Source organism: Lolium perenne, chromosome 6, assembly GCF_019359855.2.
Source record: "Lolium perenne isolate Kyuss_39 chromosome 6, Kyuss_2.0, whole genome shotgun sequence".
NCBI classification, from domain to species: domain Eukaryota; kingdom Viridiplantae; phylum Streptophyta; class Magnoliopsida; order Poales; family Poaceae; genus Lolium; species Lolium perenne.
In genome coordinates this window covers 188,971,397-189,043,485 of record NC_067249.2, presented here as the reverse complement: position 1 = coordinate 189,043,485, position 72,089 = coordinate 188,971,397, and the positions used below count along the sequence as shown (strand labels likewise).

The 72,089-nt window shown below is 41.7% G+C and overlaps 2 protein-coding genes and 2 long non-coding RNA genes across 4 annotated transcripts; 3 read left to right on the top strand and 1 right to left on the bottom strand.

Moving 5' to 3' along the window:
- Positions 1-31,333: 31,333 nt before the first annotated feature.
- On the top strand, positions 31,334-44,288 carry LOC127306651 (uncharacterized). Its single transcript, XR_011747514.1, has 3 exons — positions 31,334-31,642; positions 31,790-31,984; positions 43,976-44,288. It is a non-coding gene; the product is annotated as an uncharacterized lncRNA (long non-coding RNA).
- On the top strand, positions 33,817-37,323 carry LOC127306650 (uncharacterized). Its single transcript, XM_071821391.1, has 13 exons — positions 33,817-34,095; positions 34,188-34,355; positions 34,430-34,500; positions 34,592-34,697; positions 34,798-34,911; positions 35,098-35,620; positions 35,697-35,885; positions 35,963-36,097; positions 36,192-36,402; positions 36,536-36,722; positions 36,821-36,919; positions 37,011-37,142; positions 37,213-37,323. The coding sequence occupies exons 1-13, from the start codon at positions 33,817-33,819 to the stop codon at positions 37,321-37,323; spliced, it is 2,325 nt and encodes a 774-aa protein (XP_071677492.1).
- LOC139832870 (uncharacterized) lies at positions 38,844-39,391 on the top strand. Its single transcript, XR_011747513.1, has 2 exons — positions 38,844-38,969; positions 39,094-39,391. It is a non-coding gene; the product is annotated as an uncharacterized lncRNA (long non-coding RNA).
- Positions 40,333-43,667, bottom strand: LOC127310149 (protein FAR1-RELATED SEQUENCE 5-like). The gene is made up of 3 exons (XM_071821390.1): positions 43,494-43,667; positions 41,507-43,029; positions 40,333-41,161 (listed from the first exon to the last, which is right to left on the bottom strand). The coding sequence occupies exons 1-3, from the start codon at positions 43,665-43,667 to the stop codon at positions 40,333-40,335; spliced, it is 2,526 nt and encodes an 841-aa protein (XP_071677491.1).
- Positions 44,289-72,089: the final 27,801 nt, after the last annotated feature.

Sequence of the window (72,089 nt, the reverse complement as noted above, 5' to 3'; positions counted from 1 at the left end):
TTTATGCCCATTTGAATCTTGGTCAAATCCTAGGTTTGACCATGATTTAAACAAGTTTAAAACATGAATATGAAAAATTAAGCATGTATCCTTCGTAGTCACTCCAAAATGAAGCTCGATCTTGAGAGGGTTTTTGAAATTTCCATGTTTGAAACCAAAAAACCACGTACTTCTCTTCATGCTAGACTTCATAAGATAGAGTTTAGGGTTAGGGGTAGCTTGATACATAAATTTTCTGGTTTGAATATGTCTAGACATTGTTTATCAACTTAATTGAATACTTAATTACTAGATGACATAAGATGACTATGTGCATTGGTTTTTCATTTTTTTTTGAATTTTTATGCCCATTTGAATCTTGGTCAAATCCTAGGTTTTACCTTGATTTAATCAAGTTTAAAACAAGAATATGAAAAATTAAGCATATATCCTTCTTAGTCACTCCAATATGTAGCTCTTGGGAGGGTTTTTGAAATTTCCATGCTTGAAACCAAAAAACACTTCTTTTCATGCTTGTCTTCATAAGACAGAGTTTGGGGTTAGGGGTAGCTTGTTGATACATGATTTTTCTGGTTTGAATATGTCTAGACCTTGTTTATCAACTTAATTGAATGCTTACTAGATGACATAAGATGACTATGTGCATTGGTTTTTCATTTTATTGTTTTTTCTAAATTTTTATGCCCATTTGAATCTTGGTCAAATCCTATGTTTGACCAAGATTTGAACAAGTTTAAATCATGAATATGAAAAATTAAGCATTTATCCTTCTTAGTCACTCCAAAATGTAGCTCTGGGGAGGGTTTTTGAAATTGCCATGTTTGAAACCCAAAACAACTTCTCTTCATGCTTGACTTCATAAGACAGAGTTTAGGGTTAGGGGTAGATACATGATTTGTCTGGTTTGAATACGTCTAGACCTTGTTTATCAACTTTAATGCTTACTATATGACATAAGAAGACTGTGTGCTTTGGTTTTTCATTTTTCTGATTTTTTTTTATTTTTGATGCCCATTTGAATCTTGGTCAGATCCTAGGTTTGACCAAGATTTAAACAAGTTTAAAACATGAAAATGAAAAGGGAAGCATTTATCCTTCTTAGTCACTCTAAATGAAGTTTTTGGGAGGTTTTTGAAATTTCCATGTTTGAAACCCAAAACCACTTCTCTTCATGCTTGACTTCATAAGACAGAGTTTAGGGTTAGGGGTAGATACATGATTGTATGGTTTGAATATGTGTAGACCTTGTTTATCAACTTGAATGCTTACTATATGACATAAGAAAACTACGTATGTGCTTTGGTTTTTCATTTTTCTGTTTTTATTTTTGAATTTTCCGCCCATTTGAATCTCTGTCAAATCCTAGGTTTGACCAAGATTTAAACAAGTTTAACACGTGAAAACGAAAAGGTAAGCATGGATCCTTCTTAGTCACTCCAAAATGTACCAATTGATAGATGTGTTAACTTTGCTTCATGGAAAAAATAATGTCATGTAAATGAGTTAACTTGGATTTCCTACCCTTGAATCCATAGGAAACTTTGTTCTAATGCACTATAATAATCAACCGAGGTTTTTACACCAACAGTTCTGTCACTTACGTGTGGTGCCCATGCGTGAGGTCCCACACTTGATGAGCACAAGTCACGTGCAATAGGTACGCAAACTCCCAGCCATTTTCTTTGTCAAGAGAAGACGCATCAGGATGCGTATTGGAAGTCTCTGGGTCCTTCAGGATCCTTCGGTTGTCCCTCTCACAAAAAATAATCTCTCATTCTCGGCCTCGCTCGACTCGCTCGCTCGCTCGCACCTCCTGCTCACTGACAAACCCTGCATAACAGTCAACATCATCGCCCGAAAAAGGGGAGACACCATAATGCTCTCCCTCCTTCTTCTCTCCTTCCGAGTTTCACTCGACGGGCAAACACATATGTGCTGCATAGTAGAGTAATAATAAAAAGGTACGTAGAAAAATCGACCTACGAATCTATAATTAAATAGGTTAAACTAGGGTTTTGCCCAGTACTACAGATCAAGGTTCAAAAAAATCCAACTACGGGGTTCGAACAACCCCATTTCTAATCAAAGAATTTTTTCGACATCATCCAAATGGCCTCAAACTATAGCATGGGCGGATCCAGACTATAGCCAAGGGGGGCAGCCGCCCCCACTCAATTTTTCTGAAACCTTGTACTGTACTTAGAAATATGTTAAGCTAAAGGCTGGTTTGCCCGCACTTAGAAATGAAATTTCCATGTTTGAAACCAAAAACCACATCTCTTGATGCTTGACTTCATAAGTCAGAGTTTAGGGATATGGGGTAGATACATGATTTTTCTGGTTGAATATGTCTAAACCTTGTTTATCAACTTGAATGCTTACTATATGACATACGAAGACTATTTGCTAACGGAGGGAGTAAGCACTCTAGCTATGAAAAGTACCAAATGATGCATACCAAAATGATTTTTGCATCACTTATCATATGTTTGCCCATTTGAATCTTGTCAAATCCTAGATTTGACCAAGATAATTTAAACAAGTTTAAAACATGAAAATGAAAAAAGGGAAGCTTGTATTCTTAGTCACTCTAAAATGAAGTTTGGGGAGGTTTTTGAAATTTCCATGTTTGAAACCCAAAACCACTTCTCTTCATGCTTGACTTCATAAGACAGAGTTTAGGGTTAGGGGGTAGATACATGATTTTTCTGGTTTGAATATGTCTAGACCTTATTTATCAACTTAATTGAATGCCTACTATATAACATAAGAAGACCTTTTTTTGAATTTTTATAAACCATTTGAATCTTGGTCAAATCCTAGGTTTCACCAAGATTTGAATAAGTTTAAAACATGAATATGAAAAACTAAGCATATATCCTTCTTAGTCACTCCAAAATGAAGCTCTTGGGAGGGTTTTTGAAATTTCCATGTTTGAAACCGGCCAAAAACCACATATCTTCATGCTTGACTTCATGAGACAGAGTTTAGGGTTAGGGGGTAGACACATGATTTCTCTCGTTTGAATATATCTAGACCTTGTCTATCAACTTAATTGAATGCTTACTATGTGACATAAGAATACTATGTGCCTTGATTTTCCATTTTTTTTCCTGAATTTTTATGCCCATTTGAATCTTGGTCAAATCCTAGGTTTGGCTATGATTTAAACAAGTTTAAAACATGAATATGAAAAAATAAGCATATATCCTTCTTAGTCACTCCAAAATGTAGATCTTGGTAGGGTTTTTGAAATTTCCATGTTTGAAACCAAAAACCACTTCTCTTCATGCATGCCTTGACTTCATAAGACAGAGTTTAGGGTTAGGGGTAGCTAGATACTTGATTTTTCTGGTTTGAATATGTCTAGACATTGTTTATCAACTTAATTGAATGCTTACTATATGACATAAGAAGACTATGTGCCTTGGTTTTTCATTTATTTTGATTTATTTTGAATTTTTATGCCCATTTGAATCTTGGTCAAATCCTAGGTTTGACCATGATTTAAACAAGTTTAAAACATGAATATGAAAAATTAAGCATGTATCATTCTTAGTCACTCCAAAATGTAGCTTTTGGGAGGGTTTTTGAAATTTCCATGTTTGAAACCAAAAAACCGCGTACTTCTCTTCATGCTTGACTTCATAAGACAGAGTTTGGGGATAGGCCGGGGTAGCTTGATACATGAATTTTCTGGTTTGAATATGTCTAGACCTTGTTTATCAACTTAATTGAATGCTTAATTACTAGATGACATAAGATGACTATGTGCATTGGTTTTTCATTTTATTGTTTTTTTTAATTTTTATGCCCATTTGAATCTTGGTCAAATCCTAGGTTTGACCATGATTTAAACAAGTTTAAAACATGAATATGAAAAATTAAGCATGTATCCTTCGTAGTCACTCCAAAATGAAGCTCGATCTTGAGAGGGTTTTTGAAATTTCCATGTTTGAAACCAAAAAACCACGTACTTCTCTTCATGCTAGACTTCATAAGATAGAGTTTAGGGTTAGGGGTAGCTTGATACATAAATTTTCTGGTTTGAATATGTCTAGACATTGTTTATCAACTTAATTGAATACTTAATTACTAGATGACATAAGATGACTATGTGCATTGGTTTTTCATTTTTTTTGAATTTTTATGCCCATTTGAATCTTGGTCAAATCCTAGGCTTGACCATGATTTAATCAAGTTTAAAACATGAATATGAAAAATTAAGCATATATCCTTCTTAGTCACTCCAATATGTAGCTCTTGGGAGGGTTTTTGAAATTTCCATGCTTGAAAACCAAAAACCACTTCTCTTCATGCATGCTTGACTTCATAAGACATAGTTTAGGGTTAGGGGGTAGATACATGATTTCCTGCTAGTTTGAATATGTCTAGACCTTGTTTATCAATCTAATTGAATGCTTACTATATATGACATGAGCAGACCTTGGTTTTAATTTTTTATACCCATTTGATTCTTCGTAAAATCCTAGGTTTGTTGACCTAGATTTGAACAAGTTTAAAACATGAATATGAAAATAGTAAGCAGGTACGCTTCTTAATTAGTCACTCCAAAATGAAGCTCTTGGGAGGGTTTTTGAAATTTCCATGTTTGAAACCAAAAATCACTTCTTCTCTTCATGCGTGACTTCATAAGTCAGGGTTTACGGATATATAGGGGGTAGATACATGATTTTTCTGGTTTGATATGTCAAGACCTTGTTTATCAACTTAATTGAATGCTTACTATATGACATAAAAGACTATGTGTCTTGATTTTTCATTTTTTTAAATTATGCCCATTTGAATCTTGGTCAAATCCTAGGTTTGACCATGATTTAAACAAGTTTAAAACATGAATATGAAAATTAAGCATGTATCCTTCATAGTCACTCCAAAATGAAACTCTTGAGAGGGTTTTTGAAATTTCCATGTTTGAAACCAAAAAACCACGTACTTCTCTTCATGCTTGACTTCATAAGACAGAGTTTGGGGTTAGGGGTAGCTTGATACATGATTTTTCTCGTTTGAATATGTCTAGACCTTGTTATCAACTTAATTGAATGCTTACTATATATATGACATAAGAAGACTATGTGCATTGGTTTTTCATTTTATTGTTTTTTTTAATTTCATGCCCATTTGAATCTTGGTCAAATCCTAAGTTTGACCATGATTTAATCAAGTTGAAAACATGAATATGAAAAATTAAGCATATATCCTTCTTAGTCACTCCAAAATGAAGCAATTGGGAGGGTTTTTGAAATTTCCATGTTTGAAACTAGCCAAAAACCACATATCTTCATGCTTGACTTCATGAGACAGAGTTTAGGGTTAGGGGGTAGATACATGATTTCTCTGGTTTGAATATGTCTAGACCTTGTTTATCAACTTAATTGAATGCTTACTATATGACATAAGAAGACCATGTGCCTTGATTTTTCATTTTTTTTAAATTATGCCCATTTGAATCTTGGTCAAATCCTAGGTTTACCATGATTTAAACAAGTTTAAAACATGAATATGAAAATTAAGCATGTATCCTTCCTAGTCACTACAAAATGAAGCTCTTGAGAGGGTTTTTGAAATTTCCATGTTTGAAACCAAAAAACCACGTACTTCTCTTCATGCTTGACTTCATAAGACAGAGTTTGGGGTTAGGGGTAGCTTGATACATGACTTTTCTCGTTTGAATATGTCTAGACCTTGTTATCAACTTAATTGAATGCTTACTATATATATGACATAAGAAGACTATGTGCATTGGTTTTTCATTTTATTGTTTTTTTAATTTTATGCCCATTTGAATCTTGGTCAAATCCTAGGCTTGACCATGATTTAAACAAGTTTAAAACATAAATATGAAAAATTAAGCATCTATCCTTCTTAGCCACTCCAAATTGTAGCTCTTGGGAGGGTTTTTGAAATTTCCATGTTTGAAACCAAAAACCACATCTCTTGATGCTTGACTTCATAAGTCAGAGTTTAGGGATAGGGGGTAGATACATGATTTTTCGGTTTGAATATGTCTAAACCTTGTTTATCAACTTGAATGCTTACTATATGACATACGAAGACTATTTGCTAATGGAGGGAGTAAGCACTCTAGCTATGAAAAGTACCAAACGATGCATACCAAAATGATTTTTTAGAGGAATACTAGTTCGGATTATATAATTTTTTATTACCAGGCCAAATCGAACCCCGTAGTTGGATTTTCAGAAATTGATCCGTAGTACTGGGCAAAACCCTAGTTTAGCTTATTTAATAATAGATTCGTAGGTCGATTTTTTTACGTTATTATTATTATTACTAGGCAGCACATGTGTTTGCCCGTCCAGTGAAACTCTTTCATTTCATTTTTCTTTTCCGCAAGGTCGGGAGTCAGAGGAAGAGGGATCACACGGGAGGAGACGAAGGGAGAGCAGTCACGGGGCCCCACTTATTTATGGTGTCTATCCTTTTTCTGGTGATATTGACTGTTGTGCAGGGTTGTCAGTGCGCAGGGGGGTGCGACTCGTGCGAGCGAGAAAGGCCGAGAATGAGAGAGATTTTTTTTAGAGGGACAACCGAACGATCCTGAAGGACCCAGATTTCCAATACGCATCATAGCGCAGTTTACAGCAGGACACAAAATTAACAGGAAATTACGTCTAAATCCCTAAGATTTACATGGTAGAACCCATGCTGAAAGCAAGAAATGCGATCGGGTCCTTAACAGCCACCGTCCGGATTGATCTTCGTCCCAGCCGGGGACGAACCACTTGGCGCGACCAAATCGCCATGGCTACAGAGCCTGCACACCATGGCCTACGAGCTGAGCTAGAAACGACCTGCCAAAACCGGCAGCCAACGGAGGTGGATAATTGGGGAGAGAGAGAGAGTGTGTGTGTGTGTTGATGCCTCTCTCTTGACAAAGAAGATGGCTGGGAGTTTGTCTACCTAGCGTACGTGACTTGTGCTCACTGAAGTGTGGGACCTTACGCACGTGTCAGACTTGTTGCTCTAATAACTCGGGTGATCATTATACTGTATTAGTACATAGTTTCCTATGGATCCTTCTTAGTCACTCCAAAATGAAGCTCTTTGGGAGGGTTTTTGAAATTTCCATGTTTGAAACCAAAAACCACATATCTTCATGCGCTTGACTTCATGAGACAGGGTTTAGGGTTAGGGGGTAGATACATGATTTCTCTGGTTTGAATATGTCTAGACCTTGTTTATCAACTTAATTGAATGCTTACTATATGACATAAGAAGACTATGTGCCTTGATTTTTCATTTTTTTTAAAATTTTTCCATTTGAATCTTGGTCAAATCCTAGGTTTGACCATGATTTAAACAAGTTTAAAACATGAATATGAAAAATTAAACATGTATCCTTCGTAGTCACTCCAAAATGAAGCTCTTGAGAGGGTTTTTGAAATTTCCATGTTTGAAACCAAAAAACCGCGTACTTCTCTTCATGCTTGACTTCATAAGACAGAGTTTCGGGATAAGGGTAGCTTGATACATGAATTTTCTGGTTTGAATATGTCTAGACCTTGTTTATCAACTTAATTGAATGCTTACTATATGACATAAGATGACTATGTGCATTGGTTTTTCATTTTATTGTTTTTTTTTAAATTTTTAAGCCCATTTGAATCTTGGTCAAATCCTAGGTTTGACCATGATTTAAACAAGTTGAAAACATGAATATGAAAATTAAGCATATATCCTTCTTAGTCACTCCAAAATGAAGCTCTTGGGAGGGTTTTTGAAATTTCCATGTTTGAAACCGGCCAAAAACCACATATCTTCATGCTTGACTTCATGAGACAGAGTTTAGGGTTAGGGGGTAGACACATGATTTCTCTGGTTTGAATATATCTAGACCTTGTCTATCAACTTAATTGAATGCTTACTATGTGACATAAGAATACTATGTGCCTTGATTTTACATTTTTTGTTTTTTCTGAATTTTTATGCCCATTTGAATCTTGGTCAAATCCTAGGTTTGGCCATGATTTAAACAAGTTTAAAACATGAATATGAAAAAATAAGCATATATCCTTATTAGTCACTCCAAAATGTAGATCTTGGTAGGGTTTTTGAAATTTCCATGTTTGAAACCAAAAACCACTTCTCTTCATGCATGCTTGACTTCATAAGACAGAGTTTAGGGTTAGGGGTAGCTAGATACTTGATTTTTTTGGTTTGAATATGTCTAGACATTGTTTATCAACTTAATTGAATGCTTACTATATGACATAAGAAGACTATGTGCCTTGGTTTTTCATTTATTTTGATTTATTTTGAATTTTTATGCCCATTTGAATCTTGGTCAAATCCTAGGTTTGACCATGATTTAAACAAGTTTAAAACATGAATATGAAAAATTAAGCATGTATCATTCTTAGTCACTCCAAAATGAAGCTCTTGAGAGGGTTTTTGAAATTTCCATGTTTGAAACCAAAAAACCGCGTACTTCTCTTCATGCTTGACTTCATAAGACAGAGTTTGGGGATAGGGGTAGCTTGATACATGAATTTTCTGGTTTGAATATGTCTAGACCTTGTTTATCAACTTAATTGAATGCTTACTAGATGACATAAGATGACTATGTGCATTGGTTTTTCATTTTATTGTTTTTTTTATTTTTATGCCCATTTGAATCTTGGTCAAATCCTAGGTTTGACCATGATGTAAACAAGTTTAAAACATGAATATGAATAATTAAGCATGTATCCTTCGTAGTCACTCCAAAATGAAGCTCGATCTTGAGAGGGTTTTTGAAATTTCCATGTTTGAAACCAAAAAACCACGTACTTCTCTTCATGCTAGACTTCATAAGATAGAGTTTGGGGTTAGGGGTAGCTTGATACATAAATTTTCTGGTTTGAATATGTCTAGACATTGTTTATCAACTTAATTGAATACTTAATTACTAGATGACATAAGATGACTATGTGCATTGGTTTTTCATTTTTTTGAATTTTTATGCCCATTTGAATCTTGGTCAAATCCTAGGTTTGACCATGATTTAATCAAGTTTAAAACATGAATATGAAAAATTAAGCATCTATCCTTCTTAGTCACTCCAATATGTAGCTCTTGGGAGGGGTTTTGAAATTTCCATGCTCTTGAAAACCAAAAACCACTTCTCTTCATGCATGCTTGACTTCATAAGACATAGTTTAGGGTTAGGGGGTATATAGATACATGATTTTCCTGCTAGTTTTAATATGTCTAGACCTTGTTTATCAATTTAATTGAATGCTCACTATATGACATGAGCAGACCTTGGTTTTATTTTTTTATACCCATTTGATTCTTCGTCAACAAATCCTAGGTTTGTTGACCTAGATTTGAACAAGTTTAAAACATGAATATGAAAAGGTAAGCATGTATGCTTCTTAATTAGTCACTCCAAAATGAAGCTCTTGGGAGGGTTTTTGAAATTTCCATGATTGAAACCAAAAACCACTTCTCTTCATGCTTGACTTCATAAGTCAGGGTTTAGGGATATATAGGGGGTAGATACATGATTTTTCTGTTTTGAATATGTCTAGAGCTTGTTTATCAACTTAATTGAATGCTTACTATATGACATAAGAAGACTATGTGCCTTGATTTTCCATTTTTTTAAATTATGCCCATTTGAATCTTGGTCAAATCCTAGGTTTGACCAAGATTTAAACAAGATTAAAACATGAAAATGAAAAATTAAGTCTTGATCCTTCTTATTCACTCCAAAATGAAGCTTTCGGGAGGGTTTTTGAAATAACCAGGTTTGAAACCCAAAACCACTTCTCTTCGTGCATAGTTTAGGGTTAGGGGTAGATACATGAATTTTTGGTTTATAGTAAGCATTCAAGTTGATAAACAAGGTCTAGACATATTCAAACCAGAAAAATCATGTATCTACCCCCTAAGGCTAAACTCTGTCATATGAAGTCAAGCATATAAGAGGAATGGTTTTGGGTTTCAAACATGGAAAATTCAAAAACCCTCCCAAAAGCTTCATTTTTGGAGTGAACAAGAAGGATCCAGGCTTACTTTTTCATTTTCATGTTACTGACTTGTTTAATTCTTGGTCAAACCTAGGATTTGACCAAGATTCAAATGGGCATAAAAATGCAATAAAGAATTCAAAAAATGAAAAACCAAAACACATAAGCTTCTTAAGTTATAGTAAGCATTCATGTTGATCAACGGAGTCTAGACATATTTAAACAATAAAAATCATGTATATACCCCAAACCCTAAACTCTGTCTAATGAAGTCAAGCACGAAGAGAAGTGGTTTTCGGTTTAATTTTTATTTCTTTTTTTTAAAAAAAATTTATGCCCATTTGAATCTTGGTCAAACCCTAGCAGGTTTGACCAATATTTAAACAAGTTTAAAACATGAAAATGAAAAGTAAGTATGGATCCTTCTTATTCACTCCAAAATGAAGCTTTTGGGAGGGTTTTTTAATTTTCCATGTCTGAAACCCAAAATGACATCTCTTCGTGCTTTACTTCATAAGACAAAGTTTAGGGGTAGGGGGTAGATACATGATTTTTCTGATTTGAATATGTCTAGACCTTGTTTATCAACTTGAACGCTTATTATATGACATCAAAAGACTATGTTTTTTTTGAATTTGTTATGCCCATCTGAATCTTGGTCAAATCCTAGGTTTGACCAAGATTTAAACCAGTTTAAAACATGAAAATGAAAAGTAACCTTGAATTCTTCTTAGTCACTCCAAAATGAAGCTTTTGGGAGGTTTTTTAAATTTCCATGTTTGAAACCCAAAACCACTTCTCTTAATGCTTGACTTCATAAGACAGAGTTTAGGGTTAGGGGCCAAGTATATACATGATTTTTCTTGTTTAAATATGTCTAGACTTTGTTTATCAACTTGAATGCTTACTATATGACATCAAAAGACTATGTGTTTTGGTTTTGATTTTTTTGAATTTGTTATGTCCATTTGAATCTTGGTCAAATCCTAGGTTTGACCAAGATTTAAACCAGTTTAAAACATGAAAATGAAAAGGTAAGCCTGGATTCTTCTTAGTCACTCCAAAATGAAGCTTTTGGGAGTTTTTTTAATTTCCAATGTTTGAAACCCAAAACCACTTTTCTTCATGCTTGACTTCATAAGACAGAGTTTAGGGTTAGGGGGTATATACATGATTTTTCTGGTTTGAATATGTCTAGACTTCGTTGATCAACTGTAATGCTTACTAGATGACATAAGAAGCTTATGTGAGTTTTTTATTTCTTTTTTGAATTTTTATGCCCATTTGAATCCTGGTCAAATCCTTTGTTTGACCGAGATTTAAACAAGTTAAAACATGAAAATGAAAAAGTAAGCCTGGCTCCTTCTTAGTCATGAAAATGAGTTAACTTGGCTTTCCAACCCTTGAATCCATAGGAAACTTTGTACTAATGCAGTATAATAATCACCCGAGTTTTTACACCAACAGGTCCCAAACTTCAGTGAGCACAAGTCACATGCGGTAGGCAGGCAAAATCCCCGATCAATCCGGGCGGTGGCTGTTAAGGACCCGATCGCATTTCTTGCTTTCAGAATGGGGTCTACCATGTAAAAGTTTGTTCCTTTTGGATGCATCACTCGTATTTGCAAGTTTTTTGGGGGTCCCGCAAATTCAGGGTAGCATCATGCCCCCCTTCCCACGCCAACACAAACAGAGTTCAACACAACCTAATTAAGCAAGGTTCAACACAGACATATATAGTTCAAGAACCCCTAATTAAGCTAATAGGTTCACCACAAACGCTGCTGAGCAGCAAACATAAACAGAGTTCAACAAAAGATGCTGCTTTTGAAGCAGTAGGAGAGACAAACATGCACAACAGTTACGGAGCATATTTACCATCTTCTTCCTGTCGCCTCCTCCCGGTCCCGCTTCTTCTGCTTCTTGCTGCCCATACCTTTAATCTTTGGTGGCTTGGGCTTGGGAGGAGGCACACGATCGGTCTCGATATCTTGGTTCAATTTCTTCCTTAGGAATAGCCCATAGGCCATGTGGTTGGCTATGAAGCCGGATCGGTTAACAGTTTCCCCAACTTTGAGACAGCCGGACCCACCGGCTTCGGCATGCTGCAGGACGATTTGAAAGTCAACCTTTATGCTCTTTGTGCAGAAGGGGCAGCTGTTCCTGGCACCAGCCCAGGGTTCACTCCAATACTTGTCGAACTTCCCCGCCTTAAGCTTGTTGAGAGTGGCCCTAGCCTTCCTATGACGCGACTCGACATCGCTGTCAACCTCATCAGTAGCAACCTGATACATGCCAAATAAACAGGTGAAGCAAATATGTAGCAGTTGCAACTAATAATGAATATGAATCTAAAAAGATTCTGACGCTAATTCAAAACCCTATAGCGCAAAAAAGGGAGGGAGAGACCATAGAGCAAATCGATACAGGGCTATGTTGAATAAGGGAGAGAGGTGAATCGGATGTGAAGCAAATATGTAGCAGTTGCAACTACTGAATATGAATCTAAAAATATTCTGACGCTAATTCAAAACGCTATAGCACAAAAAAAAGAGGGAGAGACCATAGCGCAAATCGATACAGGGCTATGTTGAATAAGGGAGAGAGGTGAATCGGAACATACTTCCTCCCCCTCGTCGATGATATTCTCGTCGAAGGTCGGCGGCGGCGGTTCAAAGATGAGTTCAACCTCGTCCTCGTCATCTAGGGGATGCTTCCCAAGAGAGTGGACCCATCTACCAACAACATCAGATGCCGATGAGCGACCGATGGCCCGACCTTCGGCAATGGCCTCCGCTTCGTCTTTGGCATCCGCTGCGGCGATGATCGCCGCCGTTGCGGCCATGCGTGATGCGGTCGCGGCTCTGGACGCCTCCTCTGCGGCTAAGGCCAGCCGCGTGGCTTTCGCTTTCGCTGCGTTGACGGCGTCGGTTGGGCTCTCCATCGGTGGAATGGGAAGGGGAAGCGAAGAGAGGGTTTTTTCCTAGTCCGTGGAGAGAGGGAGAAGTGTGGACGTGAAATGGATAACTGACGATATTTCAAGATTTGGGAGACATAGCACGAACGGGCAGATGACAGCGCGTGGGTGCATTACCTCATACTGCCTCTGTCCTAGAAAGAGCGTACGTGTGGGTTTTCAAGGCATATTAAGGATTTTATTATTACATTGGGAAACTGTCATCGACCATCACTTTCCTCTTCAACTTTTCCACCTCCAATGAGCTAAATGCATGTAGTAAATAAGAAAACCATATTATGCTAAATACTACTACCTCCATCCCAAAGCGTAAGACTTATATTATTTTTAGAAGCTCAAACTATGTCAAGGTAAACTAAGATTTTACCAAAAATCATTATCATGCAAAATACAAAATTAATATCAATACATAGACAATGATTTTTTTTTGGTATGGCATCTACAAAATATTATATTAGTTGATAGATTGTTCTAAATTTTCGTCAACCTTTACTTGCTTTGACTCTTAAAAAAAGACTTAGGGCTCCTTTGATTTAAAGGATAGGAAAAGCATAGGAATAGGAAAGGTTTAGGATTGGAATGGCATGTCTAATTGAATCCTATAGGAAGATAAAGTTTGTTTGATTGTAGCAAAGGAATTTTTCCATGAGGCATGAGCTAATGCTTTTTTCCTATAGGAATTACACTACAAGATTCCTATAGGATTTTTTCCTATAGGATATGTTCCTATGAATCAAACAACATGTATAGGAAATTTCCCATAGGAACCAAATCCTACACAATTCCTATGCAAATCCTTTGAATCAAAGGAACCCTTAAGCTTTGTGATGGAGGTAGTACGTACTAGTCGTGAAGAAACTATATCCCTCGTGATGAGAAAGAAATATTTTTTACTAGGAGTACCACTCTTTTGTGGACAAATTTTGAAGTGCATTGCAAAACGAGAAGTACACTCTTTTATGGACAAATTTTAACTCTACACCCATTATTTCAGGATGGAGGGAGTATAGCCCAACTTATTTTTTTTCTTCTGGGCACTACACTGCTTTTTCCCTGTGCAATGCTTGGTTCTACCCTTTTTCTCATTGTAATGGTCACTTTAAGTCAATTTTTCCCACACACATTTATTTTGTACTTCTCTACAGTGTTGACCGTGCTACTACTATTTGTGTTAGTGCGCCAAAAACAAAATGTTATTTTCTAAGTGCCAAATTAATCTAGGGCGTTGGTTGTGAACCGGTGAACAAAAAAGATAGCCCAAAAGAGGAACACACCAAGGTACAAAAACTAGCATATAGGCATGTTTCTATGTACATATATATGACCCTGGGTTTGTAGATAAAAAACATTCATCTATGCGCTTACTATTAATATACATAAGTTTATGCTGATTCTCTTGGTTTAGGTATATATATGGTTAGGCATCACTACTAATTCAGAAAAAACAAAAAATGTAACCCTTCAAGTGAAGTCATTTTAAGTGACCTAACAACTAAAATTCATATATAGGATTTGTATAGGAATTATGTAGGATTTAGATCACATGTGAACTTTCCCCACACTAGTTGTTTGATTCATAGGAACATATCCTACAGGAATCTTGCAGTGCAAATCCTATAAGAATAAAACATTAGGTCATACCTCATGGAAAATTTCCTTGGCACAATCAAACACAACTCATCTTCCTATATGATTCAACTAGCCATTAAATCTCAATCCTATGTTTTTCATATTTCTATGGTTTTCCCATCCTATGAATCAAAGGAGCCTTAGGGCTTATATCTTTTTTTAGAAAGGCAAACTATGTTAAGATTGGCCAAGTTTTACGAAAAACCTTTAACATGCAAAATACAAAGTTGAGTCATTTCGTTTGAATCGGAGGGAGTACATTTGACGTTATGGTACTATTTGACAGCTGCTTGGCACTGTATTTTTTTCGAACCAAACTTCCCCCTTCATGAAGCTTTTATTTTGGGATAGAGCTTCAGTTACTTGATACATCCATATATATCTAGACAAAGTTGAGTCAATTCATTTGAATCAGAGGGAGTACATTTGACTATATGGGTACTGTTTGACAACTGCTTGGCATTGTCTTCTTTTTTGAACCAAACTGCCCCCTTCACGAAGCTTTTATTTTGGGATAGAGCTTCACTGACTTGATACTTCCAAGTCTCACAGTGACTTGGTGCCACCATCCACCATCCATCTCAGATCCAATGTATGCGATCGACTTAGAATTTAAACTAAATAATTATTATAATTGCTCAGAAATATTTCAAGAACTTCCAGTTAATCGTGCATATTTCGATTTATATTTTGGTGAAGTTTCATTCGATTTGAATCAAAGGTTTGTGAGCAAATATATACTCCCTCCGGTTCATATTAATTGACTCTAATATGGATGTACTAGACACATTTTAGTTCTAGATACATCCATATTGAAGTCAATTAATATGAATCAGAGGGAGTATTTAGTTTAAACTTGTGCTCGTATACGTAAAAAGCTCTTTAATCACAAGCTAGTCGTCCGAGTGGGATGAAATATTCACAGATTTTAGAACAAGGCATCTACATTTTACTGGATTATGTTCATAATTTTCTGAATAATTTTTGTTTTTAGGTTCGAAATAAAAGATAGTTTGGAACGTTGGATCTCAAATGGTTGGTAGATGGTGGCACCAAGTCACAATGAAATTTGGAGACTTCAAGTCACTGCAGCTCTGTCCTTTTATTTTGACAAACTGCAGAGCCGCTGGTGCATCTATGGTTGCGTACGGCCGACGCCGATTCTTAGCAAGGAAGTTCTTCCTATAAGTAGTAGTATCCATACTCCACTCCAAGGCATGTATAAAAAAGAACCCATCCCGTTCTCGTTTTCCCGATCACTCTTCTCTGAAGATGGAGGAGGCCCTCTTCTTGTGCCCCCTCTGCCTGCTGCCCTTCAAACCCCCCATATCCAAGGTCGCTCCCTTCCGATTTCATTCTTAGGTTCACCTGTGAGAAATTTTAATGACAACTGATGCCACGTACGTTGTTCCGTGCAGTACAAGGGCGGTCATATGGGCTGTCGGCGCTGCGTCGGCGAGCTTGCGCCGAACCCGTGCAAGAAGTGCGAGCAGCCGGCGGGGTTGCCGCCGTCGAATCGATCTGGGGCAAGATTGCCGCCGTCGAATCGATCTGGGGCAATGGTCAAGTGCGTCGGCTGCCAGTGCTTGGTCGCCTCCACGGAGTCCTACAAGCACTATATCGCGTGCCCGCATGGTCCGTGCGGCTGCACAGAGGCCATCAATACCGGCTGCAGCTTCACCGGCCCACCGCGGGAGCTCCTGGTACACCTCCAAGCATCCCACTCCATCCCAGTGTTTACGTTCCAGTATGGCATACCCGCCTGGTGCATAGTTCATGTTCCGGTACAACCGCGGGGACACCTGTTCATCGGCAGTGGGGAAGAAGACGGTAGCGTGTTCGCCATCACCGTTGGCGCGCTCGGCCCGACCACCATTGTGTCCTGTGTGTGCATCAGGTCGGCCGCGTGCTTGTTTCCGATGTACAAGGCGCAGCTGCTGGTGATTGGTCCGCCGGCGCCGGCGCCGGCTGGGACCAGTGACCTCTCGACGGACACCTTGATGGCGGTAATCGAGCCGACGAGCTCCCCGACGCCTAGCTCGATCATGTTGCAGCAGCTCACTTCTTTCCTGGCGGTGCCGCCCCGTTACGCGAAGCAGAATGGAGGGCAGCGTGTGTTGCCTATCTGCGTTTGCATCAACAAGAAGGTTATACAATAATCTTCGTTTAGTCATACTGCAATGTAGTTACTCGAAGATCGGAGGGAGTAGTTTAGTTCGAAGTAGGGTTCGTTCGGATGTATTTTGGACTTGTATAGTAGTACTACTACTCCAGAACTATTAGCTAGCTAGTTGGAGTGCTAGAATGCAGCTCGGAGTATTATAGTATTTTGGCAGTACTACTAGTATATGTATGTGACTGCAAGTTCAAACTAAAATGGAGTATTTATTGCTAATGTTGTTCTTTTGGAGTCATCATTTTTTTTCTGAACGTGTTAATTATGCTATTGTCTAAGGATTCGTTTAGATTTCTTTGGTTGAATTCATATTTCGTCTCTTCCTAATTTGCAAAACTGCACTGTCATGGGCATTCTTACAAGGTCGCTGAAGTTTCGAAGTTTCTTAATGTATACTGCGTAGGGTGTACCCCCTTAACATGGATCTGTTGCATTTTTTGGTCGTATTTTTTTTGGCAATTTTCAGGACCATAAAATAGCACGCCTTCAGTTGAAATTTGAATTACTTTTCGAAAAGTGGCCGATACTAGCATGGAGTAGTAACGTTTTTTTGTACTCCCTCGGTCCTACCAAAAGTATCTCACCTTTGTTAAAATTTAGATGGATAGATGTATTTTTTTTTACAAAGTTGAGACAACTTTGGTGGGATGGAGCCACGGAGTCCTAGTTGATGGCGAGAAGGTTGATGCCTTGCTAGGTTGGTGTACGTTGCAAAAAGAGCAAGGTTGGTGTATTTGTTTTATTTTTTCACCATAATACTGACATGGCCATCGATTTGATTAGACAACACAAGCCTGGAACGTTTCACTTATTTATTGTGGGAAGCACGATTAATGGACTGTAATGATGGGGCTACTCCTATAGTCCGTCTGCTCCTACTCGGGTGTCGGGTCACAGTCACACTCTCCTCTTTTTTTGAACACATTCACACTCTCCTCTTTTTTTGAACACATTCACACTCTCCTCTTTTTTTGAACACATTCACACTCTCCTCGAAACTGCAGTAGGCAGTATATGCATAAGAGGAGGAGCGTTTCGGTTCACCTCCGTCGTCTATCCCCACTCCGCCCAGCTTCCATAGCACGCGCCTGCGTCTCCGCCATGGCGCTTTCGCGTCCTATCCAGCAGTGCCCAGTTTGAGAGCCTCTGTTCTCCAACTCAAACCCCCACCTGCCGCCATTGATCGCCATCTCTCTCCCAAAGTTCGAATCAGTAAATCTCCCAAGAAAATCCCAACCCCATTGTACCACCTGCCTCATTGCGATGTCGAAATCGAGCAGGGTCTGTGGATCTGGGCTGTTTCACAAGGTGTTTACGGAAGGCCCCCTTGAAGTGCTCATCAGCCAGTGCGACGCCATCACCGCCGCGTCCCTAGTCGGTTCCTCCAAAAGTATTCTTCAGTCAGCCAAATACAGTACCACTCTGCATGCTTCTCAGCCGTTTGGCCTTCCGTGTGTTCTCTGTTGTGACCCGGCGGATAAACCATGGGAGTTCAAGGTGGATTTGCCGGTGCACAGCAAGTGCAAACTAGTGCCGCTGGACAGGTTCTCCTATGATTGCCTAATGCCACACGGTAAGGATGAGGAGCGGGCAGGCGCCAATGGAGATTGGATCGCCATGGTTGGCCCCAAAGGCAAGTGGAACCTCCTCAATGTCTACACTCATCGCAAGATTAAGCTTCCATCTTTGAGGAAGAAGTTTGAAACCACACGCAATCCACTTATATTCAAGTATTAGGGTGATGCTATTCAACTGCAGAAGATAGATATTTGCCAAGTTCCTACAGCTGCTCGGGGGTATGCAGATTTCTCCCTTGTCGCAATCTTCGACTTTGCAATTGCCTACCTCAATGGCGAATATCCTGGTACATGGATAATTCTTGAAAACTAGTTTGAGAACGATGCCATATACTGCGATGCAATTATACATAAACAACTTGTGTTCGCCGTTACTGAGAATGGAAATGTTTATGCATGGGATCCTAATCAATTTGGTAACATTTTCTCCCTATCTTTTTCATATACGTAACTTATATAGCATTTCACCTCTTATTTGCTGAACTGTCTTGGCATCTTTTGGCTTAAAGGAATTCCATAGGCGCACACCATAACCCTCTTGTGGTATGGACATATATACTTATAGAATTTAACATCTATAGGAATTTTAGTATGGTCTAATGTGCATGTTGTTCCGTAGGAAAAAGGCCCCCTAGTAATTAAGTTTCTTTATTATAACTCCCTGGAAAATTTAAGGTAGAGTAGAAATAGAATCAATAAAGGTGCCATGCAATATTGATAAAGACTTTCATTTGTTTATGTTCCCCCGGTTCTAGAGAATAAGGAGTACTATATTCAAACCATCTAAAATTTGGACCAATATTTTGGGGAACATGTTTTAAATCCATATGAAGTTTTACCAAGATGTTCGAAATATATTTCAAACCATCTTATGTTCGACCATGATTTTATAAAGTACTAGTATTGGCATCTACAATATCAAATCAATATCACTAGTAGATAAATCATGAAATATATTTTCATGTAACGTGTTCTTTCCTTTTTCAAGGTCCTATAGTGCTCCCTGCTCCATTCATTCCGTGGACGGCTGGATTTGATATCGATGATGATTTTGACTTTAATAGTCGTACGTGGTGGCTGGCAAGATCTCAAGATCGTTCTAGACTTCTCCTGGTCTATGCACGTGGCGCAATGGATTTTGACGCTGACGGTGCTCCAACTTATTATGATAGTATCCCTTCTGTCCATTGCGGTCGCGCTGTTCACAGCTATTCGGGGTATACCTGCATGGTATTCTCGAATGACACTAGTCGGTTACTTCCAGCCAACCCGTTGGAAAACGTTACTAATCTTGGAGACTATTCTATGTTCCTTGGGTTGAACTATCCGATTTTCATGACAGTGGGTGGTGCAACATTTCCCCCAGGATATTTGACAAGAAGAAACTGCATCTACACCACGCCTCAGGCCATTGGCTCTCAGTTTGATACATCACATCAAGAAATTTTCCGCTTCAGTCTAAATGGCGAAGACCACCAAAGCATCTCTTTCTCAAGCAGCGGTTCAGCGGCCAACTGGCATACGGGGTTTTGGTTCATCCCAAGCTACACCAACGCGCTGGACTGGAACAAAGACAATCAGAGTTAGGGATATTTATGTAATAGTAGGATCATACTACTAGCTAGCTCAGTTGGTCTTGACACCTATTTAACTATTTATAGCTAATGTACTTAGGTGATAAATTGATGCTATTTGCATGAACCCAGGTGCTTCTTGTAATTTGATCAAATACGGTCTATACACATGCATGGTTGTTTGGCTGTTTCAGTGTCCCTAGAGGCATACATATATACTGTTATTTAGCAATCTTTATTACAGTACAAAGGTCTTAACCTCATGGTTCACAGAAAGTATAAACGTAGATCAGCCATCTAAACATAGAAGATATTCTAGTGTATGATTCTTACATATACATATCAACATCCTATCAGAAAATCTTAATGTGAATTGTACTGGCTGTACAAACCCGTGCATCATTCTCTAGCCGGTTGCACCCAAAAACCAAATCGTGGTACTTCATAGTTGACTGTATGTAGGACAACATACGGATCCAATGCGAAGCCATGGGTATCACCTGCATGACAGAACCATATTTCACATGGTTGGAGGTACTCCATATGGCATTTAAAATCATTTCTTGTCCTTCATATGGCCCTAAAAATAGTACAGTTGGATTTGTGGGTTTTAATTTTTTATTAACACACTCAATTAATTGCCCAAACATTGATTAATAATATTATTAAGGGGTGTGATGTTGAAAGCCATAAGAACAATGTGCCAAACAATCTTTGCTAGCGGACGGTAAATGTATACCCATCAGAAATATTACTCCGTAGTAGTACTATCAAAATAATCAGCAGACGTGCATGTTTCTTTGGTCAGAATAACTGCTGCACCATCTTAAAAGTAAATGGCATGACCATTTATTTGATTTGATAGCGTGCAGCTAGATGGCGTACATTACTATCTCTACTTCCTTGGGTCGCCCAAATCTGGAGTACTAAAAGCAAATCCTGGTGATTCATTTGACAAGACAACACAGATGCGTCCAAATTTCTCCGCCCATATTATATTATAGTTATATACGAAATCTGGAGTGCGTTGCCTCGTTGCCTTCCAAGAGAAGCTGCATTCCTTGCCAAAAAAGAGAGAGATGCTGTATTTATAACTACCTCACCGGCCGCCACTAGTACAAACCATCACTCCATCTCCACCTCCACCTCCACCTCTTCCCTAGTAGCTCCACCTCCATATCGGCGACAGACCACAATCGCGCGGCTTCGACTTCCTCTTCGACGGTGGCGACGACAGAGGCGTGAGGCACCTTCTCCGCGGCGCATCACTCATCCTCGTCCCGCGGCAACAATGGCTGTATGTGAAATCACCATACCCTTGTGTATGGTAGAGATGATGATGTGCGGATAAAATTTTATTGGCGGTTGCTCATCCTTGTTTGAATATTTGGTGTAGATTCACAACTATGGCAGGGTGTCAAGCGGGGTGGGTAGCGGGCTAGCTAGTTTCAGTGCGAGTGCTTTAAATCTGCTCTAATCTCAACCACTATTTGCTCTAATTTTCTGCTTTGTGGGACGATTCGCGGACGCCGCTTGCAACCCTAATCTAGGGTATTGATCCTAGTTTAGTAGACTACTAGGATTTACATGCCAATTTGTTTTTAGACTAGATCCGGATATTTGTCAATACTACTACGTACTTCTTCCGTTCGTATTTAATTGACTCTAGTTGAAAGCATCGACAGTTCATTTTCTTCTCTCCCTCGCGTCGACTAATTAAAACCGAACAGAGGGAGTATTAGGAATCCATGTGCATCCGTACTACCAGTAAGGTATTGCGTTCTTGCAGAGGCTCAGTGTAATCAATATCTTTCGATATTAATATACTCACTTTATCAGAAAATAAATTAGTAATCCATGTTCAAACTTGCTAGTTTGATCGACGTTTGATGATGATTTGTGAGGCCATGTATGGGCCTAGTTTGTTTTGTCTGGTGGTCAGTAGGCTAATGATTTTTTTTGCTTGGTCGATCTGTGGTCGTTCCATGGCCACTGCTGATTAAGCATTACTAGAATCAACAATTTTTTGCTTGTCTGGTGATTGGAAGTGTATGCGCTCTTCTGAAGAGCACCATCGCATGATGATTAGTCTTAATGGAGATGCAGATGTCGATCAAGAGGGAGAAACATATCTTGATCATGCATTTCTCACGAGATTACTTGGTGATTGGAAGTAGAATCCACAATTTGTTGTGCAAACTTCTCAACATATGCATATATTCAATGAATTAGCTTTATGTGATCAATAGTACTTCTTATTGCAGATGGATGGAGGGGAAAGAGCGAAAAAACCGATACTTAGTGAGATGACTTCTCATTCTGTGACTTCTGATATCCCAGATGACAAGGTAAATATATAGAACGACGATTCGTAGGTGATAAAAGCAGAATCCACAATTTGCCGTGCAAACTTCTCAACATATGCATATATTTGATTAATTAGTTTTATGTGATCAATAGTATTACTTATTCCAGATGGACGTAGGGGAAGGAACGAAAAAGCGGATGCTATGTGAAATGACTTCTAAATCTGTGTGTTCTGATATCCCAGATGACAAGGTAAACATATGGACCGACGCTTGTTTTGCCGCTGCCCCTGTTAGATGGCTAGATGCTCTGGTCTAATTTCTGTTCATGTGCTTATTATTGCAGAAACATATAGTTGAAGAAAACTCTATATTGTCTGATGACAAAGGTGAAATGGCATGCCAGTCTTTTAAACCTACGATGCCACCTTGTTTACTGTCTATGGAGACTGATGCAGCTGGACCTGGTACTGATGAGCCTATACCTGGCATCATCGTGCCACATGAAGAAGGTTGTGGATTGGGTTTACCCCCTGCTGTAGAAACTGGTGGTGCAGCTGGAGCTGCTAGTGTAGAGCCTCTAGTGAACGGTGTCGTGTGATGGCGTGTAACTCACACGTTCGTTGGGAACCCCAAGAGGAAGGTATGATGCGCATAGCAGCAAGTTTTCCCTCAGAAAGAAACCAAGGTTTATCGAACCAGGAGGAGCCAAGAAGCACGTTGAAGGTTGATGGCGGCGGGATGTAGTGCGGCGCAACACCAGGGATTCCGGCGCCATCGTGGAACCTGCACAACACAACCAAAGTGCTTTACCCCAACGAAACAGTGAGGTTGTCAATCTCACTGGCTTGCTGTAACAAAGGATTAACCGTACTGTGTGGAAGATGATTGTTTGCAGAAAACAGTAGAACAAGTATTGCAGTAGATTGTATTTCAGTAAAGAGAATTGGACCGGGGTCCACAGTTCACTAGAGGTGTCTCTCCCATAAGATAAACAGCATGTTGGGTGAACAAATTACAGTTGGGCAATTGACAAATAAAGAGGGCATGACCATGCACATACATATCATGATGAGTATAGTGAGATTTAATTGGGCATTACGACAAAGTACATAGACCGCCATCCAACTGCATCTATGCCTAAAAAGTCCACCTTCAGGTTATCATCCGAACCCCCTCCAGTATTAAGTTGCAAAGCAACAGACAATTGCATTAAGTATGGTGCGTAATGTAATCAACAACTACATCCTTAGACATAGCATCAATGTTTTATCCCTAGTGGCAACAGCACAACACAACCTTAGAACTTTCACATCGTCCCGGTGTCAATGCAGGCATGAACCCACTATCGAGCATAAATACTCCCTCTTGGAGTTACAAGCATCTACTTGGCCAGAGCATCTACTAGTAACGGAGAGCATGCAAGATCATAAACAACACATAGATATAACATTGATAATCAACATAACAAGTATTCTCTATTTATCGGATCCCAACAAACGCAACATATAGAATTACAGATAGATGATCTTGATCATGTTAGGCAGCTCACAAGATCCGACAATGATAGCACAATGGGGAGAAGACAACCATCTAGCTACTGCTATGGACCCATAGTCCAGGGGTAGACTACTCACACATCACACCGGAGGCGACCATGGCGGCGTAGAGTCCTCCGGGAGATGATTCCCCTCTCCGGCAGGGTGCCGGAGGCGATCTCCTGGATCCCCCGAGATGGGATCGGCGTTGGCGGCGTCTCTGGAAGGTTTTCCGTATCGTGGCTCTTGGTACTGAGGGTTTCGTCACGGAGGCTTTAAGTAGGCGGAAGGGCAAGTCAGGAGGGGGCACAGGGGCCCCACACCACAGGCCGGCGCGGCCAGGGGGGGGCGCGCCGCCCTAGGGTTTGGGCACCCTGTGGCCCCACTTCGTTTCGTCTTCGGACTTCTGGAAGCTTCGTGGAAAAATAGGCCCCTGGGCGTTGATTTCGTCCAATTCCGAGAATATTTCCTTACTAGGATTTACGAAACCAAAAACAGCAGAAAAACAGAGCGGCACTTCGGCATCTTGTTAATAGGTTAGTTCCAGAAAATGCACGAATATGACATAAAGTGTGCATAAAACATGTAGATAACATCAATAATGTGGCATGGAACATAAGAAATTATCGATACGTCGGAGACGTATCAGCATCCCCAAGCTTAGTTCTGCTCGTCCCGAGCAGGTAAAATGATAACGCAGATAATTTCTGGAGTGACATGCCATCATAATCTTGATCATACTATTTGTAAAGCATATGTAGTGAATGCAGCGATCAAAACAATGTATATGACATGAGTAAACAAGTGAATCATAAAGCAAAGACTTTTCATGAATAGCACTTCAAGACAAGCATCAATTAAGTCTTGCATAAGAGTTAACTCATAAAGCAATAATTCAAAGTAAAAGCATTGAAGCAACACAAAAGAAGATTAAGTTTCAGCGGTTGCTTTCAACTTGTAACATGTATATCTCATGGATATTGTCAACATAGAGTAATATAATAAGTGCAATAAGCAAATATGTAGGAATCAATGCACAGTTCACACAAGTGTTTGCTTCTTGAGGTGGAGAGAAATAGGTGAACTGACTCAACATTGAAAGTAAAAGAATGGTCCTCCATAGAGAAAAAGCATCGATTGCTATATTTGTGCTAGAGCTTTGATTTTGAAAACATGAAACAATTTTGTCAACGGTAGTAATAAAGCATATGTATCATGTAAATTATATCTTACAAGTTGCGAGCCTCATGCATAGTATACTAATAGTGCCCGCACCTTGTCCTAATTAGCTTGGACTACCGGGATTATCGCAATGCACATGTTTTAACCAAGTGTCACAAAGGGGTACCTCTATGCCGCCTGTACAAAGGTCTAAGGAGAAAGCTCGCATTTGGATTTCTCGCTATTGATTATTCTCAACTTAGACATCCATACCGAGACAACATAGACAACAGATAATGGACTCCTCTTTTATGCATAAGCATGTAACAACAATTAATAATTTTCTCATTTGAGATTGAGGATATATGTCCAAAACTGAAACTTCCACCATGGATCATGGCTTTAGTTAGCGGCCCAATGCTCTTCTCTAACAATATGCATGCTTAACCATAAGGTGGTAGATCTCTCTTACTTCAGACAAGACGGACATGCATAGCAACTCACATGAAATTCAACAAAGAATAGTTGATGGCGTCCCCAGTGAACATGGTTATCGCACAACAAGCAACTTATTAAGAGATAAAGTGCATAATTACATATTCAATACCACAATAGGTTTTAAGCTATTTGTCCCATGAGCTATATATTGCAAAGGTGAATGATGGAATTTTAAAGGTAGCACTCAAGCAATTTACTTTGGAATGGCGGAAAATACCATGTAGTAGGTAGGTATGGTGGACACAAATGGCATAGTGGTTGGCTCAAGTATTTTGGATGCATGAGAAGTATTCCCTCTCGATACAAGGTTTAGGCTAGCAAGGCTTATTTGAAACAAACACAAGGATGAACCGGTGCAGCAAAACTCACATAAAAGACATATTGAAAACATTATAAGACTCTACACCGTCTTCCTTGTTGTTCAAACTCAATACTAGAAATTATCTAGACCTTAGAGAAACCAAATATGCAAACCAAATTTTAGCATGCTCTATGTATTTCTTCATTAATGGGTGCAAAGTATATGATGCAAGAGCTTAAACATGAGCACAACAATTGCCAAGTATCACATTACCCAAGACATTTATAGCAATTACTACATGTATCATTTTCCAATTCCAACCATATAACAATTTAACGAAGGAGAAACTTTGCCATGAATACTATGAGTAGAAACCAAGGACATACTTGTCCATATGCTACAGCGGAGCGTGTCTCTCTCCCATAAGGTGAATGCTAGGATCCATTTTATTCAAACAAAACAAAAACAAAAACAAACCGACGCTCCAAGCAAAGCACATAAGATGTGATGGAATAAAAATATAGTTTCAGGGGAGGAACCTGATAATGTTGTCGATGAAGAAGGGGATGCCTTGGGCATCCCCAAGCTTAGACGCTTGAGTCTTCTTAATATATGCAGGGGTGAACCACCGGGGCATCCCCAAGCTTAGAGCTTTCACTCTCCTTGATCATGTTGCATCATACTCCTCTCTTGACCCTTGAAAACTTCCTCCACACCAAACTCGAAACAACTTATTAGAGGGTTAGTGCACAATAAAAATTAACATATTCAGAGGTGACACAATCATTCTTAACACTTCTGGACATTGCATAATGCTACTGGACATTAGTGGATCAAAGAAATTCATCCATCATAGCAAAAGAGGCAATGCGAAATAAATGGCAGAATCTGTCAAAACAGAACAGTTCGTATTGACGAATTTTAAAATGGCACCAGACTTGCTCAAATGAAAATGCTCAAATTAAATGAAAGTTGCGTACATATCTGAGGATCATGCACGTAAATTGGCTTAATTTTCTGAGTTACCTACAGGGAGGTAGACCCAGATTCGTGACAGCAAAGAAATCTGGAACTGCACAGTAATCCAAATCTAGTACTTACTTTTCTATCAACGGCTTAACTTGGCACAACAAAACACAAAACTAAGATAAGGAGAGGTTGCTACAGTAGTAAACAACTTCCAAGACACAAAATAAAAACAAAGTACTGTAGGTAAAAACATGGGTTGTCTCCCATAAGCGCTTTTCTTTAACGCCTTTCAGCTAGGCGCAGAAAGTGTATATCAAGTATTATCAAGAGACGGTGTGTCAATCTTACCTTGGGCTTTACCCTTACCTTTCTTATTGTTTTTACTTCCCTTTGGTTTAGGAAATATATGATTTCCCCCCGGTATAGAGGTGAATTTCAGAGTGCCTTCTCCCACATCAATGACTGCTCCCAATAGTTTCAGCAGGGATCTTCCGAGTGTGATTTTTCCTGTTTCAACAACAAGATAATCAATGGATATTGTTCTTCCAAGAATGGTTGTATGCACACCTGCGGCTATTCCTTTAGGAATTATAGTAGAGTTATCAATGAGAGTTATTTCTTCTCCTCCTTCATCGACTCCCCAAAGTTTCAAAGATTTATAAATGCTTTCAGGCATAAGGCAAAATTCATACATAATATCACATTAGGCATGAAGAGTTCGATCACCGATAACAATTTTAACAGTAGGATCCCACAATGAAAGTTTAGAGTTCACTAAAACTTGTTCAAGACGGTTACGAACGTGGCAATAGTTATCATCCAAGCGAGATGTACTTATCTCGAGATTGTTTAATCTACTATATATGCTAGTGAGGGCTGAATCAAAGTTATTAGCTGAATCATGTGATGCAACCAACTTCTTTATGGCATTATAAGCTTGATCCCCGTTGCAATGAAGGAAATCTCCTCCCACTAAAGTATCCAAAGCATATCTATAGCGAACCATAAGACCAAAATAAAAATTACTAAGGAGCAAACTTAGAGTCATTTGAGGTTCAGTTTTACGATAAGAAGTAAAAATTCTAGACCAAGCATCCTTAAAACTCTCCTCATCCCCTTGTTTAAAAGTGAAGACTAATTCTTCAGGCGAAGAAGTAACAGGTTCAGAGCTAGACATGGTAACAAGAGTAACTAATTTTTTTTGTATTTTTAATATAGAGTACAAGACATTAAATAAAGCAAACTAGATAAAGTAAATGCAAGTAACTAATTTTTTTGTGTTTTTGATATAGCAAACAAGATAGCAAATAAAGTAAAACTAGCAACTAATTTTTTGTATTTTAATTTAGTGCAGCAAACAAAGTAGTAAATAAAACTAAGCAAGACAAAAACAAAGTAAAGAGATTGAGAAGTGGAGACTCCCCTTGCAGCGTGTCTTGATCTCCCCGGCAACGGCGCCAGAAAAAGAGCTTGATGGCGTGTAACTCACATGTTCGTTGGGAACCCCAAGAGGAAGGTATGATGCGCACAGCAGCAAGTTTTCCCTCAGAAAGAAACCAAGGTTTATCGAACCAGGAGGAGCCAAGAAGCACGTTGAAGGTTGATGGCGGCGGGATGTAGTGCGGCGCAACACCAGGGATTCCGGCGCCAACGTGGAACCTGCACAACACAACCAAAGTACTTTGCCCCAACGAAACAGTGAGGTTGTCAATCTCACCGGCTTGCTGTAACAAAGGATTAACCGTATTGTGTGGAAGATGATTGTTTGCAGAAAACAGTAGAACAAGTATTGGCAAGAGATTGTATTTCAGTAAAGAGAATTGGACCGGGGTCCACAGTTCACTAGAGGTGTCTCTCCCATAAGATAAACAACATGTTGGGTGAACAAATTACAGTTGGGCAATTGACAAATAAAGAGGGCATGACCATGCACATACATATCATGATGAGTATAGTGAGATTTAATTGGGCATTACCACAAAGTACATAGACCGCCATCCAACTGCATCTATGCCTAAAAAGTCCACCTTCAGGTTATCATCCGAACCCCCTCCAGTATTAAGTTGCAAAGCAACAGACAATTGCATTAAGTATGGTACGTAATGTAATCAACAACTACATCCTTAGACATAGCATCAATGTTTTATCCCTAGTGGCAACAGCACAACACAACCTTAGAACTTTCTATCACTGTCCCAGGTGTCAATGCAGGCATGAACCCACTATCGAGCATAAATACTCCCTCTTGGAGTTACAAGCACCTACTTGGCCAGAGCATCTACTAGTAACGGAGAGCATGCAAGATCATAAACAACACATAGATATAACTTTAATAATCAACATAACAAGTATTCTCTATTCATCGGATCCCAACAAACGCAACATATAGAATTACAGATAGATGATCTTGATCATGTTAGGCAGCTCACAAGATCCGACAATGATAGCACAATGGGGAGAAGACAACCATCTAGCTACTGCTATGGACCCATAGTCCAGGGGTAGACTACTCACACATCACACCGGAGGCGACCATGGCGGCGTAGAGTCCTCCGGGAGATGATTCCCCTCTCCGGCAGGGTGCCGGAGGCGATCTCCTGGATCCCCCGAGATGGGATCGGCGTTGGCGGCGTCTCTGGAAGGTTTTCCGTATCGTGGCTCTCGGTACTGGGGGTTTCGTCACGGAGGCTTTAAGTAGGCGGAAGGGCAAGTCAGGAGGGGGCACAGGGGCCCCACACCACAGGCCGGCGCGGCCAGGGGGGGGCCGCGCCGCCCTAGGGTTTGGGCACCCTGTGGCCCCACTTCGTTTCGTCTTCGGACTTCTGGAAGCTTCGTGGGAAAATAGGCCTCTGGGCGTTGATTTCGTCCAATTCCGAGAATATTTCCTTACTAGGATTTCTGAAACCAAAAACAGCAGAAAACAACAACTGGCACTTCGGCATCTTGTTAATAGGTTAGTTCCAGAAAATGCACGAATATGACATAAAGTGTGCATAAAACATGTAGATAACATCAATAATGTGGCATGGAACATAAGAAATTATCGATACGTCGGAGACGTATCATCGTGCCACGGGAATTCTCTGAACTGGAGCAAGACGGTTTACCTATTGTCAAGACCGATGTAACTGGTGCTGATGCTGGAGTTGCTACTGATGATCCTGCACTACAACAGGACAAAGCTTTGCTAACACAGTCATGTAACAGATGGAAAAACATGTTACAAGTAAATTTGCAGTAACACAAAGTTTATGTTGCAAGGGTAGCCAGTAACACATACTAGGTATGATATGGAAAGGTGTTACAGGGATATTAGAGAAGTAACATGAAATTTTGTGTTCCTCTTAATGTGTTACCGTTTATGATTATAGTAACACCAAATCATATATCCGAACATAGTGTTAATAGTCATATATGCAAAAAAAGAGATAATGACAAAACAATGGCGTTGACGAATTGTTATCATCGGTCATATAGGCAAAGAGAGAAGAATTTTGAAACAATTGAAAAACGGTAGTGAATTGCCATTGTCGTATCATGAGTTCACACAAATAGTTTGACCTGCGGTGTTAGTAGGGATCGAACTCACCACCAACTCATGAAAACAGCACCGTACACCCACCAATCATAATTTACTACCGTTTTTCAATTATTAATTTGACTATTGGGTCAATCACGAGGCTAGGGAAGCATTCTACGTTTCATTTTTCCTCCATGTGTACAATGGCCCAAAAGCAACTGGACAGCAGAACATAAACTAAAAGAGAAGACATAAATAAAAAAGTGTGGGCTTTGCACGAGTTTCAACCCAAACAATTGGAGGGACTTCTGAACATTTTTTAGAGTCTATTTTCTAAAAAAAAACTAAAAGGAGTATACAATATTAAATAAAATAAAAATTAGCTTGAGAATCTAAGAATATTTTTGGATGCATATTGTTATGTGAAAAAAGAGAGAAAAAAACACAAAACAAAAATATAAAGTGAAAAACCAGCCTCACACGTCACCACATCTCCATATCAATCTCCATAAAATACAATTTTACTCTTATCGCTTGAATAAAAATCTTTCATGCTCCTAATATCTAGACAAATTTGGATCAATTAATTTGGGACGGAGAATTTATTGTTTAAGAACTTGTGTAATCCAAATTTTGAACTGATTGAATAAGTAGGCAGGAATCTAGTGTAATAGCGTTATAAAAGATAATACACCAAATAGATTGGAGTTGTCCAAGTTCAATATAAGCTGGAGTAGAGGTATATATAAGTTGGAGTATTTGTTTCTGCTTTTTTGTATTTAAATTTCAATTGACTCTGAATCTTCTGTGATTTTCCAATGCCCGTTCAATACTTTCTTATTTTAGTAAAATTATCGGTATGCTATAAAACAGGGAATGCTCACAACCATGCAACGACAGTACCAGAGCTGACAATGCCAATCGGGGCCAACATAAAATCGGTCCCACTAGCAGCCTCAAAAGGATAATAAAATGAAGTGCAAAAATTAAGAAGGATAAAATGCGTGGAGAGGCAAAATTTCTAACTCGTGCTACGCGGGGAGTGAAAATTTCGGATCCAGCCCTTTTAACTCCGCACCGCCCGCCAAGTCTCGCCGTGCCGCACACTGCCCGCAAGTTTCGATGGGCACCACGCCACCCGCCCTTCATTCTCTCAGCCTCAACAACCCCCTCCCCTCGTACCCTTCTGCGCCATCCGGATCCGCCGACGATGGTGTGCCTCGTCTCCTCCCAGCGCTGCCTCGCCGATTTTACCTTTCTCGTCCTCAACATCCGCGACCTGGATCTTGGCCGACGGCGCGCCAGTAACATGTGTGTCGGCGAGGAAGACGGGTGCCGTCGCGAGGAAGTAGTGGTCTTCATCGAGGCCAAGAACTCATGAGGCTCCCGATCTCCACCGGAACTATTGGCAATTGAATATGGTATGTTTGATTCGTTTTTTTTTTCCTTCTCGTTGATCTGTTGTTGCCCGTTGCTTGGATCCTATTGTATCAGATCAAAACACTGTTTCTATTCTTTGTCACCACGAGATCTGAACGCGAATTTTCGTTTTTGTTGGTCTTATGTAGGGCGTTGCGAGGGAGGGGTCGAGTAGCGATGGAGGGTCACCAGACGGCCAGAGTACGTACGGGTTCATGCGTTATTTCTCCGTGCCACCTATACAGGGGACGGAGGTGGTCTTTCATCTGGCTGCGTGGCCATCTACATCGCCCGAGTTCAGGACATAGACGGAAATATGAGCCCGCTAGCTCTTCTATGAATCAGTAATTGCTTATATTCCTGCTAAATCAACTTGAAAACTTCTGTTCTAACATGTGCTTTTGAAATCCCTGCTTATCTTCAGAAAACTACACTTCGTGTTTGCTAGCTCTGTTGTTCTTTCTTTTGTTGAATGGATAAACACTACCACTTCTAATCCTTCGCAGTAAGTAGTTAGATAGGCATTGCCAGGGGAATAGTGAATACACCAGATTGGTTTGGCACTTTCAATTCGTTCACAGTAAGTAGTTATACGTTAACTGATAGGCATCACTAGGAGATGACTTCTTCTAGCTAGCTCTGTATCTAGGGGAGACGAGCACAATTATTCCATCATAATTCAAGGCTCGGAAGTTCTGCAATCTTCAGGTAGTCTGCCGTATTTATTAGGAGATATTGATTACTTCATTTGTTATTCTATAAAATTCATGGGAAACTCTTCTAATCAGTAGTCTGATTTCTATCGAAACGTCGGACGGCTTGTCCGTCGTCCATCCTTGTGGCATCTCAGGGCTGTAAGCATTCCAAAGATCTCCTCCCTGCCCCATAATTACGGGCCAACTTAATTACAGGCCCACCTAATTACACGCCCATCTCCCCAAATCTCTCCCGTTATCTCCGTTAACGATTCGTCTCCTCTAACCGTCCCTGAACTACGCTTCGGAGCTGCCGCTCACCTGCATCGCCGCTCCGCTTACCTGTTCCCTCTGATCTGCTCACCGCCGACGGCCGTCCACTTCTCATCCCCATCCACCGCCATTTTTTCGCCCCTTGTATTCCAGCTGAACCTCCCGTTCGACCATGCTCGGGCCCAAATCCCCCGCTAGGCGCTGTTGAACTCGACGACCCACGGACGAAGAGCGAAATCAACGGCCGATCTGCGGCCCTGTCTCACATCGCCGGTACGCCTCACCTCACTAGCCAGCAACGAGCGTACGGCCGTCTAGATTGCAAGTTTTGGAGCACAACCCTGTAGGCATTCGCGCTGCAGATTTCTGCAACTAGCGGAAGGTATCAAGTCGATTGCATTACTTTTTTCTCAGATGCACAATGCAGCCAATTGACTTCTTTATGTGGTAATTGCATTTTTTTGTTTCAATTTCATCTGATTGTGTATGCCGTGTATGCCATCAGTTCTAAAAATTTTATGGAAAAAATTACTTTCTGTCTCTTTCCACCCTTTTGGCGGCATAAATTGGGTTTGCTCTAGTTCAAAAATTATATGCTTCCAATAGGAATAAGTATTGTTGAGATTCTGTGAACTCTTAGCTTCCGATATTTACTTGCTTCCTAAATAACATACTTATGCTTCTTAGGCACGTGCAGTCTGCACCCTCAGCTCATAGTACCGTTACTATAATATTTACATTTTCTTTCTTTTACATACAGTTTTACAAATATATCTTGTTCATGCTTCACATATTATGCTTCTTTTTTTGTATGCAGCTACCATGAAACCGGTGGATGAGTGTTTGTTGAAGAGCCGATTTGCTGCTGGTCGGTTGAGGGATGTAGTTTTAGGTATGGCGAAGGAACGCAAAGATCATATTCGACTGCGAGGGTGGGGTAATCTTCTGGAGGTTGGTTCTTTCTCAGCTCCCGAGGGACTGCTTGAATGGATTATAGATAGGACAAACCCGAGCTTGGTGAATTCAGGAACCCACGCAGCAATGCTTCTATATTGTTCACGAAAGATATGATTGTAAAAGTTCTTGGCCTACCTTACGGTAAAAGGCCGGTTGTTCTCACTGGCAAGCACCAAGAATCAGCACACCGTGAATTCTTCAAAATAGACTATAACCATGGAAGAAGGGCACCAATACACCATGCAATCGATATGCTTGACAAGGGAAATCTGGATGAAGAAACATACTTTAGGACCTTCTTTGAAGTAGCATTGGGTACTTATTTGTGCCCGGGAACTGGAAATATGTTACCTTTGGAATATCTTGGCAGCCTTGATGATTCAAACCAGGTCAAAGATTATGATTGGGGTGCACACATCCTTCAAAATGTAATGTCAGAGGTTGATGCATTCCAAAAGAAGAAAGCAAATAACAAATTACAAAATGAACCAAAAAAGATATGGGTTGGTAGCTGCTTACCTGTGCTCGCGGTATGCTCCTCATTGTTTAATCTAACTGCCATTTATCTAATGTCATTTTTATACGTGCAAAAATTATGGTTCTAAATTTCTATCTTGTGCAGATTATTTTCATGGACCATCTTGAATTCCCAGAGTCAAGCTTGTCGGTGCATCACATTGATTACTCGCTCCCTAGAGCATCACATGTTTCTGACGCCGACTTCAAATTTGTTATGAAGCACGACAAAAGTCGATTAAGTCTCAATTCTCATTCATATGGCGCACGCCCTGTAAGTGATGCACCATCTCTATTTACATGTCCTTCTCACATGTATGTTGATCATGACAGTGCTCTATTTTGTAGTTCCGTCCTTTCCACATGACTCCATATGCTAACCAACATGCTCCATTTGGGCACCAACCCGACCAGCCACCGTTGGTATTGGTACCACAGCCTCCACCACAAACTAACATTATTACGTACGATGTACGTCGCTTTCCTCACTCTTTTCTAACATATATTCAGTATTAGATTCTTCTACTATACATTTGTGTTTCTTAATTTGATCATGCATGCTTCTAAACAGGCCACCACTCGGCAGGGCCAAACAAGTAACATGAATGTGACTAATGTACACGGCTTTACTCAGCCATTTATCACCAGTGTTCAATTTTAGCTTCTTCTACTCCACATTTATGTTTCTTACTTTGGCCTTGCATGCTTCCAAACAGGTCACGCTTCGGCAGCGTGAAACAAATACAAACCATACTTCCAATGTTAGTTTGCAAGCTTCCAAACATGTCATTACTCCGCAGGCCCAAACAAATCGAAACCATACTACTGAGGTTCTTGCGACACCACTATTACCTTTTGTTATCTGGTTCTTAACCAAAATTATACACTATGCTTCCTTACTACATGCTCACATTCTCTGAATGATACTGACTGCTGATGTATTACTTTATCATTTATGCTTCACGCACAAATACCAATGCTTCACAAGGGTGTTTTTTACGCTTCTTACATCTCAGGAGCATCCAGATTTCATGATCCCCATCTTTGAAAAGCATAAGCAATTATGGGCTAAAGATATGGAAGATATACAAGCAATGTGTACAGAAAAACATGGTACCCGCATGGCTGAGTTTGCAAGGGATGTCATCGCAGCTTGGAAGGTCCATCCTGCACCTACTACTTCCTTTGCGTCGCCCCCAAGGGCTGTAGATGTTTCAAACATTCACGAAGCCGAAGGTAGTGCTTCAAAGGCAACTCCCGAAACACGCTTCTGGAAGGAAGCCGTCCAGATTGCACAGGAGGTGGAAAAGAGCAAAGAGAAGTCAAGCCGCCAAAAAATGAAACCTGATACACCAGCAGCTGCGACTTCAGCTCAAACCAACCCATATCAAGGTGCAAGCCACACGACTTACTATGACATTGAGCCACCTTCTTTCAGTCTTTTACTACCCGGTGAGAGCTGGTCTCAACCACTCCCGCCAACTGACCAACTTGAACAAGCAGATGTTGTCACCACTGGTGTAGGAACCAGTAGTTCAGGTATTTACCATTCTTACACAACTCGCATTTTTTTTGATGCATGCTTCTAAGATAATTATTAATATTGTGCAATCAGGACCCATTGCACAATCATCCTCGCATGAAAAAGATCAATTACCACCACTTGAACAAGAGCAGGCCGCGTCACCTATGGAAGACCTAGCTATCTCACCTGGACATGACCCGGCGACCTCTCATCAACAAGATTTTGCTTCTGCTGCACCTACAAGTGTTCCAAACACAACTACTGGAACAACCCTTACAGGTATATAGTCTATTTAGCCCACTGCTCTATTTCTTTTTCTAATATTCTTAAGCTGGATACGTTTGCTTTCCAAACAGTACCCACTGCACCCTCACATGGGCAAGATCATATAGCATCACGTGAACACGAGCATACAGCCTCACTTGACCCAGCTACATCTCACAAACAAGCCCCATCTGCTGCACCTACTATTGTCATAAAAAGAACTCCAGGTGTGCTATGCATTTTGTACCATTCTTGGTCCTGCTCACCTTGCTTTAGATCTAATTAATATTGCATTACAACCAATATTTGGTGTCCTCATAGAACCTGTACACACAGAAGATACTGAAACCAGCATTGTCGACACCATCGGTACACAAACTCAAGAAAAGAAGAATAGGAAGAAGAGAGCTTTTCTCGGGCTTAACGAAGCAAACGCCTCAAAGAAGATCAAGACTACCGATGACCAGAAGGAATCGTACTACAAATTCATTCTCAAACAATGCGTCAAACCTCCCAAAAAAGGAGAAAAAAGGTTGCCATTACTCCCAGAACTCTCCATGTACATTTCTTTCATATTACTGATTTAGTTGTGCATTCAAATCTAACTCTGCTTTTTCAAGTAAAATTAACCATGCTTCTGCTTCTTTACTTATTTGCATCCATAGGCCACATTTTGTGGATTTTGGTGACTACCATATCTCTTATGAACACTTCCGTGAAGCGCTTCGACCCCGTGGTCACATAGATACCCACGTCATGGAACTATTCATCAGACACTTCAACAACGAGACGGACAACGTGACATCAAATTTACACACATGCACCAAGTTTGCTTTCTCACAATCATTAACGGTACAAATCTTTACATAAGAGATTAGTATTGTGTACATATTGCTGCAATCTTTGTACGTGCAACCCACAAGGGCCCATTTTCTTATTTCATAATGTAGCAAAAACTACTGGTCGATGAGGACAAATTCGACCCTACGAGTTGCCTTCGCGAATTCAACAAACTTTATAAAGAACACAAACTCAAATCAAAGGATCTGGTTAGGACACTTAATTTATTTTCTTACTCAGCATATGTATTCCCGATTTCATACTTCTCAACAATGCTTCTTTTCCTATAATATTTTACAGCTATTTTTTGCGATTGTTGATACCGAACATTGGATCTTGTGCTGCATCAATCTTATTCACAAACAGATCAACATACTTGACTCTATGAAAAGAGTACATAAGACACAAGTTTATGAGAAAGCGGATGTTCTGGCAAGTGCTTTCTTACATTTTCTTTGGTCCACCAATACTTCATTTTACTGATCCTTCTTGCATCACTTAGGTTACTAATTTTAGCAAGCTGGCATCTCTCGCAAAAGCCTTCCCAAATACTAATTTCATGGAGTTTGTATGTTCAAATCCTCTAGAATGCCGCCTTCAGAGCACACTGTAAGCCTCATTCTTAACAAACCCTTGAATTTCACACTTAAGATATTGCAAAAGAAGCCTGGTGACCGGGTGTATACGTGAGCACGCGGTCTCTACTCAACACGTGTCTAACGTCTGTGTGTTCTGCCGTTTCTCAAAATCGGCCCCGTATGCTGTACGCCTCCGACGCCACACTCCCCAAAATCGACGGCCGCACGCCCGGCTTCCCCAAAATCGGCCGCCGCACGCCCGCCATTCCAAAAATCGACCGCCGCACGCCGCCTCCCCGTACGCTCGCGAAGCAGATAAGACGGTCGGCCCTCTCATCCTTGAGCTCCATCCCATCTCTCATCCCTTTCCCCGACGAACTTCTGATTTGCCCCCAACCTCGAGTGGTGCTGCCCACCTGCTCTGCTCGAGTGGAGCTGCCCACCTGCTCCGCTCATGGCGCCCCAGCCCAGTGGACTGCTGCGAAGCCTTCGCTGTACGGAAGTTCGTCGCCCGGGCCCCCGTAGCTTCCCCTTCGCAATGGAGGAGAGGTTGGGCGAGACCCGATGCGATACCTGAGATTTTGTTACCAGGCGACGAAGTGGTGATGCTTGGCAACGAGCTCCTGCCGTTGCTGCTCTCTAATTGACTGTCGGAGCAGGATGGATTGGGCTCTCCAATTGACGGGCTCGATTTTTGGTTCTGTTACGTTTGATACTGCTTCCTATTTCTCCAAATCGTATGCGGGAGGACTCCAAATCGGAGTGGAGGAAGGCCACAGGGGCCCTGGCGCTCGCGGCGGACACGAGGCGGATGGCTTCCTGGGCGACGCCGAGCAGCGCGACGTCGACGAAGATGACCTTGGCCTTCGAGTGCCGCAGCAGGAAGGACGCCATGGCGGTGTCCAGGAGCGAGTTCAGCGCACAGAGGACGGCGCCGGACATCGGCACCGCGAAGTGTAGCTCGCACATCGCCGGGATATTCTGGGCGAACACCACGACCTGCACACAGTTCAGAACAAATCAGTCAAAAATCACTCGATTCTCAGCGACAGCGAGACACCTCTGAATCAAAATCGATTTGGTTTGGGGCTAGAGCGATTGGACGTGCCTCGAGCCGAATTGGACGTGCCTCGAGCCGAATTGTAGCGAATCAGTATTCTTAGCACGTCGCGGCGCTGGACGCCGAGGTCGGCGAGGGCGGCAGCGAGACTAAGGCAGCACGCCTGGGGTCTCCCTCCACGTCCGGGGCGGCGCATCGCCGGCGGCGGACACGACGGCGGGGCGGTCTGGGTACACCAGCATCGATCGCTCAAGGAAGGAGATGGGCGTCTTCCCAGGGGTGAGTGGTTGGTGGCGCAGTGCTGCTCAGAAAGTACGCTGACATTAGGTACCAAGGGAGCCTGCGAGAGAAAAGATTAACGCCGTATGGTCACCGTGACCCAGAAAATGAATCTCAACGTTGATCCAACGACAGCTAGGGCGTGCTCACGTATACACGCGGTTACCAAATCCACTCTCTTATTGCTTCCAAGTTTTCCTTTCATTTTTTATGTGCTTCTCTATTAACAAACATATGCTCCTATTAAACATTACATATGCATCTCACAGATTTGATTGCGGTGTCTTCACAATGCTACACATGCAACACTGGGAAGGCAAGATACTGAAACCCTTCTGCATGGTACGTAATAAGCACCTTCGTTTCTTACGTAAATGTTTTGATGCCTCTAATATTCATTTAGGGATTTATTACTACTACAAACTATTACCTAACTTTTCCTTCTTCGAATATTTGATGCATGCAGAAAATGCTTGAAAACCGCATGCTCATTGTCCACGTGATCCTACATTCTACCTTGAACAAGGCTGATCCAACCTGGGTTCTGAAGAAGAAATAAGGAGATCCATTTGCTTCTAAAAAATATAGTTTCAGTCTAGCTTTGTTTCTGTTGGGATCAACCATGATTTTTTTACTCACTTGTTCCGGGTTGGCAAGAATTGGGAATGTAGAAATAATAAGTTTCCGAAACGCTTTGTGAATCATAACAGGTTATTTTATATATTTGTATGAAATTTGAGTCTTCTCTATTTGGTTGACTTTCATTGACTGATGATGCACCTTCCTTTGTATCATGATGCTACCACACTTCATGATCTTCGTTTCATTTCAAATTTTCACATAATTATGAAGCTTTCTATTTCGTGTCAACTATTGCCATGCACCTCAGAATCGTGATCTTTTGCTTCCATCACTTACCACTCATGCAATGGATGTTGTATTGTGTTACGTACATAAACATGTTACTTGAGCTTGTTTCTTGATTCAACATGGCTTCCACATAGCTACTGCTCTACTTCTATGCAAGTACGGATGACTATGATTCGTGCTTCCTAAACCGTCACTGCTATATTATGACCTCAACTCCCCATAACCTCTAATTATATCCATGACCCATACATGCTATATATATGCTTCAAACCATCAAAAACATTGCTACCAAGCTATGTGCTAGTTGCACTCCAGATACACAAAAATAGCTTCCAAACGAAATAACCTGCAGTCCCCAACCCTTCATCGTCTTCTTCTGTCTAGACATGGATTGTTGAACTGGTCATTGCTACTTGCACTAAACACTTCTGCTACCACACTACTTTGCTTCATTTACATTAGTATCAAATTTCACAAAATTACGAATATCTATTTTATATTACAAGTACATCCACCCATCTTAGCAAATGATCTATTGCTTCATATACTCAAGAGCCATGCATCATGTAATGTCTTTATTCTGAAATTCACTTTAACATGTTACTTCTCACCATCCTGCATCCATGCATCTACTGTCATACTTATATGGAAGCACAAATGACTGCATCAACCATGTTTCTTTTCAACGAAAATACTAAAACCATAGTGAACACAATCACATAATAGATTGGGAGATCCAAAAAATTTAAGAACTAGTAAAATGTAATAGATGACAAGTCTTATATATCTTCAAGAATATATAATGCATCATTGTATATGAAATATGCCTAGTCCATCACAGAGTCAGCTCCGTCTCCCGTCTTATCCTTTCCTCTTGTTCAGCTTGCATCTGTTCTTCGAGCTCCAAGACCGGGCAGTGCCTCCTGGTGTGCGTGGGCTCGCGACATTTAGAGCATGTGTACTTGTTCTTCTTTTTCGTCTGTTGCTTCTCTCCTTTCTTCTTGGCTTGATCTTGCAGATGTTCCACCAATGGCTTCTTCCTTTTCTCTTTATCTTTTGGCCTGCCCTTCTTCGCTGACTGTGGTGGATTCATCAAATTGTTTGTCATCTGAACCACCTCACCAGGTGCTTCTGGCTCGAGCACACCACCAGTCAATCTACGCTTTTCTACCAACCTGTCGACTTGGTCCGCCCACCCATCCACAAGATTGTACGTCTCATCCCCGAAGCATGCCCGAGAAGCAATGCCTGCCAGTTTGCGGCAGAGGGCATTGTACCTCAACGTGTTTGTATCCGGAACTATGCTGCCATTAGAAACCCTGCTACGATCTTGACGGATCGTTGCATCCTCCGACCAACGATGCATTAGGTAGGCTGCTGGTATTTCTTGCACATTTGTGTGTATCATGACCTTCAGGATGTGATGACACAACACACCATTAATGTGAAATCTGTTGCAGGTGCACTCGTACAAATTGTCTTCTGGCTCAACAGTTACAATACGAACTTTTAGAGCTCGCGGATCATTACGTCGAAGCTCAAACTGATTCGAAAATCCTTCACACCGGTTTATGATCAACGCTGACGTCAGCTCCATCATTTCCTTGAATTTTCCAAATACGGCCCTTGTGTAAAATTTTGATGCTTGCTCTTCAATTTTGTATCTGCAAACATATGGCAACCATTAGTTAACTAATGTTTTACTGAAGCACAATTACTAGAATGTCGCAAGCAAACATACACAACATATGAAGCACCGATCAGTACCACAAATACTTTTTTTGCAGTACTAATAATATTTTCCGAAGCAGAAGAACTACAAAGACGAATCTATACAAATGAACATACGAAGCATAAATTATGATATATGGGTCAAAAAATCCAGTTTGGATACAACCAGTAGTTAAACATTTTACTTTTGTGGAACACAAGTACCTACTTTCTACTCTATAGAAGCTCAAAAAGCATACAAACTGAGATACATATTACTAGCTGCTTGAACATCATACCTTGACCATACTGGTGCTGTTGTACCCTCATCAATGTAACCTGCATTGTCCTCCCTATCCAACCTGGTTTCCTGAATGTACTCGTATTGCTTCACAAACTGCCACACCGAGTCTTGAGGGTGCACAAGCTTCTTGAAAAAAGAGTTCAGTCCTTCAGATCGACCAGTCGTACCAGTGAATGGGAAGAAGTTTTTCTTGAAGAAAGCGGGTGCCCATGTATGCCTGCAACCCCACATTCTAAGCAGGTGCTCATTCTCTCTCAACTCGTGCTTCAACACCATTTGTTGCCATAGCATCTCAAATTCTTCAATTGTGTCAGATCCATATATACTATAAAAGAATTCCTGCTCAAAGTCTTTACGTGTTATGAACAGCCTTCCTAGCTTTTCCCTAGCAATCCGAAGCACATGCCACAGGCAACATCGATGCACTATATTAGGAAACACCTTATCTATTGCGACTTGCATTGCAACATCCTGATCTGTCATTATGCACGTAGGATATTCATGATGCATAGCTTTCATCCAAGTTTCAAACACCCACTTGAATGTATCACTGGTTTCGTCCGGAAGCAAAGCACATCCAAGCATAATTGTTTGCAAGTGGTTGTTGATCCCCACAATTGGTGCAAATGGCATATCATAGCGGTTGGTACAGAAGGTGGTATCAAAAAAGACACAATCCTTGAACTTTTTATACACCTCTCGTGTCCTTCCATCAACCCAAAAAATTCCCCTCACAGCCTGATTCTCATCCCGTTTCAGATCGTAATAGAACTGTGGACTCTCAGCTTGAAGTTTCTGAAAATACTCAACAGTTTTAGACATATCCTTCTCCGATACTCCCTTCCTCAACATAGTCCGAATGTTGGCCACATCTTTGTCCGTGTAGGTCAGATTTCCAACACGGCCATGCAAATCACCCAATGTTGCCATAATGAGAGAGGTCGGTATATTGCGATTATGCAACGTCTTCAAAAACATGTAGTCTTCATACGGGACTCTCCTATGTGATCGATAGAACCGAGTCCTCCCTTCTGTACTGATCAATTGATGTGTGTGTTCCTCATGGAAAACAGTGACTTCCCATTTCCCACTCCGCAACCCTACTGCCATTCTTGCCTTGCATTCATGCCTGTTAACCTTGTTTCTTTTCCTCTTCGGAGCATCCTTCTTCCCAAAAAAATCTGGTTCTTGGTTACATGCTTCGACTCCACCATCTATTGCACCAAACAACTCAGGATCGTCTATGGGATTGTTCTCCTCTCCATGTACCTTCTCCTTCCTTGCATGAGCACACTCGAACTCCCTCCTTATCAGATGATCACATCCTTTCTTCTGTGTCTTCTTTGAGCATGCTATTCTAGTACCAAAACCAAGCTGCTTCGCGTAGTCATTGTAAAACTCTTGTGCTTCCTCAACCGTGTTGAACACCATACCAACATAAGGTGCTAACGGTGCAGAACATGACCCTTCATCCACTGCAGGCATTGATACTCCTTCAGTCTCCTCCAATTGTATATCCTGCATAAATAAGAGTAATTTTTGTCAGTGCAAAAAATATATGATAACCACTGCTTCATATATGCTTCATTTAGTAATTCAAATGGAAATGCATCCTCTATACATGTAAGTGCTTCCTAAATCGACAGGTTTAATTTAAATCGAAACTCCCCACACCCTCTTCTTCTATGTTTCATACCACCAACAACAGTGCTACGAACCTGAATACTATAGGTCCACTCCAGATACAAACAAATAGCTTCCATGTACCCAAATAGTTCACAATCTCCAATCCTTTATCGTCTTCCTAGTATATAGTACATATTTCCATTTGAAATCATCACAACATATATGATCTAATCCTAATAAATAAAATCCAGGAAGGAAGCACATGAAGGCTCAAACCAACGCAACCATATGGAACCATAAGGATCATCAATAAAACAGGAAAATACTGATGAGAGCAAAAACATTCTGGGGTTCACCTGATTTGCTCCATTGCTTCCTAGAGGCGGATTGCTGAACTGGTCATTGCTGGTACTTGCTGGGAATCTGCTTCCACCAAAATCTAGCGGGGAAGGATGAAGAATTCTGGATGCACGCCTGCGGATTGGATCTTGTTGTGGAGGAAACTCAATATCGTGTGTAAGGTGCGCCATTTTTCACCACAAAGCACTAACTCCAGAACTGAGAAGTCGAGTAGGACGGGCGAGAATGGCGAGCGCGAGGTTAGCGAGCGCGAGGTTAGCGACGTATAATTACGTCCGATGCGGTATTGCGGGAGCTGTTAACTCGTACTTTGCCGTCCATCATTGGAAACTAACGGCATTAACTCTGGGTGGGCCTGTTTCCATATCAGATGACCATCACGCTTCTCATCAGATGGCTCCGCACTAGTCCGATCCTAAGACATAATCAGTCGTACGATGCCTAGTGGCCCCCTTATGTTTATGTTGTTTCTTCACAGGATTTAGAGGTCAAATAAATGGTTATAGATTTCAAGATGCTAATATTGTCCATCTCAGGCTGTAGAATCTACTCCGCGTGTAGTCACAAGGTATGTTGAACTTGCTAATTCTCTTGCTCTTATCCAAATATTCTGAAGCTTAGAAGGTTATCCTCCACTATGTATGCCTTGTCCATGTTGATAGTAGGTAGTGGTAGTTACCAAGGGAAATGAAATTGCTACTTCAACTGAGGTAACATGTTATTCTGTCACCTGCATATGCTACAATTAGTGGGTTGCTTTCATGTTTGCATGCTAACCGTTCCAAGATTTAATGTAATAAGGATAAATTATAGTTCATATATCAATGTGGTGAAAATTTCTACCTATGATTATAAAATCTATACCTATACCTAATAATAAAGAAAATAAGGTTTCTTGTTTCGTCCGTCCTAAATTTTACCAATTTACCCTTCCACCAGATACATATCTACCAGAATTGCCACCGCCAAGTCAAAAGCGTACTGGTTCGTTGTCTTTTTATTTTTCGGCAACCGGTAGGCAAGGCGGAGCGTGGAAAAAGAACGGGATAAGGTCGCCGAATCACACCCTTCTCCTCCATGGCTAGGCTCATGCGAGCGAGCGAAGAGACCCGACCATTTGCTGCTCTGCTCGCCGCATCCGGACGCACTAGATCCCCGAACTCCGCCACCTGCCCACAAGTTTGCGGCCAGCTGCGCCTCCGTTTCCCTTGACCAGACCGGCAGACCCCCTTGCCCTGGTTCTATGTTGTCGCTAGATTGGGATCCCGCGCCGAGGCCGTACGGATCTCCTACGCCGGCGCTACAGGAAACCGGTGCAGACCCTGCATCTTCTTCCACGCCGCCATCCGTGAATCCCTTTCTTGAGTTTGTCCACTGGCGCCTACTCTGTTTTATAAGTTGTTTGTTGGAGGCGGCAATGGAGAGTTACGGGCGGGGGCAGCGCTTCTCCAATCCCGCACGCCATCGTGCACTCCCGCTGAAGGTCAAGCCCCGAGGAACCACATTGCTTCTGAAGTTTTATTCCCCTGACGCTTCGTTTATTTGTGAGCTCTGTAAAACAAATGACACTAGCACTCACGTTTAACAGCAGGAGGCCACGCCCCGTCCACTCCGCGCTCTACAGAACCTTTGTGTTTCTGATGTCAACATTTGGAGGAGTTTAGTGGAACTGCTTTGGCTCCTCATGAATCCCACGCCCACGAAAAGGCGCCGCTCTCTGCACCAGCGGCCGGAAGAGAGATCTCCGCTGCGCTAGCACCTGGAGGCACGGGTTTGTCCACCAGACCACCACCATGGCGTGCGTGGCCAATGCGGGGCAGAGCAATAGCAGGGAGGTGGGAGGAGACCGTGCCAGAGCATTTCTTTGACATTAATGTAGACCGATTTGCTACAACTACGGTGTGTTATGCCTGGATATGCATTCAAACGCCTAATGCTAATGAGGTGAAGCAGGCGTCATGCAGACTCAGCTGCAATGGTTATTCATTGTGCATTATCTGTTTGATACAAGATCCCACTGACTTCAGAGCAACGCCTTCAGAGCATGTTAGTACTTAGTACAATGAAGGTTAGGAAGAGAGAGTTGGGTGCACTTGTTCGATGTGTTTAATCGGCATTTACCAAAAACTTTTCTTTAGTCTGAGTTTTAGTTCAAAATTTTAGAGTGGGACAGAAATCAGCTTAGAATGAAAGAGTTCGACATAAATCATAAATAGTTGTACTAGCTGCTCTGAATACTGTAAAATGTGCACTTTTGTGTGCATGTGAAATCAACCCTTTTGTTTCTGCCTTCATATTAAGAACATGGGGAAATATCAACTATAACGTCGGCCGGGCTGTCAGAAAAAAAAATCATTAAGGAAAAAATAGAGCCCTTTCCAGCAAGCAGAGAGCACATTCATGCATCGTGAACGAAACTGTTTATATTTTGTAAGCATAGTTTTTATTTTAGTCAGGTTTCATAGCTAACCTAATACTATAATTATCTTACTTTTTTCCAGTATAGTCCGGCCAATACCAAATTTGTGGTAAAATGTGTTAAAGTGGTCTTACTATTTATTTTCTGTCATAGAATTTTCAACTTTTGATAATATTGCAGACAATAGGTTTTAATTGTTATATTACCTCTTAATGTGTTGTCATTCATTGCAGTTACAAAATACAGAAAAAAGTGAAATAGTTCTCTCAAAAGGAAAAGCAGAGAATAGAGGAGTGAATCTATGTGCAGGGATTAATGGTTGAATCTTGCTTATTATTTTAGAAATATATATGATTTATTTATTTTTATGTCGCAGCGTACGAGCAAAACTCCATGCCATTTTGCTTGGATTGACATACAAATTTCAAACAAATAAAATCATGTTCATTTTATTAAATGTGGCGCCGTAGCAACGCACGGGTTTTGTCCCAGTCTATACCTAATAATAAAGAAAATAAGGCTTCTTGTTCGTCCGTTTTTTCTTACCCCTAATTTTCGTGCAAATTACAACCTCTGCCACCGGTAAGTTAACAAAACGGTTTCGGAAGAACGTCTCTGTTTCCCATCGTTCCCCATGGGCCTGGCCCAATCGTTGGCTTCGTTTACTTCCTCCGTCTCCAGTCCTAGCAGCTCATGTTCTACATCCATCGAGCTGTGTCTGAACCGATCCCTGGTCAGCTCGTCGCACGATTCCTTCCAGTCTCGGCGATATTAAGCACTACATCCTCTTCAGCCGATCAATGGGCGGGGCAGAGGGCGTGGGAGGAGGTCATGTAGACGACGCATCTTGACGAGGCTGAACTCCGCCGTGATGCACCGCTTCCGATCCGCCGCGAGCACTACGTTCACCATACCGTTCCGTGGTTGCAGGGGTGTCCACGGCGAGGCAGCAGAGGCTGGTACGATTGGCGCCGGCGCGTGTAGATGCTGTTCCCCGGCATGGTCGGCCCACCTGCTCGTGGAGGCCAAGCTCCGTGGCGCACTCGATCTGGTGCCTGGAGATCTGGGTAGAGATTGGAGGTTTCTTTTTTGAATTTGAGCAATATGATACGGATATCCCAGGCGTTCCTGTGACAACGAATTGGCCTTGACAATTTTGGATTTGACGGATATAATGATGAACACTTTCGGTATGTACTAGATCAACGGAATCATTCAAAGTGTGTTATTGATGTGATTCAGTGATTCACCAATGGAGGTGATGAGTGCCACTTTGCCACATATTGACAGGTTCAGATGGAGGCCGACTAGGTGAACCACTCCTCCGATCAAAACAATGGTGTTAGCTTAGCTCCTTGTTACAACTAGAATATGCATGTCTAGGCTTCTTGATCGAGAGCATTTTCTGAAACTTCTGTTGGCCATGCAGCAATTGTAGTGGTAGGGCAAGTGGACTCCCTGCCGTTTGTGCCAACTACTGAAAGATTTGAGTGAGAAATTTGAAGTTATTCATCCTGAAGTTTTACTTTGTATTTTTAAACTACAACTTTAGACTTCAGCTGGGTACTAAACGGAATTATGCTTTATTTTGACTGCTTGCAGTTTTATAAGCAGAGCACCACCCATTCACACAAAATAAAATCAGAGCGAAAAGTTTGCCAATACTGGTGGGTTAGTGAAGAGATTTTATATCTTGACACAATAGAAAAGTGTTTGAGGTACCCCTCATGCTATTTCTACTCTATAGTCATACTTACTATTCTTTTAGCTTCCCAGTTAACATGGGAACATCTTGGTTAGATGTCGAGGCAGAATCTATGAGTACTTGTTAATACATTTCCCCAATTTTTTATTTAAAATATTACTGTGCTCTTTTTAGTGTATATAATACTGAAGTAGTGCATATGTGGCGTATAAATTATTACATAATGGTGGTGATAACAAATATTACAAGTCTACGGTATAAGTTAGTGCAGTGAGAGCCCCTCACAATCTCTTATCTTAAAATTAATCATCTTATTCATAAATAGGAGAAAATATGATCATCAGCGTTGAGGATGGCATGGAGAAGTGTCATCACGGATGATTCACTCGATCGAGGTTCAAGTTTTTGTTTCTACTGGTGCAACGCACGGGCACTTTTACTAGTACTCTTAAACAAAGCAATTTTTCTATGTGCAGGTAGGACTCCTCTTGGACCTATGACAATATCAATAAGTTGGATCATTCTGTTCGTGAAGCAAGTGTTGGGAATGTTTGTTAGTGGAATAGTGTCATGTAATTAGAAGTGTAATCCCCAGTTCTCATGTACAATATGAAACAATGATTATCTTATCTGTACGCTTTGGTAACATATGTTGTATATTTGTAATATATTTATTTTCTCAATCTATGAAAGTGGCATGCATCACTTTCTCGGTAATTTTCATGTTAACAAGTATCCTAATGAAATATTCAATATAACACATGTATACATATTCCATAAAAGACGGGCATATAATTTCACGTTTAATAATTAAAAAATACACCAATATAATAGTGTTACTACAATTAGGCAGACGTGTTACTATGGTAGTTGGTAACCATCAATTATAGTGTTACACTATCTAGACTAGTATGTTACTAACTATGTTACTGAGCTAAAAAGAAGTGTTACCAACCGTGTTACTATTGTTAGGAAAATATGTTACTACTTGTGTTCCTATGGTTACAATATTGTGTTACCAACTCATTGAGTAACACAAAATATGCATGTTACTGTAATATAATTGTAACACAATTTTAAGCATACAGTGACAAATATTTTGTGTGATAGTGGACACCTCTTAGTAACACGGCCTATCGGAACACATTTCAAAATGTGTTACTCTATGGTCTAGTAACACTGTTTTGGACATGTAGTCACACAAGACTGTGTTACCAAAGCTCTGTCCTGTTGTAGTGCTGCACCCGAAGTTGTCACGCCACCCGAAGGAGGTTTTGTATTGGTAGAACCCGTGATGACTATGCCCACAGTACTGACTGGTGGTGGACCTGGAGCTGGTAGGGTAGAGCCTCTAGCGAAAGGTGTCGTGCCACGAGAATCCTCTGAAGTGGATATTGGTTGTTTACCCTCTGTAGAGACTGGTGGTCTACCTGGAGCTGGTATTGTAGAGATTTCAGCAAACGGTGCTGTCCCACCCAACTCCTATGAACTGGAGCATGTACCTGATGTGCCTTCTGTAGAACCTGATGCACCTGTAAGTAGTGGTGATGATTCCACTTAATCTGATCAAGAAGGATCTGCATCTCGAGGACAAGATATCAGCTGTCATTCACCTGAACCCGAGCTGGAGTCAGCAACGGCAGCTTATATGGCACGGACTGTCCTTCAAGCTCTAAAGATCCAGTTGGGTGGTTCACAGGACCAGCTACTCCAAGCCATTGTCACTACAAAAGACCAGCCAGCATGCTTCGTCATCTCCTGCATACTGTTTGACAAGTCAAGCACCGCAATCGCGCATTGTTCAATCCCATCAGCATGGAGAGATGAGCTATGTTTATGTCAAGATGATTCATGCTGATTTGGTAAGGTTCCATGATAAGATGTATGGGTGGGGTGAGGCAAGAGCCACATTTTGCAGCATTCACGCAGTTTTTGCTCTTGAGCCAGACCCCATGGATGCTTACCCAGTGGTGCAGCTGTCCTGACTTGATATATGTTTTATGATCAGTATGCTGCTGTCGTGGAACTGTGATGTGGAGCTACCTTTCTTATGGTTTCTAGGCTTTTGGTTTCAACATGTATTATGGAGCTTACCTTAGGACTTTCGCATGCGTTTGGCTGTTGACCTGTAATGTTTGTGGTTGGTTGTCTAATCTACTTGGCACAATCACATTGCAAAGGCAAATGTTCCTTTTCTCTTTAATTTTCATTATGATTTATGTGTTATAACCAGGCAAGAATATGCAATCTTGGTTCTCTGACCGATATATATTTACATACAACTTTTGTTCACATAATAACACTTACACGGGAAAAGAGTAGCTTTCTCTGTTGGACAAACACCAAACCACAAAAGGGTAACAACACAATATCCAAACTAGGTACGGCACCTGTTGAGCATACATGACTTTTGGCGTAAAATCACGTTAACCAACACTAGCATCATCTTGTTCTTTGCAAGGTGCTATGCTTATCAGTCTAATCCCAATACACCACCTACTTCAGGTGGCACGATGATGTCAAGTGCAGGCTCACCAGTACCAACTCTCTTGCATCAGTCTCCATTGAAGGTACGCCACTGCAGTAGACACCATTAGCAATGCAAGCTGAAGGTGTTCTTATCCTCATATCAGGATCACATAATACAGGTGTCAAGCTACATGCACTAGCCAACACAATCAAAAGTCCGAACTAGGATCGCTAGGAAAAAAACATGAAGATATTTTTTTCGAATCCCACGCTGAACATCTTTTTCACTAATTAGGTAAGCTCCTGCTGACAAACATATTACAGCAACTCCAGCAGTGGCTCTATGTTTTGGCGCTGTGGGCTGATGCTGCGCATGGAGCTGGCAATAGCTTCACCGGAAGCTGCAAACTGTGGCGGCCAAATGCAGGACTGAAACAGCGTATTTTCAGAGGCGCTATAAATGCAGCGCCAAAAACAGAATATAATGAAAAATAGAGTGCAGTAAAATAGAAGATCAAACAAAGACTAGAAATAGACATAAAATAGGATAAAATTAGCTTGATAGATACTCCGTAGTTCATATTTTTACAAAGTAGTGCGATAAAACTAAACTAAAACTCGACATCTGACGAGTCCGGTGTCGTGCCCAACACCGGATCCGACGAGAAGAGGTCAATCCAACGGGGGTCGTCCTCGCCAATGGTGGTCGGCCCGGCGAGCTGCGCTTCGATGAAGGCCCGCTTCATCGCCTTCTCCGCCCTCCGTCGTGCGCGGTCCTCCTTCTTCGCAGCCCGCCTCGTCGCCTTCTCCGCCCTCCGTCTGCGGAAGTGCTCGTTCTCGGCGGCAACGTCCTCGGGGAAGCGGGCCGCCCACTCGCGCGCCGCGCGCTCGTCCCGCTCGGCGATGCGCAAACGGCGCTCCGTCTCGCGGCGGCGGCGCTGTTCCTCCTGTCTAATGATGTACGGCGGCGGCGCGAGATCCTCGACCTGCTGGCGCGTCCACACGTCATGGAAATTCATCGACGATCGCAGGCGCCCGAGCCGCCACGCCACGGCGTCGTACGCGCGCGCGGCCTCGTGCGCGGTCTCGTAGGTGCCGAGGCCGATGCGCTTGCCGCCGTCACGTATCTCCGCGTAATACGTACCTTTAGGGCGCGTGCGGACGCCGCGGTACCCCGTGCCCGAGACGCGGCAGTACCGCGAGCTCGACGCGAGACGAGGCATGGCGGCGGCGGCGGAAGAGGAGCCGTGGCGGCGATATTAGGCGCAGATGGGCAAATTTCAGCAACCCGTGTCCATCTTTTTTTTTGGCAGGATTACGCCATGTACCACCTTCCAATTAGAAAATAGTCTTGTTCGGTCTTCCTGTTGGGCCCAATATTTCACTTTGGGTTGCCAACGGCCATCTACATGGTAATTGCTATCGGCCTACTTGCTCCGGCTGTCGAAGCCCAATAACTACAAATGGGCCTTTCTGCTCTTGCAATTTCGGCCCTTTTCTAATGAAACACAGATCCTATGAATGGCAAAAAAAACGCAGAGATTATACATAAAAGTTGTTTTTATTTATTTTGAATTATTGGGTTCCAATTTTTGAAACTGCTCATGCCCAATATGAAAATCCTTGATCGCTCCATACCCACATGGATAACGGTATTTTTAATAATTCATAAAGTGGATTTGAAATTTAAAACATATCCTAATAATTCTATGATTTAATCTATCAACTTGCAAGATCTTGGAGAGAAAAAGCTTGTATTAGTCTGCAGAATCCTCAACGTTTCAAAGGAGGCAGTGGATCAAAAGAAAAAAGGAAGTAGCCAGAAATTAGGGATCAAAAATAACTCCAAGAAATGAAACTTTTATTGTTCGTAGAGGATGACATGCGGGACCCATGAGCCAGCAGCTTACTCAACGTTTCAAAGGCGGCATGAGATCGAAAGAAAAAGGCAAGTGACTAAATATCAGGAGCCAAAAATAATCCAAGAAATGAAACTTATTGTACATAGAGGATGACATGCGGGTCCCATTTTGCAAGAGCGGTTTCAGCGTTTCAAATGCGGTTTGAGATCAAAAGAAAAAGAAAGTAGCCAGAAATTAGGGGGTAAAAAACTCCAAAAAAGAAAGTTGATTGTACATAGAGGATGACATGCGGGTCCCATGAGTCGGTAGCTTACTCAACGTTTCTAAGGCGGCAGGGATCAAAAGAAAAAGGAAATAGCCAAAAATCGAGGGTGAAAAAAAACCAAGAAAAGAAATTTTATAGTACATAGAGAATGACATGCGGGTCCCATGAGCCAAAGGCGGGTTCCTCAACGTTTCAAAGGAGGCTGTGGATCAAAAGAAAAAAGGAATTAGCCAGAAATTAGGGGTAAAAAATAACTCCAAGAAATGAAACTTTTATTGTTCTTAGAGGATGACATGTGGGACCCATGAGCCAGCAGCGTCAAGGCAAGTGACCAAAAATCAGGTGTAAAAAATCCAAGAAAAGAAACTTTATTGTACATAAAGGATGACATGTGGGTCCCATGAGCCAGCACCTTACTCAACGTTTCAGAGGCAGCTTGAGATCGAAAGAAAAAGGAAAGTGACCAAATATCAGGAGCTAAAAATAATCCAAGAAATGAAACTTTTATTGTACATAGAGGTTGACATATGGGTCCCACTAATACAAGCTCTTTCGCTCGAAGATCTTGCAAGTTGATTGTACATAGAGGATGACATGCGGGCCCCATGTGTCAGCAGCTTACTCAATGTTTCCAAGGCGGCAGTGGATCAAAATAAAAGGAAATAGCCAAAATCAGAGGGTGAAAAATAAATCCAACAAAGGAGAGGTTTATTGTCCATGGAGGCTGACATCTGGGACCCACGAGCCAGCAGCGTCCTCTACGTTTAGAAGGCGACTGGGGATCGAAAGAAAAAAAGGCAAATAGCCAGAAATTAGGGGTACAAAATAACTCCAAGAAAGGAAATGTTTATTGTTCATAGAGGCTGACATGTGGGACCCATGATCCAGCAAAGTCTTCAACATTTCAAAGGCGGCAGGGGATCAAAAGAAAAAGGAAGTAGCCAGAAATTAGGGGTAAAAATAACTCCAAGAAAGGAAACTTTTATTGTTCATAGAGGATGACATGCGGGACCCATGCTCCAGCAGCTTCCTCAAAGTTTCAAAGGCGGCATGAGATCGAAAGAAAAAGGCAAGTGACCAAATATCAGGACCCGAAAATAATCGAAGAAAGAAATTTTATTGTACATAGAGGATGACATGCGGGACCCATTTAGCAGCAGCGGCCTCAACGTTTCCAAGGCAGCAAGGGATCAAAAGAAAAAGGAAGTAGCCAGAAATCAGGGGGTCAAAACAAAATCCAAGAAAAGATATTTTTCAATTGGGCTGCATCTTGCCATCTGGGCCTTCGAACTATCGTGCCGCCTTTTGAATCGTACAATTTCAGCCCACTACAAAACATGAAAGTCCTATGTTTCGCAAAAACAAAAAACAAGGAGATTCAACATATAAGTTTGTTTATGTAAAAATAAAGATTTAATTTATCCGTTTGCAAAGCTCAGAGCGAAATAATCAAGATATCACATGTTTCTTGTACGGGGAGGCTGACATCGGGGACCCATGAGCCAGCAGCGTCGTCAACGTTTTAAAGGCGGCAGGGGATGGAAAGAAAAAATAAACCAAAAATCAGTTGGTCAAAAATCCAAGAAAATAAACATTTATCGTTCTGAGAGGATGACATGCGGGACCCATGAGGCAGCAGCATCCTCAACGATTCCAAGGCGACGAGGGATCAAAAGAAAAAAGGAAATATCCAGAAATTAATTAGGGGTTCAAAATAAATCCATCAAAGGAAAGTTTTATTGTTCAAAGAGGATGACATGTGGGACCTACACCTTATGACGTTCTCATCGTTTCAAAGGGGGCAGGAGATCAAAAGAAAAAGGCAAGTAGCCAGAAATTAGGGGTAAAAAATAACTCCAAGAAAGGAAACTTTTATTGTTCGTAGAGGATGACATGCGGGACCCATGAGCCAGCAGCTTACTTAAAGTTTCAAAGGCGGCATGAGATCGAAAGAAAAAGGCAAGTGACAAAATATCAGGAGCCAAAGATAATCCAAGAAAAGAAACTTTATTTACATAGAGGATGACATGCGGGTCCCATTTTGCGGCGACGGTCCCAACGTTTAAAATGCGGCTTGAGATCAAAACAAAAAGAAAGTAGCCAGACATTAGGGGGTCAAAAAAATCCAAGAAAATAAAGTTGATGGACATAGAGGATGACATGCGGGTCCCATGAGCTAGCAGCTTACTCAACGTTTCCAAGGCGGCAGGGGATCAAAAGAAAAAGGAAATAGCAAAAAATCAGAGGGTGAAAAAAACAAAGAAAATGAACTTTTATAGTACATAGAGGATGACATGCGGGTCCCATGAGCCAGCAGGTTCCTCAACGTTTCAAACGTGGCATGAGATCGAAAGAAAAAGGCAAGTGACCAAATATGAGGAGCCAAAAATAATTCAAGAAAAGAAAGTTTTATAGTACATAGAGGATGCCATGCGGGTCCCATGATCCTGCAGGTTCCTCAACGTTTCAAACGTGGCATGAGATCGAAAGAAAAAGGCAAGTGACCAAATATCAGGAGCCAAAAATAATTCAAGAAAAGAAACTTGATTGTACATAGAGGATGACATGCGGGTCCCATTTAGCAGCAGCGGTCTCACCGTTTGAGAGGCTGCGCGGGATCGAAAGAAAAAGGCAAGTGACCAAATATCAGGAGCCAAAAATAATCCAAGAAAAGAAATTTTATTGTACGTAGAGGATGACATGCGGGTCCCATTTTGCAGCAGCGGTCTCAACGTTTCCAAGGCGGCACAGAACCAAAAGAAAAATGAAGTAGCCAGAAATCAGGGGGTGAAAAAAATCCAAGAAGAAAGATTTCAATTGGGCTGCATCTGGACATCTGGGCCTTCGAACTATCCTGCTTGGCCTTTTGACTCGTACAATTTCAGCCCACTCCAAAACATGAAAGTTCCGAATTTTCTAAAAAAAACAGGAAAGTCCTATGCTTCGCAAAGACAAAAAAAACAAGGAGATTCAACATACAAGTTTTTTTATGTAAAAATAAAGATTTAATTATCCGTTTGATATAGCTCAGAACGCAATACACTGTTTATTGTCTGCAAAATAATCAAGATATCATATGTTTCTTGTACGGGGAGGCTGACATCGGGGACCCATGAGCCAGCAGCGTCGTCAACGTTTTAAAGGCGGCAGGGGATGGAAAGAAAAAATAAACCAAAAATATGTTGGTACAAAATCCAAGAAAAGAAACATTTACCGTTCTGACATGCGGGACCCATGAGGCAGCAGCATCCTCAGCGTTTATTGTTCATAGAGGCTGACATGTGGGACCCGTGAGCCAGCAGCGTCCTCAACGTTTTAAAGGCGGCAGGAGATCGAAAGAAAAAATTAGCCAAAAATCATTTGGTAAACAAAATCCAAGAAAAGAAATATTTACCGTTCTGAGAGGATGACATGCGGGACCCATGAGGCAGCAGCATCCTCAACGATTCCAAGGCGGCAGGGGATCAAAGGAAAAAAAAGGAAATATCCCGAAATTAATTAGGGGTTCAAAATAAATCCATCAAAGGAAACTTTTATTGTTCACAGAGGATGACATGTGGGACCGACCTGCCAACAGCGTCCTCATCGTTTCAAAGGGGGCAGGAGATCAAAAGAAAAAGGCAAATAGCCAGAAATTAGGGGTCAAAAATAACTCCAAGAAAGGAAACTTTTATTGTTCGTAGAGGATGACATGCGGGACCCATGAGCCAGCAGCTTACTCAACGTTTCAAAGGCGGCATGAGATCGAAAGAAAAAGGCAAGTGGCAAAATATCAGGAGCCAAAGATAATCCAAGAAAAGAAACTTTATTGTACATAGAGGATGATATGCGGGTCCCAATTAGCAGCAGCGGTCTCAACGTTTCAAATGCGGCTTGAGATCAAAAGAAAAAGAAAGTTGATTGTACATAGAGGATGACATGCGGGTCCCATGAGTCAGCAGCTTACTCAACGTTTCCAAGGCGGCAGGGGATCAAAAGAAAAAGGAAATAGCCAAAAATTGGAGGGTGAAAAAAAACCCAAGAAAATAAACTTTTATAGCACATAGAGGATGACATGCGGGTCCCATGAGCCAGCAGGTTCCTCAACGTTTCAAACGTGGCATGAGATCGAAAGAAAAATGCAAGTGACCAAATATCAGGAGCCAAAAATAATTCAAGAAAAGAAACTTGAGTGTACATAGAGGATGACATGCGGGTCCCATTTAGCAGCAGCGGTATCACCGTTTGAGAGGCTGCACGGGATCGAAAGAAAAAGGCAAGTGACCAAATATCAGGAGCCAAAAAGAATCCATGAAAAGAAAGTTTTATAGTACATAGAGGATGACATGCGGGTCCCATGAGCCTGCAGGGTCCTCAACGTGGCATGAGATCGAAAGAAAAATGCAAGTGACCAAATATCAGGAGCCAAAAATAATTCAAGAAAAGAAACTTGATTGTACATAGAGGATGACATGCGGGTCCCATTTAGCAGCAGCGGTATCACCGTTTGAGAGGCTGCACGGGATCGAAAGAAAAAGGCAAGTGACCAAATATGAGGTTCCAAAAAAAATCCTAGAAAAGAAAGTTTTATAGTACATAGAGGATGACATGCGAGTCCCATTTAGCAGCAGCGGTCTCACCGTTTGAGAGGCGGCAGGGGATCGAAAGAAAAAGGTAAGTGACCAAATATGAGGTGCCAAAAAAATCCAAGAAAAGAAAGTTTTATAGTACATAGAGGATGACATGCGGGTCCCATTTAGCAGCAGCGGTATCACCGTTTGAGAGGCGGCAGGGGATCGAAAGAAAAAGGCAAGTGACCAAATTTGAGGTGCCAAAAAAATCCAAGAAAATAAAGTTGATTGCTCATAGAGGATGACATGCGGGTCCCAATTAGCAGCAGCGGTGTCAACGTTTCCAAGGCGGCAAGGGATCAAAAGAAAAAGGAAGTAGCCAGAAATCAGGGGGTCAAAAAAAATCCAAGAATAGAAAGAATTTTGGTTCATAGAGGATGACATGCGGGACCCATGATCCTGCATCGTAAACGGCTCGATCGGAGAGCGTTGAACGAGATGGCGCGATCGAGAAAAAAATCAATGCCAGAGAGGCTGCCATCTGGGCCCTACATCCCTCGGCGGTGCGGATTTGCATTGACTCGGCCGGCGAACCCGAGAATTCAAGATGCACCACGTCCCGGGCCACCATACGCAACGTTTTGGCCGGTTTCGTCGGGCTAGGTGGCCTCAAAAACGAGAAAAAAATGTTTTGACATGCACAACGGACAGACCCAAAATCGTCGGCCATGGTACACCAGCAACCACGGCGCGACTTCAACTTCGTCGGCCATGGCAACTTTTCTTGTAGTGTTATATGACCTTCTATGCAATGCTAGGAGATATGGTGTGTATGTGTGCGCGTAGAGGTTTTACTAGAAACTATAAGTGATGAAATTAAAATGAAAGAAGTAAAATGCAAGCCAAGTAAAGTGAAATAAAGTAAAGATGGTGTTGTTGTCTTCACCGGAGGGGGTGGGGGGGTGGAATCCACCGGAGGCGATTCCGGTAGTGTTTTCCCCCTCCGGTCTCAGCTAGCGGCGGCCTGCTAATTCTCTGTTTATGTGGTTTTGATCTACGCCTCCGTTGCCTCGAAGAAACCCCCAGAGGTCGTATATATAGTAGTTTTTATGGAAAAACTAATCGGTTCACAAAAATATGAGGCAAAACGGATGCTCGAGGCCCGAAAGAAGCCAGGTGGCGCACCCAAAGGGAGAGGGCGTGCCACCCCTCTCTTTCCCAACCTGTTAACCTCCCGGTGGCTCACTTTATCTCATTTTGTTCGTCTCGAAAATTCCGAAGCGTGGCCCCTGATCTTGCCCTTTTTGGAGTCCCGTAGCTCCTGTAATGTCAAAAACACTACAAAGTTGCGTTTTCTACCAGACATAATTAGAACCAGAGGAGAGGAAATTGTTTAGAAAATCCCTAAAACATTATAAAACATGGGAAGAATATTATATAAGATGCAAATATGTGTTAATATGTTGCAATAAAGTGCAAAGTTCATGTATGCATTTTACATGCATCACTAGGCTCGCGGCGAGGTGAGTCGACACTATGGGAGGCTGCCCTGGCAGACTGAGTGATGCCCGGGTGTTGGGAGCCCCCACGTGATGGACACGGATGAAGCGGTGGAAGCGGAGGAGCTTCCCGGTGCTCCCCTCCTCTTTGTGTGCCACTTCCTGGAGGAGGCCGATGTTGCCGATGGAGATGAGCTCGGTGCCGCACGCTGATACCTTCGATCCACATTATTCATTGTATTATTGTAAGATTTTTCCCTAGAAGTTTTAGGTTTAATCGAACCTTGGGAAGCAGTGCTAAAGTGGTGTAAAGGAAACGACTAAAAGACTTGCTAGTTAATTTTATGTTACGTTTACTAGACCTTTCCAGTTTAATTTGTTTGGTATTGTGTTCAATGAATTAAAATAGGCCAGGGTCAAGGATTGTCCTGCATCTATTCATACATATAGAAATGAAGTACAAGTGTGCAGTGAATAAAATAGTGATAAGAGATTTGTGAGCAGCATATCCGTAAATAATATTGCCCCTAAAACCAGAGGTGAAAAGAGTCTCTTGGTCCAACCACTGTCCCCACAACCGCGAGTAACAATAGTTGTTAAGTAAATACATACGTACCAAAGCATTAAGATCGATGATTTTGTCGTTGATCCCGAGCGAATCACTAAACGTGTATTGTTACTTTCCCCTTTCTATCATTGAGGTTTCGCGATAGCACGCCGTTCTCCCCTCATCCCACCTCTTTCCTTGATCGACCCGAGAGGCATGGGTACCTGCAGGTCCTCGAATCGAGGCAAAGAGACAAGTATACAAGATTGCAAAGCTCCTATTCTATTTCTACACAAACTCATGAGATTAGATGCATATAAACGCTACGAGGATTCTCCCCAACCCATAGCTCATGAGGACTACTCACACATGATTTCAAGATCAAAGCTAGAATTCATTGTTGCAAATACTTGGAAAATCACAATAATCTTACAATGGTATCCAATTCTCAAGGAGACCTCTATTATAATGGTGATAGATATGGGTATGAAGGAGATTGGAGATGAAATAGATGAACAATGGTGGTGGGTCTCTTTCGTTGTGGTGTAGATGGATATGGTGGCTGACGGCTCTGGTTGGTGACGAATGGCTCTCTTTTTCATCTGGCTTCCTTCACGAAACATATAGGGTTTGACCTCGAGAATGCTGCGGCGCGCAGTACGGGTGGACGGTACGGGCGGGGCTTGCCCGTATCGGTGTCCTATAAACCTCCTAGAACCAACTTTGACCTGGTTGATTTTGCTGCACTTGTGACGAGATTTTGTTCAGTAATTGCAGGTCCATTTGCCATTAAGACTTTATTTCCCGCACACTATTCAAAGAGAGAATGGATTGCACGTATTTGCAATAATTAGTCATTAATGACACACTTAGAGAGAATTTTAGTCAATTTCTTGACCTAGCAAAGGGTTTTAACGTGAGGAACAGGCGTATTTCACAGCCATCAAGCGCGAGCCAACCGCCGCGGCCAGTATTGGTGGGCTGGTAGCGGAGGAGCTCGTTGGCGGCCAGAAGTGCCGTGAACAGGCTAGGCTGTCCACCCGAGCATGCACGAGACGTAGCGGTGACGGTGTAGGAGATGGAGACGTCCTTCTACCGCGTAGGGCAGTACGGAGACACGATGTCACAGCCAGATGGAGGCGGTGATCCACCAGCAGGCGCAGACTGAACGCTCATGGCGTTGTGGCGCAGTGCACACTGGCTTTGAGCGTCGGCCATGTCGATGTAGAACCTCAGACAAGCTTTAGGCCCCTACCTGGTGCGCCAGATGTCGGGGTTTCGGTATCACAAAGGAACACGGGTACCTCAACGACACCCTTGAATGTTATCAGACCACATGGGGCAAGAAACAACGCTCCAAGATCACCACAACCTTGGCAATGTCAGAGAACGATGGTAGCAACACGATATCAAGAGACACATAATTACCCAGGTTCATGCCCTCATGGTGAGGTAAAACCCATGCGTCCTGCCTTGGAGTGGTATTGATATCTCTTTGAGAGAGAGTATGGTGTTTACAAGGTTGCTGGTGAGCTCTCCCTAGATCAAGATCTCTTCAGCTCGAGGTAGATGATGAAGGTATCTAAAAGGGATCAAGCTAGCCTTGGAGGAAGATGTTGGCTTGAGAGATGATGGATGCCGATCCCTTTCTACTGGGCAGATGCCTCCCCTTTTATAGCGGCACCGGCCCTCCTGCGGTGACCCAGCATACCACTGCATGTTGTAGTATACAAGTCGTTGATATGATCTTTGTGAAGGGACTTCTTCACAATTTCCATATCCCTCAGAGTGGTACAACAGAAACATTGCAGGTCATAACACTCCATATATTATTACAAACATTGTCTTAACAAGTTGGCATTCTCACAGGTCCTATGAGAACACCCTAAGATACTACTAAAGTACGATTACAACTCATAACCATATATGAAAGAGAGCTCAACAACTTATTTAGATAAGTTCTACGTTGCTCGGCTCTATGATGCTAGGGTATATCACTACTCCTCCACCTCCGTGTCATCGGTTCCGTAGACTATCCCATAGTCTACTCCTTCAACTCCTCCAGTAAGATCAGGTTCCTCGTAGACCAGCTCATAGCTTCCTTCCGGTGCTCCATCGGCGATGGCCTCCACTTCCGTATCACAGTCTAGCAAGGGTGTCAAAAGAAAGTGAGTACAGAGGTACTCAGCAAGTTTAAAAGAGTAAAAGGTGTTTGATGCACTAGCTATGACCATTGATCAGGAAATCGCAGGTCAATGCATGTTTTGAAATCATTTCTTCAAAAGGTTGCTTTTATTATGAAAACTATGCCCGTCAGTCTTCACAGGTTGACCAGAACTTCGTGGAGTTCCTTTCCTGCCGCGTTCGTAGTTCCCTTCCCGGAACAAGGAGTGACAGCCACAATTTGATACACTCTGCAGAGGTGCGTTACTTTTCCCATAAGAGATCCCACCCTTTTTGCCATCCGCAGGGACTTGCCCCCGTTCACACTTCCTTTGGTGTGAGGCCAGATATGAAAATCCAAGCCCACACCGCCTTCTCCGCGACCCTGCAAACCCACCCTTCTGTCCAACCGCACACCCCCAGTAGACATCTTCCGATAATACGGCTTTACTCACGGTGTACTTTGGACAATCCATCATAGACCGTAGAGCCTGTCATCACACACGGATGGGGATTTAAAAGGATATCCCAACCTATGGCAGTGCCTCCAACACCCCGCAGCTCTACCAGTCCGTTGCCGTGCAGGAGGGAAAAGATACGGCTAGCTTCCCTAGAGCCATTATAGATCTCATGGTTAACGCGGTATGTACGGCGCTAGAATCACTGGACAGCATTGGTAATTACTCCTAGGTTAATATAACCCATGCAATGGAACCTCCACCATATCAACACATACCATGGTTCCATTGCTAGCCACATAGTCATATTCATAGTTGGAAAAGTAACATTTTATTTGCCATGCAGGAATTGTAAGTATATGTAGCTTTGAATTAAAGTAATAGAAAATACTCAAGTTGGTATGAGCAAGGGTGAACTTGCCTATGGACTGCGAGATAGTGCAGTTCAATGCAGTGGATGGAACCTGGACCTCGGGTTCTGTAAGAAGCATCATTGTCCGGTAAGGACAATGTTATAAAATCCAAATAATGCAGTCATGAATGTATTATTTTATGTGGAATCCCTTTACCCCAATGAGTTATTACAATTTAAGGTTGAATTAGGATTTATGCCTTTGGCAGTAATTTGCAATTGTCTTTTATGTGTAGAACACCTTTTTAATTCTCATAAAGTAAAATGGTTCAAAGTAAAACTACTTTACCTTAGAGATTCATTATTCATTCCAAAATGATTTGAAATGATAGAGTTGCCTCTATATTTTTGGAATATAAAGAATAGAGTATTTTCCTTTGGAAAATATCTTTCTTAAATAGAAATGACTTGGAATAATAGAATTTCATTTTGAAGTATTTGAAAATAAGTATTTGAACTTATTTGAGATTTTTCCTTGATTTATAAATACAAGGAAATAATAGTTTGAAATTCCAAGTTTTATTTTAAATTCATCAAATTCACAAATTTGAATTTGTTCCCTTAATTCTATTTCTTATTTTATTCTTGTTAAGAATAATTTTTCATTCACAAATCCAATTTTTAATGGATTTTTAGAGTTGTATTTTATTTACTAAGGCCCATTGGGACAGCCCACTAAGGTTTGTCCCATAACGGGTCAGTGGCGCCACTGCAGCCCACCTCACTCACTCACTCGCTCATCTCTCTCACTCGACCTAACCCTAACCCTTCTGGCGACGCGCGTGGCGATGGCGTCGCCGCCATGGCCGCCACCGTGCTCCGGTCGTCTCCGTGCTCCCCTGACCTTGCCACCTACCTGATCTGAACCGCCGCACGACGATCTATCGATCTATCCGCGTGGTTCGTTCGATTGCTTCCTCCCCTGGCGAATCGCCTCCTCTCTGTATCTCGTGGAGAATCGCCTCTGGCGATTGACTAGCTCCGGCGAGCTCGCGTCCTCGCCATCGACGTGTGCGCGCCTCCGAGACTGACCTGGCACGGGTGCTGCTCACAGCGCATGTGCCGTCGTCTCTGGTGCTGTGCTGCTAGTGGTGCTCGTCGGTGTAACGCCGACGTCTTCCCTGGCTTTGCAGCTGCTATGGCCGCGCGAGCACTGCCTCTCCATGCCATAGCCTCTGCCACCAGGCGCGGGTAAGGTCTCTGCTCCTCCTCCTTCTCATCTCTATGCCTGTGCGCCTCCCATGCTTCTGTGCTTCTTCTACCTCTTGCTCTACAGCCTCCTAATGATCCTATGATCATGCAGAGCCTTGCTGCTGCTGCCTATGCTTCTCTTCTCTGCAAGCTCTGGCCAATTCACCAAGTCTTGGTTACTGGCCAGTGTGTGTTGCTTGCTGTGCATGCCATGTGTTGCTTGCTTACTGCTCCTATCACGCTATGATCTTGCTATGACATGCTGTACATGCTTAAGAGCTTGCTTGTGCTTACTGGCATCTTATGCTTGCTTGTCTAGGTGTACTGCTATGCATCTTTGACACTTATGAATGCCAGTGATGCCTGTGAGGTGCTTCTGTGCCTCCTGTGTTATCCAATGATCCATTGGATCAATAATTTCTGTTGGCTAGCCTATCTGTGTGGCTTGACTTGATTCAATTGATCCATTTGATCAATTACATGTCAGTGGCTTGGTTGCTGATGCTTGTGTTGCCTCACAGTGTGCTACTGTCAATATATAGCATGGATTTGTTATGTATTCATGCTTGGATGAATTAATTAATGATGAACTGCTTATGCAGTGATGATTAATTGACTTGTTGTGTATGAATTTGCTTTTCATGATTACTTGACAAGCAAATGGAATCTGAATCCCTTTCTGGATAATGATGCTTTGTTCTTTGGCTTTGCTTTGGATGGTTTTATATGTGATGTGACCTCTGTAGCCTTGCTACTGACTGGTTGCTCACATGGTTGGCTAGATCTTGTTGGCTACTCATCTTTGCTTGCATATTTGGGGATCATAATTAATATGAATGCCAATATGCTTGCCTGTGAAGAATTCTAGGGTTTCCTGATGGTTGCATGCTTAGGATTTTCTGTGTAGTATTTGTTAGCTGCTAATCCTTGCAATACATCTACTGGTGCTGTTTGTGCATGATATCTTGCTAGTGTGTGCATCTGTGCATGATCTCAAGCTTATGTGCACATGATTTGTATCTAGATGGTTTCTGTTTTAGTGGCTTCTAGACTGACAGTAATCCTTGGTGAAAACCAAGTGATGATTTACCCATTGAGCATCTGCTCAATCCCATGACATATGTCATGCATGATTTATGGATTAGATCCATTGGATCTTCTCCAGGAACTAGGTATACCTTGTTCCAGCTCCTAGAGTGAAATATTATGTTGATGCAGACTTGTAGTTTGTGTGTCACAGCCCTTCACATCCAGGTCTTGGTTGATCTTCTCAGGTCACCATGATTTCTGGTGGTTGATTGGTTATGTGTTGGTTGGAGCTGTTCTTGAGCAAGAACTGGATGAACTATGCCTGCTCTATCTTCACCTTACCTTGTGAATCCTTATCTGGTCGATTGTGTACTGTTTCTAGGGTTTGTGCCCCTTTTATATGAGCTCTACTTCTGTTCTTGCAATGCCACATAGGCCTGGCTTGCTTTGTTGACTAGGCATGTGCATGGCCTTGTTGTGGCTTGCTCAGCACACATGAGCTGTGTGCTCTCATATGCTGAAACTTGAGCCCCTGGTGGTGCTCAGGTTTGGTCTGTTACTGCCCTTATCTTGTGCTGTCCAGGGTTTTGGACAAGCACAAGTGTGCAGGACAGTTGTTTCTGTCCAAACTGAATTCTGTCTAACACTTAACCCCTGGCTAGTGCATATTGTGCTGTTTTGCAGGTTTTGAAGATGAATATGACCATAAAGATATACTTCAAGTCATTTAGTCTAGGTTTTAGTTTAGGATCAATATTGTAATCTACATTTTCATTTTTGTTTATTGTTCTTCCATTCTTGTATCAAGAATATTGTAAAGACAATGTAATCTGTGTTGTGATATCAATAAAGCTCAAATTTTACTTATGAGCTCTTGATTTATGTAATGTTTATATTCTTGAATAAATGTTGTATTTATTATTTACTTGGAAATTCAAAGTCATTTGAATTCATAATTTGTATTTGAATTGTGAATTCAATTTCTATATTCATTAATGCTTATTATTTGATATTCTCAATGCAATCTTACTTGTCAAATGAAATCAATTCCCAAATCAACAAGATACAAAAGAGATCATGTCGAAATTTCCCTAACTCACCTTGCCTAACCCTAATTGCAAAATGAGAGAGAACCTCGATCCCTCTTAGGTTTAGTTGCAATAAGGCACGAAAATTTCCCCCGTTTTGCGATGAAATGCACATCCCATATCTAAATCTACCCTTCGTTGTTCCTATGTTCTGGGTTATTACAGCCTCTCCCCCTTAACAGAAACTTCGTCCCGAAGTTAAGATTGGTACCTGAATAGCTCGGGGTAAGACTTCCTGAGTTCTTCTTCCGTCTCCCAAGTTGCTTCTCGCTCAGGATGATGTTGCAATTGAACTTTGCAATATTTGATTGCCCTATTCCTTAACTTCTTCCACTGTACTTCTAGGATCTTTTCAGGCTTCTCTACGTATGTTAGGTCTGATTGCAATTCTATTTCTTCATGTGTGATGGGATCATCCGGTGCCTTCAAACACTTTCTTAGTTGTGATACATGAAATACAGTGTGAACCAGACTCAATTGCTCCGGTAATTCCAACTGAAAAGCTGTTCCTCGATTCTGACTGAGTATCTTGAATGGTCCTATGTATCGAGGACTTAACTTTCCTTTTACTCCAAACCTCTTAAGTCCTTTCATTGGGCTAACCTTTAAATATACCATGTCTCCTACTTTTGGTTCCCAAACTCTTCTTCTTTGGTCGGCATAACTCTTTTGATGACTTTGAGCTATTTTGAGTCTATCCCGGATCACCTCGATGACTCCTTGTCTCTCCTTGATGTAGTCCGGTGTAAACTCCTTGTTCTCTCCAGTTCCAAACCAACAAATTGGTGATCTACACTTCCTTCCGTACAATTCTTCGTATGGTGCCATCTGAATACTACTCTAATAGCTATTGTTATATGAGAATTCCGCCAATGGTAGATGGTCCTCCCATGAGCCTCCAAAGTTCAGAGCACAAGCTCTAAGCATGTCTTCAAGTATCTGATTGGTTCTTTCAGTATGTCCTCCGGTTTGTGGATGACTGTACTGAAATCCAACTTGGATCCCAAAGCTTCTTGGAGTTGTTTCCAAAATGCTGATGTGAAAATTGAACCTCTGTCTGAGACTATCTTCTTTGGTACTCCATGCTTGCTAACTATTTACTTAACATATATATCCACAAGCTTCTCCGCAGTATCCTTTTGATTTACTGCTATGAAATGAGCACTCTTGGTAAGTCTGTCTACTATTACCCATATCATATCCTTTATTTTACTAGTCATTGGTAGACCAGTAACAAAATCCATTCCGATTTCATCCCATTTCCACTCCGGTATCTCTAGTGGTTTGAGTAATCCAGCAGGACTTTGATGTTCTGCCTTCACTCGCTGACATGTATGGCATTCAGAGACATATTGAGCTATCTCTCTTTTCATGTTGTTCCACCAGAACATTTCCTTCAAATCCATATACATTTTAGTACTCCCCGGATGTATTGAATAAGGGGTTTCATGTGCTTCCTTTAATATGATTGACTTCACTTCTGGATCATCCGGTACACATATTCTTTTCTAAAAGTACAATGAATCAAACTCCCCTAGATTGAATTCCGATGGTCTACCTTCTCCAATCCTTTTGATTTCTTCTTGGATGAACAAATAATCCGCTTGTTTTCTGATAATCTCATACTTCAAGTCTGAATACATCTCATCCATAATCCTCATAGTTGCTACACTTCCCATAGCATCACCTTGAATAAATAGAATCTGGGCTTCCTCTAGCTCTTTCCGAAGTTCTTTTGGAATCTCCCATTCCGTAGGTTGATTTTCCGTACTCTTTCTGCTTAAGGCATCTGCTACTACATTAGCCTTGCCTGGGGTATAATTGATTGTAAGGTCATAATCCTTAATCAACTCTAACCATCTCTTCTGTCTCATGTTTAATTCCTTCGGAGTGAATAAATATTTCAAACTCTTATGATTTGTGTATAACTCACACTTGGATCCATATAGACATTGTCTCCAACTCTTCAAAGCATACACAACTGCCGCCAACTCTAGATCATGTACTGGGTAGTTGTGTTCATGTGGTTTCAACTGTCTTGATCCATAAGCTATTACTTTCCGATCTTGCATAAGAACACATCCAAGTCCATTCTTGGAAGCATCACAATACACCGTGTAATCCTTTCCAGGTTCCGGAACTGCTAACACCGGTGTTGTGGTTAACTTATCTTTGAGTGTTTGGAAGCTGGCTTCACACTCATCAGTCCACACAAATGGGGTATTTTTCTTGAGTAACTTGGTCATTGGTCCTGCAATCTTCGAAAATCCTTCAATGAACCTTCGATAATAGCCTGCCATACCAAGGAATCCTCGTATCTCCTTAGCATTTTTGGGTGACTTCCACTCTAATACGGACTGAACCTTGCTTGGATTCACCGTTATTCCTTCTTTGGTTATGACATGTCCAAGAAATTCAACACTATCTAACCAAAATTTGCACTTGCTGAACTTTGCATATAGCTGATGTTCTCTCAAAATCTGCAGAACTATCTTCAAATGCTTGGCATGTTCTTCTTTATCTTTGGAATAGATTAGAATATCATCTATGAACACTATCACAAACTTGTCCAAGTAATTCATGAATATCTTGTTCATCAAATTCATGAAAATAGCTGGGGCATTTGTTAGTCCAAATGGTACAACCAAGTATTCATGGTGTCCATACCTTGATACAAACGCTGTTTTTGGCACATCCTCCTTCTTGATCTTGATTTGATGGTATCATGACCTTAAATCTATCTTCGAGAAGACTCCAGCTCCTTGAACCTGATCAAAAAGGTCTTGTATCCTAGGTAAATGGTACTTGTTCTTGATAGTTACATTGTTAAGATTCCTGTAATCTCCACACATTCTCTTTCCACCATCTCTTTTATCCACAAAAATGACTGGTGTACCCCATGGTGACACACTTTCTTGGATAAATCCCTTATGTTCCAATTCATCTATCTGAGCTTTCAGTTCCACTAACTCCTTTGGTCCCATCTTATATGGTGGTTGAGCTATAGGTGTTGTGCCTGGAATCAGATCGATGGTGAACTCTATCTCCCTATCGGGTGGCATGCCCGGTAGTTCCTTGGGAAATACATCTGGAAATTCATTTACTACAGGGATATCTTCAATCCTCACTTCCTTCAGACTATTGAGCTCCAATCCTATCTCCAACTCAATGTATTTGTCTCCTTGGAAAACTATTCGACCTCCAATAGAGTTGCAAAGTGATACGGTTTTGTCTCCATAGTTGATCACCGCTCCATTCTCCGTCAACCAGTCCATCCCTAAGATGACTGATATGTCCTTCATGGGAATGATGAATAGGTCCGCGAAATACACACAATCACATATGGTTATGACCTGTGCTTCTTTCACGTGGGTTACTAAGATCGTTCCCCCCGCGGATAGGACAGTTATAGGGGTTTCTAACTTAGAACATCTAAGCCCGAATTTTTCCACAAATTCCAGTGCAAGAAATGATGTGGTTGCTCCAGTATCAAATAAGACTTTGCCAGGATGAGTAAGAATGCTGAGCGTACCTAAGACGGTTTGATCCGACTCTTCCGCTTGCTCCAAAGATGTGCAATTCAGCTTTCCATACGGCTTGCCCCTCTTGTTGTTGTTGTTGTTGTTGTTGTTGCGGTTGTTGTTGTTGTTGCCACTTCCACCTCGTCCTCCTGAGCTTTGTCCGCTCCATGACGCCTTGTTTGGACAATCTGGCTTGATGTGTCCATCCTTCCCACAACCATAACATATGATTCTGGGTTTCTGACAATCCTTCTGCAAATGACCTCTCTGGCCACAATTGTGACAGGTGATTTGATTGATTGGGTTCTGACTCTGACCTCCCCGGTTGTATTGATTACCAGTAGTAGGTCGGTATCGGGGTTTGAAACTCCGATCAGGTGTTGGTTTGCTAATTGGGGCTCGATACGAGCCCTCTTCCTCCTATCCTCTTGGACTTGCCTATAGTCATCCTCGAAAGTGATTGCCGAGTCAATCAGTTCCTGGAATTCAGCAGTCCGTGCCAACCTCAGTTGCATCTTCATGTATGGATTCATGCCTTTCATGAACCGCTTCTTTCTCTTCTCTTCTGTATCAACATCCTCAGGTGCATACCTTGACAACCTGTTGAAATCCCGAACATACTGCATAATGGGTGCAGTGTTTTGACGTAGTTCGTCAAACTCTCTCTTCTTCAGCTCCACCACGCTCTCCGGAACATGGGCATCCCGGAACTTCTTCTTGAACTCCTCCCAGGTGAACACCTTATCTGGAGGATGTACTGCTACAAGATTCTCCCACCATGACGCTGCTGGTCCTGACAACAGATAAGTGGTATACCGAATCTTCTCCTCATCGTTGCATCCAACGGTCTTCAACTTCCGTTCCGTATCCAGGAACCAATCTTCAGCATCCATTGGTTCTGGAGCTGATTTAAAAGGTAGTGGTCTTGCATTTTGAAAGTCTGATAGGGTTACTCCCTTGCCTTCATTACCCTTATCATTGATGACTTGGGTAAAGAAGTCTTGCATGTTCTTGCTTTGACTTTCCTGGTACCTCCTCCTATCTTCTTCCATTGCTCTCATATACTGTCGGAAATCTGGGTGCATCATTGGGTGTAGTGGTGGTGGTGCATTCTCCGCTCTAGCTGCTGCATCTGCCTCCTCTTTTTCTCTCACCTCCCGCTTTCTCCGAGCATCTTCGGTCTCAACTAACGCCATGTTCCCCCTAGTCCTGTAACAAAGAGCGATTACTCATAATTACACCATGCAAATGTTTTCTGAGCTCAACTCATTGCCCAGAACTAGTCACACAATGAAATCAAGAAGCAAATCCAAAACAAACATTTATTATGCATATACTTTGTATATTACATAACATACACATTGATATTACATGTGGTATATATATAAAACCACTTATTTGGCTTAAAGCCCAAGCCAACGGAATTTAAAATACGTTCTATTACAATACCACCTATACGACTTTCTTCTTCCTTGGAGCTCTACTCCTCGTCATCATAACTCGCCTCCGCGTACATCCCTGGGGTCCATCCGGTACAGCGATTCGTCTTCCGAACACCGTCCGGAATGAAGGTCCTTCCAGTAGGTATGTAATCTGAATCGGACGAAGTGCCGAGACAGAGATCTGTCATGCCAAAGTAGCTGGATAATGACTCATATGTATCCCTAGTAGGATACAGCTCACCTTCTTCTGCCATCCATGGAGGATTTCTACTCACTTGACCTCTCATCTTCTTCTTCTTCTTTTTCTTAGTTCTAGAACTCTCACCTACAACGTACTAGGATGTTTTGGGTAGTCCCATCTCCAGATCTAAAGAAATGGAGTTGGTGTCTTTCTCTTCCTGCCCAAAGCTTTGGTTAACATCTTGGTTAACCTTGCCTCCTTCATCCTCTGTATCACAAGTGATGGGTTCTCCTTCATCCCCAAATGGTTCCCCGAAATGCCAACCAGTCGAATTCTCGATTGGTGACTCCGAGCAGTTTAGGTTTCTGGAATCATCTCCCCCATATCTAGATTCATACGATGCTGACACATGCGGACAGTGTGGGACAAAGTTGGGTGTGAGTGGGTCTCTCTGGGGCAACTGGTCACTCAAATCTACATAGCTGTCTAGGCTAAAGAAAGGTGTAGTGTGTTGTGGTTGTGCCCTCAGATCACGCATCCGAGCTTGGACTTTATCAGGGTCCGTGAACTCAGCTAGCATGTGATCAATCTCACCCCTCATCTTCATGTGTAAAAGGTACATCGTGGTCAATAAAGACTTACAGCTATCCATGTGATGTGCTGCAGCTTCAGGGCTTCTGTGTGCTAACACCAGATGATTCAGAGTGGGATCCTCATCTTCCTCGGCATGAGGTATATGAGAATACTCTGAACATAGCAGCTCTACTGACTTGTGCTGCCTTATCTCAAGGATTGCCTTGAATAGGGCCATGTGATAGGCTGTCGTGATGGTTTTGGCTTCTCCGTATGGCATTATACGACTCATCATCAATTGCATCGGTAGTTGGACCGATACTCTACACTTGGCTAGGATTTCCCCATCATAATAGGTATACTTGATAACAGGAATCCGTGGGTCACAATGGAGTTCCTTCAGCATCCCACGCAGGAGATCGGTGATTTGTCCATCATAATCACCGAGCCATCCCTCAACCTTCCTCAAAGTCCTCTTAGGAAACGTGTTCGCCATTATGGCTGTATACAAAAGCAGAATATTAGTAGTGATGATGCATCATAATAGCTATAATAAAGAATTATTGCACTAAAATATATGGTTTTGCTATTCTCATGTGAATAATCACCATATTTCTAGAGAATCCTTTACTATTTCTACTTGACTTCTACAGGTTTCTTCCCTTTACTAGGTTTTTGCAACCTAAGGTCGCAACATTTGCTCTGATACCAGCTGCGGTGACCCAGCATACCACTGCATGTTGTAGTATACAAGTCGTTGATATGATCTTTGTGAAGTGACTTCTTCACAATTGCCATATCCCTCAGAGTGGTACAACAAAAACATTGCAGGTCATAACACTCCATATATTATTACAAACATTGTCTTAACAAGTTGGCATTCTCACAGGTCCTATGAGAACACCCTAAGATACTACTAAAGTACGATTACAACTCATAACCATATATGAAAGAGAGCTCAACAACTTATTTAGGTAAGTTCTACGTTCCTCGGCTCTATGATGCTAGGGTATATCACTACTCCTCCACCTCCGTGTCATCGGTTCCGTAGACTATCCCATAGTCTACTCCTTCAACTCCTCCGGTAAGATCAGGTTCCTCGTAGACCAGCTCATAGCTTCCTTCCGGTGCTCCATCGGCGATGGCCTCCACTTCCGTATCACAAGCTAACAAGGGTGTCGAAAGAAAGTGAGTACATAGGTACTCAGCAAGTTCAAA

Bases quoted from the DNA above. Each gene is read 5' to 3' on its own strand.
- LOC127310149 (XM_071821390.1), bottom strand. From the start codon at position 43,667: ATGGCGCACCTTACACACGATATTGAGTTTCCTCCACAACAAGATCCA. The intron at 43,030-43,493 runs GTGAACCCCAGA...TTATTTATGCAG, and splicing joins GAAGCAATGGAGCAAATCAG to GATATACAATTGGAGGAGAC. The intron at 41,162-41,506 runs GTATGATGTTCA...ATATGTTTGCAG, and splicing joins ACAGCACCAGTATGGTCAAG to ATACAAAATTGAAGAGCAAG.
- LOC127306650 (XM_071821391.1), top strand. From the start codon at position 33,817: ATGCTTGACAAGGGAAATCTGGATGAAGAAACATACTTTAGGACCTTC. The intron at 34,912-35,097 runs GTTCTTGCGACA...CTTACATCTCAG, and splicing joins ATCGAAACCATACTACTGAG to GAGCATCCAGATTTCATGAT. The intron at 36,098-36,191 runs GTGTGCTATGCA...GTGTCCTCATAG, and splicing joins TGTCATAAAAAGAACTCCAG to AACCTGTACACACAGAAGAT.